Genomic DNA, 72,089 nt, shown 5'->3' on the forward strand with positions numbered 1-72,089 from the left:
AGAAAAGTTTGCCTGGATTGCGGTGTTGTTGAGAAAAGGGACATTTGAGATTTTACATTTTGTGTCTGTTGTTAGAATTCCTCTTTTGACATAATCCTTTGGTGCACAAGTACCTTCTAGTTTCAATGGCATAGATGAGCTGAAGTAAATTTTCTTGTCATGTTGAAAGTAGAAGTTTGTCATGTTGTGTAGCTCTGGGCATGTGTTTGTTGTGGTGTTAAAAACACTTTTACAGCACATGCTAGGTTTGTATTCGTTTTCAACACAAAAATTTGATAAACAAGTTTTGGGTGTTTCTACACATTTGTCTTCTAGAAAGATTACATTTCCTTCAAGTCCTTTTTCCATCATAAAAGGAATTACTCTGATTACTGGATGTTTGGTACAGTTGTCAAACTCATTGGCTTGATAAAGAATTGTGGAGCCTTTTGTTCCAATGCCTATTAAGACTTTATTTTCTTGTTTCGTGTCACCTGGTTTGACTTCGTGATCACATTCTTTTACTACTGAAAACACATTAATTGATTTTTGTGACAGCGTCGTTTTGAGATCGTTTATTTTTTTTATATTTATACTAACAAATTGGGAATATGTTAGAATATTTTCTGTTAGTGCTGATGAAGATAATTCTGCCAGACCTTTAGACGTTTCCAATACATTTGGATCGATTAGGTTATATTTGGTAGTTGTAGTTACGTTGGATTTTGGCAGGAGTTTTACTTGTTGTTTGAAGACATATATGTGATGCTTCAAATCCAGCAAAGTTGACTTTAAATTTGAGTTGAGGATTGAGAGATGTAGTATATCTGATGGCTGTACATCTGTTTCACATATGGTTATGGCTGTGTTTGTACACGAGGTCGTTGTGAATTTTAAAGGGTCTGTTATGAAGATGGTACATTGTGATTGGTCATTCACGTCATCTAGGGTTGTAGTAATTTCGACATTGTTGTGTTTTGTAGGTAACCCTTTTGCGGATATAGTGAACAGCATATTTTTGTCAGCATTTATGCTTTGCCAAATATTAGTTTGTATGGGTGTTATCTTTTTGCTCAAGGTAATGATGTTATCGATGTTGTCATTTGTTGCTTCGACAAGTCTGCCTTTTTTGTCTCTGCAGGTTAGAATGGCTTGTGAGTATGTCTGTGGTGTTTTTGTAAGATGGTATCTTCTTTTACCTATGATAGCAAAATCATTTGACGTTTTAAAATCTTCAATCATTTTGTTAACTTGGTCAGAGAATTTCTTGTGGATTTTTGTTGTGGTATCAAATAAATCATCTATTTCTTGTATATCGAGAGCAAAGGATATGTCCTTCTTGGTTTTGCACATAGTGGAGGTTGAAACTTGGTATACATAATGACCATTCAAAAATTTTCCGTTATTTGAGACAAGTTCAAAAGAACTAATCACTTGTGGTAGTAGTAAAAACAGAAACATTATCATTTTGTCTGTAATTAAGAAAAATTATTATATCAGAAGTGACATTGCATTTTAGACAATTAATCATACAATTTACGTAGGTAATATTATACTTATTTTATTTTTAGTTTCCTGTTGTACAAATACAAATATACAACTTTCAGTACATGTATAGATATTAGGCTTACTTTAATATTTTATTTTTAGTTTCCTTATGTACAAATACAAGCATACACATTGATAATAGGGACACAATATTAACACTATTTTGTTTCCTTTTGTACAAATACAAGCATGCATATGTAGGTTGAGATAGCTATAGTATGTTTATAAATCAAGACGACTAGGTCTCCTGATTATGCGAGAAGGTCTTTGGCTTTCTTGGCCTTCTGGTAAGTTAAATGTCACTCTATTGTTGTTTGGTGCTTGAACTTGGAGTTCTTGCTCACTTGATTCTTCTAACTCGTCTTGTAGTTGTGGTATGTTTGCATTAGAGATTTCTTCGCTGGCTTCTAAAACAGGTTTAAACATTGGTACTGGTCCTTCTTCTCCATACTCTAATCCATGATGATTTCTTGTTTTCAGGAATTCCTTAAGTTTTCCTTCATCATGTAGATCTTTCCAGATTTCGTAGTTTACTCCCCCTCCAAAAATCTTTTTTGCATATTCTGGCATATCTGCATATTTTTCTAAAGACTTTTGGGGAATTATCCTGCATAGGTTCTTGTGTAGGTATGTTGTCTTGTTGTTCATGACATTTTCAGCAAACACAACTTGATGTAGATTTTCTTTGACAAGAAAGGGTCCATAGTATTTATCCCTTGTTTTGATACGTTGTCCTACAGAGGGGGTTTTGTTTTGTGATAACACAAATGTACCTGGCTCAAAATTGCTTTGTTTTCCTCCAAACTTTTGTCGCATTGCCTCCTTATATGCGTCATTGTTTTTCTTTGCCAAATCATACGCCCTTTTCAGCTTTTGTTTAAGTTCTGAGTTGTACTGCTTGAGGTTTGTGTTTCTTAGACAAATCAAGGATGTGTCATCTGTTAGAGGGTTGAAAAGCTTGTTAGAATACCCGTATCGCAACTCAAAGGGGGGAATTTTAGTAGCTCCATGTGGAGTTGAGTTGTAAATAGACACGGCTAAAGGAAGGGTCATCAGCCAGTTTGATTCGAAACTGTCGCTTAGTGACCTCATTATATCAAGGAGGCTTCTGTGTGCTCTTTCTACTAGGCCTAAACTTCGACTGGAGTAAGGGCTTCGTATCTTGACTACGGAACCATATAAGTTACACAAATCTTTGAATTTTTGTGACTTTCCCAGGTTCATTGCTCCATCTGTTATGATTATTTTAGGCGGTCCAAACGGGCTGAACACTTGGCTTTCCAATTTTGAAACAATTTCATTTGTTTTATCCTGGCGTAGTGGGTAACATATGATGAAGCGAGAAAATACATCAATGACTGTAGTAAAAAAACTAAATCCGTTGACGGCGGGTAATCCACTGACTATGTCTATCTGCAGGATTTCACCCACCTGACCTGTCAAGGGGTACCCTAATCGGTGATGGGGGCCCCTTGGCGGTCTTATCCATAAGCAAGACAGACAGGTTCGTGTGAAATCATTGCAGTCTTTGACAAGGCCTGGCCATATATCAGTTCTAGAGACAATTTTAGCCATTGTTCTTCCACTATAGTGTCCTAATAGATGTACCTTTGAGAGAACACAATTCCTCAATGATGGTGGTGTCAATCTCTTGTAACTTCCTTTGTGTAGCATCATGAGGATTCCATTTGTAATTTTGTAGCCAACCTTTGTCTTGGTGAGGGTTTCTAGGTACATGTCTTGTAGTTCGCTTTGTTGTCTTTTGACATATTCCTCCGTGTTCAAGGATTGTTTGATTTCTTCAAAAATTTTAGATTTAATGGGGTGTATTACGTTTACCGTTTCAATAGGTTCTTTTGAAAACAATCCTTTAATATCTAGCATTGAAATTTCAGTTTGGCAGGATTTTGTAATCGATTCATGGTTTGCAGATGTTACGTATTGTGAGTCTCCTTTTTGCAATAGTGTTATTATATCACTTGTAGTGATCACGCTGCCTAGTGGGAATGGATTTCTTACTATTATACCAGCATTGTGTGGTATTTTGTCTCTGTTGTATTCTTCATTATCTATTACAAAGATTCTACTTAGGTTGTCAGCAAGTGTTAGCTTTTCACCACTTTTGTGTTTCACCAAAATTTTAAAGGGGTAGCAAGCTAATCTTGCCATGTATCTTGACATCAATGAGTTTGATTTACTTTGATGGTATAGGTACATACAGGCTGAACAATCAGAGACTACGATGACCTCCTTGGCCATACTGAGGTAGTCTGATCGTTTTTCTATACAATCTAAGATGGCAGTGAGTTCTTTCATTAAAGAACTCCAACATCTGACTTGACTTTCAGAGAACTTTTTGGAGACGAAAAAGATAGTGCGGGGTACATACACTTTCTGTTTCTTTTTGATGACCTTAAGTTCTCCGTTTAAAAAGGGGGAAAAGTTTGTCTGTGACGCTGATGAAGGTTTGTCTTCAGGTTCGTAATTCGGGACATCCAAGTTGTTGACATATTGGTGTATGATATGTTTTAGTTCTTCGTTGATTTCTTCTACTGTTAGATTCATGGTTCTTTCCATTTCTGACTGTAAGGTGGAATATGCCGATGTATCATATGTATCAACTTGATATGCAACGGCTCCATACCCTGTATTACTAGCGTCTGTTTCTAGATAAATAGGTTTTTTCGGGTCAATAAAAGCTAACATTGTTGGTTTGGTTGCAAGGCGTTTGAGCTCTAAAAAGGCATTTCTTTCTGTATCGTTGAGAGTCACCTTTTCTGACTTGATAGAAGTCAAATTGTAGAGGGGTGCAGCCTTTAATGAATAGTTTGGTATAAAGTCAGATATAAAATTCATCATACCTAGAAATCTTTGAACTTGTTGTTTTGTTGTAGGTTCAGGGCATTCTGTGATTCCTTGGATCTTGGCGGGATCACAGGTGATGCCCTCCTTAGAGATAACCACTCCAAGAAGTTTGAGCTTAGACTTGAACATTTTCAATTTCTGGAGGGATATTTTGAAACCAGCCTTATCAAGTTTTTCGACGACAATTTCAAAAGTTTTAACAACTTCTTCAGGTGTTTGTCCAAATATTATAATGTCGTCCATGTAGTGTAGACAGTTTTTCAGGTCGTAAACGACCCTACTAATCTGTCTACTGAACCATGAAGGAGCGTTTTTAAAGCCATATTGCATCCTTTGCGGCGTATATTGCCCAAAGGATGTAATAATGCTGGCTTTAAACCTATCGCTCTTTCTTATCATTATACTTTGATAACTATCCTTCAGATCCATGAGAACAAAGTATTTGTTCCCATTTAGCTGTTGGAGTAGTGTATTAATACTTGGTAGGGGAAAACAGTCTGGGGTCGTTACTGCATTTAGACCACGATAATCATTGATGACTCTTATTCTGCAATTCCCAGTATTGGTAGAATCCGGTCTTGGTCTAATAAATACTCCTGAGCTATACGGACTACTTTCAGGGATAAGAAGGTTATTGGCAACCATTTCATCAATAACCTCTTTCAATTGAAGTTCATATACTCTATTCAATGGGTATGGCTTAGTTGATTTGTGGGTTGAGTCTGTAAGTTCGATACAGAACTCACTATGACTCAGGGTGCAACACCCAAAATCTGTGTTAGATTTGCTCACTACATTAGGATGTTTCACCGTTAGTGTGTGGAAAACTCGTTTTCGTAAATGTGGGGGGACGTCAGACAGAAGGTCTGTCCAAACAGATTCCTTTTCAGGGATTCGTTGAGGGTAGATTGTTTCTGCTAGGTCTGATTCAGAGGCGACTTCAGAAGTTTGATCATCGTTGACAAGTTTTATCTTGTTAATGGACTTGCCCTTTTCCAAGTGTGATTCTAACTTTTTTATTGTTGTTGTAAGGTTTGGGACAATCCTATGATTTTCACCCACAACTTCTGTAGTATTTGTACGCCTATCATAGATTTCAGTGCCTGGTTTGAGTAGTTGGAACTTCCCCACCACTTGTCCTGAGAATAAAATTGAATCGCCAAACTGGGGGTTCGTTATAGGAACTGTGAGGCTGCCATCTACATCAAATGTTGATAACATTGTTTCAGATGTAAAAGGGCTAATGTCGGTGGTTGAAACGCCAATACAATTGTAAAATTCTGATAAGGATATACGGTTAATTTGTTCATCTTTCACTTTTGTTATGAGATGTGTTGTTGTGTTACCTTTCAATACTGTATCTGATACTAGACATATCTCATATTCAGTGGTGTCAGTTAGTTCTACCTTTTGTTTGACCTTTTTGTGGTGGTTGTAGAAAGTTAAGAAGACTCTACTTTCTTCATTCCCGTAGCCAAATTCCAGATTCAATCTTTTACTTCTGATTACGTCTATACCCAATAAGTTGGTTGAATTTTCCTTTTCTGAAATTAAAAAGGGGTGTGTTATTGATAAGTTGTCAAAATTGACAGTTATGGTGGCTTCTAAAGAAAAAGGGATCTTTTTTCCGCTAAAGTCTCTATACTCCTTTGTGGGTTCCTGTTGATTAAGGATTAACGCGGGATCAATTTTTCTAAAGTCTTGTATGTTTATTATAGAAACAGCAGAACCTGTGTCCACTTCAAAGTTGATAGTTTCATGCCCTGCTTGTCCTTTGATGTGAAATTTAGCAGATGATGGTGTATTTGAAGATATGTCAGGAGCAAGGTAGATTTCAGCTTCTTCATCAGAGCTGTTTTCGTCATCTGATTGATGTTCTCTGAATAACTCTTTCTTTCTCAAATTTTTGAATCTTTTGTTGATTTTCTTGAGTTTCAGGGAATTTTGTTTAGGGACATTAAGATTTTCGTACTCAGACTTGATGGATTTTATTGAGGGTTTTGTGCTAACATCGTTAGGTTCCTTTTTTGCAGTATCACTTGTAACCATTCGATAGATCACATGGATTATGCCAAACATTACTGTGGCGTTTATTCCAAAGAGGAAGAAAGATATTAGCACTATAACATTTACTATATCATTTTTGTGTTCTTTGCATTTATCTTTTAATTGATTTAAAAGAAAATGAAAACAAAAAGTGGCATCGACAGGACTATCTTTGTTATGGTGCGTCTGGTTTATTGATTCTTTAACTTCTTTAATATGGTTTATCTTTGTTGGCTTACTTGGATTTATTTGTTGAGCTGTGTATGATTCTCCAACCTGTATGTTTTTGTCACAGGATCTAGAGTTATTTACAATAGAATCATTCAAATTTTCAGATATTTTAGGTTGTATGGCATGTATCATATTGTTCGCTGGTGTACATTCTGTGGTTGTTGCTTTGTCCATATTTAGCTGAGGGGGAACCTGTTCAGGCTCCCCTATTCTACGTTTTTTGGTTCTGACGGTTGGTTTTCCTGTATTACTTGGATTCTTACATTGTCCTCATGATATACAAGGTTTATATCCTCTGCTGTTACCTTGCAGTCTTTCGGTAAGTGTACCGAAAGCTTGCATTTGTTGCATATATAATATGCTAAAGCACAGCCTTTGTAGACAGGGCAATCACGTCCAAAGTGTGATGTTGATGCGCATTTATAGCATTTTCCTGCAAGGCGTTTTACTACCGCCTCGTTTAAGCGGACAATGTGTACCTTGTTGTTTTCGTTCTTTTCCCTTTCATCGTCTGTTGGCGGATTCTCTTCAATTTCCAACACTGTGTCGTCCTTGCCTTTGTTTGTTTTTTTGATGTTTAGAGGGGCTAAACTGAGGAAGATACGTGTAAAGTTTGCGGTGGTTTGAGTTTTATCTCTGTATTCTTGCTCAACAACCTGTTGAGATATCTCAGGGTAGAGGGACAACATCTTCTCTTTTAATCTGGAGTAGATGAAAGATGTCATATCCTCTGTTTTTGAGCTTTTGGCTAACTGGATAACCAGTGCTTTAACCCTAGTAAACACTTCGTTTGGCTGCATATTGTGGGTTGGTTTGAATGAATTGAGGCTGTGCAGGGTACGTACGTAATTACGTTGGCGGCCGTATGTATACAGGATTTCCTGATACATTGTCTTAAGACTTGACCTCTGATACTCATGTCCTCCTATTTCGATATAGAGGTTTGATCCCATTAATATTCGGGATCTAATTAGAGTAAAAAATTGGCTTTTACTCAGTTTGTGATTTTCTGCTAGCTTCCCTGCAGTCATGAAATAAGATTCAAGGTCCTCTTCTTCCTTTCCAGAGAAGGTTGTCTTGAAGCAGTCACGTAGTGATTGCAGTGTCTCCCTAAGGGTGGCAGAGGAGGCGTTAGAATTTTTTGACACATCTGGAGGTTGTACCATTTCTTCAGCAAATGGGTTACTATTATCATCATCTTTCAGTGCTTCCTTGAGGTTGGTGTTACCAAGAGAGTTGACAAGAGCCTTGATTTCATTTGATTCCTCTGTGTTTTGAGTATTTATGTTTCCAAGTTTAGTTAGGATTTCCTGATGTTGTCGAAGAATTTTTCTTAGAGAAGACGCTTTGCTTTTGGGTCTCTTCTTTTTGTATTTTTTTCGTTTGCGTCTTGGTCCTTCCTCTGTTTCAGAGTTTGGAATGCTAGAATCGCTGAAATAGCTAGAACTTTCTTGTTTTTCAAGCTCCTTAATTCTAGAGTTAGCTTGCGCTAGCTCTTTTTGGAGTTCTTCATATTTGGCTAGTGGTATCGTTGACATTTTTATTTTTTTTATTTCCGGCAAGTGTTGATTATTGTATTCATACAAAATGTGCACGAAACACCAAAGATGAAACCAACTATGAACACTATCAGTATATATAATAGCATTGATTTTAGTCTGTATAAATGGCGTATACACAGTATAATATTTTATAGGAAATATGATTTTTTGTTTATTTTACACCCCGCTTGTGGCAGGATGTATTTTTACAAGTATTATATTGTACGATTATAATATATGTTCATTGTATTTGCTCACACTAAAATTCATATTATCTGAAATAAGGAATATTTTTATTTAAATATATTTTGGTAAAATTTCTATATAAGAGAAATATATATATATATATATATGTACAAGAATACATATGAATATATAAGGGTATATAAAATATATGGGGTCTTCCCCACAAGAGAAAAAAAAAATTATTGACGTTTTGATTCTCTTTATTTATAACACAAATTAGTACATATCATTATATAATTTAATAAAGTTTTATTGTTTCAGGTGCTTCGAGGTAGTGGGCAGAGTTGGTTGTGGGGAACAGAGAACGTGGAGCAACCTCATATTGGAACCAATAGTCCTCCTTCTACGAATGGTATCCCTTCAACAGATGTTAAAGCTCCTTTGTCAACAGTCTTTACAACTACTCACACAGCTGCCACAACTGCTCCTATTGGTGTGTCAACGTCCTTTTCTGAGAATCTGATCAGCCCAGCTCATGACATTGTTGATACTGAAACTATTCCGACAGTTTCCACAACCACTCACGAGTCTCTTATTACTAGCCCTGCTGTATCTACATCCTTTTCTGATGTCCTCGCGGTAGAACAAGTTCTGGAGAATGCTGGAACAGAAATTATTCAGGTATAATTAGTATAGTTTGTTATAGAAAATGTGGGATGTATAGTAGGGAGTAGAATTTTTGGGGGATCTTAAACAACAAACAAACAGTAGACAGATAGGTTGTTTTTAACAGGCTTTTGTTCGTTTAGGTTTTAATGGAGGGAGGTGCTGTAGTTGGATCCTTTGATGCAAATGAAGAACACTATTCGACTGTTGAGGACCTGCCAAATGAAAATGTCACTGTTTTATTTTCCGTTCCTCAAAATGTAACTGGTTTTAAGTCTCTAATGTTTGAATTTGAAATGGACCTCATGGATATGATAACTCTTTTTATCACCGTTGTTGAAAAAGTTGTGATTATTTGTCTGTTTATACAAGTCCATGTGAAACGTAAAACAATCAAAATTCTTACGTCTAAAATCCGTGGTCTAGAGCGTGATGTAGCAAGGTCGGAATACGTGATATCAGTGTTTGAACACAATAATTCTGTTGTTTAACGTTTGATTGGTCAGATATGGAACAAAATATATTATTTTTTTCAGAATAAGATCAAAAATGGAGAGATCTTTAACAGTTCTTATTACTGGGGGTCCAGGAACTGGTAAATCGTCTCTATTGCAGCTCTTTCTTTCAGGTGTCAATATTTTTGTCTGAAATTTCTGTGTAGATGTTAAGATAACTTCTTGATTTTTTTTTTTTTTTTCATAAACGTTGTACTCTTCTTACGATTTTCTTAGGAGAAGTAGGAGATGTGAGGAGTTCAGAACGTGTTGTAGTGGGCAGGTATCGATCAACAACATATCAAGTGTTTTTTCTGGATGTTCCAGGAAGAGGAGGTCATACTTCAGTTACCTGGGACCAACTATCTTTGGCGGACATAGTGTTGGTCTGCTATGACCTTTCTTCTACTGAGAATTCCACATTGCAGTATTTACAGTATTTTAAAGTACTGGGGGTCAAGGCTGAGATTGTTGTTGTAGGTGAAAGTTTTGCCTCTTTTTATTTTAATTTTTGATCACCTTTGAAATTTATTATACCATGAACATCTAACATTAAATGCAATATGTATTTAGGCACAAAGGTAGACATAATGCTTCCCTTAGCTCGTCTTAGATGTGAGAGGATCGCTGCCAGGTTCGGTTTGCAATGTGTGGATACATCCACCTGTATCCCTGGACGTGTGGACAGAACTCTGAAATTGCTATTTAGAAAAGTTCTTCTGCTAAAGTATCCATCTTTTTATTCTCCAAAGCAGAAACCATGTTGTAACTTGTTATAGATGGCTTTATTTTCTGCACCTTTTTATTTTTTATTGCAGAACAAACAATGATTGTGTGTTGATTAAATTTAGCTTAGGTCTGATAGAGTTTCAATTTAATGTTCATTACATGATTAACTGTCGCCAGTAGTATGGAGTTTAGAGAAAATATGGTGACTCTCTGATTTGTGGCAGTATTCTTTACTGGTATGGATTTTGAGCTTAACTTTATATATCAAAAATAAATAAGGACGATATTATTCATGGGTAGCAAGGTTTATTTTATAATATATACATAAAAAATAATAATGGTAAACACATAATATAATCGGGAGTATTTTCTGTTAATGTTAGGTTGGCAGGTCAAAGGTCCAAATGGGCTTAGGTAGGGGTAAATAATACAGATTAATCTTGTAGAATAGTTTATCGACAATTATATAAAATTGTCCCGTCTTTCTTCTCAACACATTAGATGTTTTCTTTGTAGGAGGAAGTCTGGGGTTATCAGATTCAATTATATGAACACTCTACTAACCAGGTGAGGAAAAAATATACATTTTATTACGCTTATGAGGGAATAACATGGTGGTGGCTGGGTTTTGTTTTATATAAGTTTTGTTTTGTCAACTAAAAAATATAGTTGAAGTTAAGATAGTTCAGTAACGATGTGACAAACTTACGGACTTACATAACGTGTTGTAGAGTGGCCTCACTAAACAATATATAAATGGTTCATAAAACAAAACATATTTTAGGATTGTGAGATAGGACCTGCACAATTCAAATCTTCTTCAAATGTTAAGGTGAAGTATTAAGAAAAATAAGCATTCAAAGCAACAAGCACACTGTAAAAAAAAACATCTTTATGACTTTAAGCTGGAGAATAAAGTTACTTTGAATGGTTGTTTTTCTTTGACTATATGATTAAATATTTATACAAAACTACTGTGGTCTTTGATTCTTTGTTATTAAAATATTCAAATCATATTCTAGTGAGCTTCAAATGATTGTTAATTCACATACAGTATAAGATTTAATTTGCGTCAATTTTCTATTAATGCGCAAACAACAAATGTGTGGCTATTATTTGTGGCTAAATCTAATTTGTTAATGGCTGAGTCCACTGTTCATACCTTTTTTCCTTTAATTTTCTTTTAAGAATATTTTTAAAAACTGACATTTTTTTGAAATTTAAGGAAATATAAAATTAAGGGTTGTAACATCCATAAGTAGTGAAGCATCAAAAGTTTGAGAATTTAAAATTATTTGTATGAATTGCCCCCACAAAAGAAAAAAAAAACGAATTTCGAATCAAAAGCACTAAAAATACATGGAATTTGAAAATCAACCAAAAATAGCTAAAGTTGAGTCATAATAACAGTTTAGTTTTGGGTGTGGAAATGGTGTCATAGCTGTCTATCGTTTATAATTGCCGCGAAATTGTATTGATTTCATCCCGTGATTGAGAGACAGACGGACGAGCGGACATTCTGAGTTATAAAGTAGCTTCGCGTCAAATATGTATATATACATTGAAAAAAAAACGTTTATTTAGAAAGAGGGGGGGGGGGGGAAATCAATTCTCTTGTTTTGTAATTTATTGGATGATTTTAAATGTTTAAAAGAATGAAAAATATTTTTCGACGGCCTTTTCTGTCAAACGGGCGGATAAATGAGAAGACAGATTGACTTTATTGTAGTAAGGCGTCGTTCTTCAAGGGAAAAGCACAAATTTTTAGGGCAAACAAGGAAGATAGTATCACAAACAGCGGAATCAGTTTCATTTGATGATAAAAAAGTGTCCATGATTTTCGTGAACAGAAATTAACAAATTCCTTGTTATCTTAAATACAGGCTGGGGAATGTTAGGTTTTCTTTAACGTAAATGACTACGACTGACGGATGGGCCTTAGTTATTAAGTAGTTTCCTGTGATATGTTACAAGGAAAAATATAACAAACTCGGGTAATTTTTGAAAATGGATAATTGAAGTTAAAATCATTTGATGAAATTGATTTTCTGATGGGTGTACATACAGCTGTAATAAGCGCAAAATATTCATTTTATGCAAATTCGTTTAACAAAAAAAATAAATAAATCTAGCTATCTTGGTACTTTATAATGCATACTGTTTAGGGGCTAACTAATTTGACTGGGTTAAAGTGCAGGATGTTGTATGACGGGTTATGTAAATGACGATAATTGAACAGTAGTTTCGCTTCTAGATTTAGGGGAAGAATAGGTTGGTGTTTTATAATTTTACACTTTTATGGAATTTACGCTTTTATTGGATATAAACACCTAAAGTTTACACAGTAGTAGTCTAGTGTAACGATAAAAAGATAGGGAAATATTTATTGAATAAGTATTTCAAACAAGGATGACAACATCCATAAAAGCAAAGCATTGAAACGGTAGGGAAAACGGGCATTAACACTTATATAGTGTCAGAACTTAATAATCAGAATATAAATGTAAGCAAAATTGTAGTAAATTTGTTGAAAACCTGCGTTTTGCGGGATAATGTTTGTGGACATACTTACAATTTTAGGACTTGATTATAGAATTGCTTTGCTTATAACAATATACTTTGTTGTTCCAGCAATCAATATACAAAAAAGCAGATCAATCGGATGATTAGATTACATAAAAATTTGTTGTTAGAAAAGTAAAAAAAAAATCAACGTATTTAAAATGGGAGTACGGATGATTTGGCAATGATTATAGAGTTGCTACTCTTTCTAAATTCTACCCGACTATTAAAGGAATTACCAATCAAAATTCGAAAGCGATAGGATAATTCTAACATGGCTAAATTAACGAAAAAAACTATCCGTTACGGACGGACGGACCGACCCTAATTATAGAAAAGTTTCGCTTTTAAAAATCTTATTTGATGACTTTTCGCATACATTTTGGGTGAGCAAAAATTGTGCTTAGAAATGGGGGTATTTTTTGTAATAAATTCAAACACTGTGGGATAAAATCGTTTTAATTTAGAAGAAAAAAAACTTTTAGGAGTAAGTATATTTCCTTTATGTATGAAATTTATTTTATTTAATCACAATCTCTTGTAAGGAAATATTAAAAAGGTTCTTTTTTGTCTAGGATTGGGTATTTTGTTTGTGTGTATTAATAAACAATGTTAAATTTTTAAAAATATGTAGTGCTAAATATCGTAACAACAATGTTATTAACCATGAGGGCGAAATTTGGGTATAAAAGCAGAAATACTTTGACCAAGAATATATGTAAATTTGTATAACATGATTGTTTTAAACCTTATTTAAAAAAAATAGCATTAATTTGAGTAAGGCTGGAATCATTTTTATAATATTTGCAACAGATTTGACTTCGTTCATCGTAAATGTTTGTAGAGTAGTCGCGCTACAAAAAAAACAAATAAAATTTCGCTTCGTTTGATGACAGTTTATAGAGAGGTCCTTGAAATTTAAGCTTTTAATAGCTGTTAAATAAAACACCTTTTGTTTCTTCAAAATTTTCAGTTTTAGGGGCAAAATTATAATACGTAGATTTTTAAGGTTTCATTTTGTTTAATTTATATTATATATAAAAAACAAAAGCAACCAATACATAGAAACGAAGCCTTTTCGCGATAAGGCTACTAAACATTAGCAATTTGTACAGTGCCTTTTTGAATAATCAGAACGGAAGTGTAAATAATTCAATTTAATAGATTTGTTGTAGGGCATACTGATGTTTGTTTTTGGGACTTGGTTATTGAGACGCTTTGCTTAGAACAACTTTACTGTCCTAAAAATCAATATTGTAAAGTAGGACGCTAAAAGGTTAACTGTTTTTTTTTTTAGGAATGGATATACGGCCGTTTTGGCGACTATTATATACGTACTTTTTTCTAACTTGTAATTAAAGATTTTTTGGTGAAGTTTGAAAACGATAGAACAAAATAGTCGTTTAGATTAACAAAAACAGTTATCGTTATGTACGAACCGACCCTAAATACAGAAAAGCATTGTCTTTTTTTTCCAAAGATAATACTACATGAAAATTTTTATTTTTTGAATTGAAAAAAAATCACGAAACCTTGCCTATTGAATAATTTAATTCAAGAATTCAAATTATAAATATTTTATTGTCAAATAAATATGTCGCTAATTTTGTATTATAAATTTTTCGAACTCATGAACATTAAACGATTAGTCTATTAAGAAAAGGGAGTAAAAATGTTTAAAATCTAAAGCTATAAACAAATGGGACCGTTTTATAATTATCTAAGTATTACGCTTTGCGTATTGACTTAAATATGAAAAACAGTATGGAATAAGTTTAACATATATTGGACAATTCTTACGGCTGTTAGGTAAGTAGCCAATTCGGCTGTTATGACGAACGGACGTACGGACAGATGGACCGGCTATAATTATATATCGATGCACATCTTTATTCTTGTTTGAAATGGTAGGTTGGGCAATATTATAATAACGAAAAATGTCAGATTTGATAGATTATGCTGCGGGCACCTTTTTTCTTTAAAAAAAATCACGTTTAAAACGTAGTTTTGTGATAAAAAAAAAACACGGGAGAGGGGAAGGGGGAAAAGGGGGAAAAGGAGGGTGGTAAATGGTTTTGAACAAAAACCCAAGTTTAAATTTGAATTTTTGGCAATAGATAAACTTTAATGATATTCCAAAAATATACAATATACCAAATTGATTTTTGCCCGACAGATTATCTTTCGAAATATGCTTGTTTAAAATTTGTAGGGATAGGACAATGGGGCATAACGATTTGTACCGACGAATAACAGTCAGACAACTTTAATAAATATATAATATTTAGTTGTAATAGCTTATTATTACTGTAAATATATGAAACCATTTTGATGCTTTTTGTTTACTATATTCATATACTTTAGGTTTTATACTTCGAAAAGAGAATTTAAATTAAAGAAGATTTTTTTTTTAAATCTTTGAATACCTATATGTTAAGGTGAAGCCCTCTTGTCATGTATAAACAAATGTTTAATATATACAGAATAGGTATTTGTGAAAGGTGTGGGTGGGGGGGGTGGTGGTTTAAGATGATCATTAATGTATGCCTGAAGGAATAGTGGGAGGGGACGGGGGTTTGGGAGGAGGCTTCTATAAAGTGGTTATTAGGGGGGGATTATATGGTCGAAAATTTGGTTTTGATGTATCCAACTGGGGGAGGGAGGAGGGGGGGGGAATATAATCGATTTACAGGGATTTATGTACAGATAGCAATTTACAGGGATACAACAGACCATTTGTTTTATTTAGAATTATTTCGTTTGCTTTATGAATATTTAATCTAACGTTATAATGTTTTAAATTGTATTTCTAAAAAAAATAATGCCAATTCTTTTATATCCCTGAGGCCTTAAGAAAAAAAACCTTGGATTTGAAACTAATCGATATTTTCAAAGCCAAAATTATTTTGAAAATTATTTTGGTTAATGGATTTTCCTCAAAAATGCGTTGAATTTTTTGGCAATGAATTATACGTTTTTATGAGTGTTGGATGCTTCGCCCCTACTCAGTAGGGGGCTTTCTATTTAACATGATAGATAGGGGGATAAAAATAGTCCAAGTAGTCTAAAGTGTTAATTAACAAAGACGAAAACCATTCCGGGACCTATCTGAAGCTGTTCTTAAAACGTAGAAGTCAATCAATTTAGTTGCCGTTGATATTGGAAGCTTCAGAAAAAGACTAAACTGCATATCCTATCATATAAAGTAGTAAGTGTTTTTTGTCTGTCCCAAAGGATCCCGCTTACCACCGAACCAATATTGCTCTCCTTTACAGTGAAGCTTCTTATAAGTTCTTGGAAGGTTTTAAACTATTTTTGGGGAGGGTGTCATCATCCCCTCCCCCCCCAAAATTCTTTTTTTCTTTTGAAACCCATATTTAAAATGGGATGATGTCGATTTTTCCCCTTCCAGCCTTAAGTGCCCCTAGAGGCTTCTAGGGGGCGTAGCCGCTAGTAGAATAATAAAATATCATGTTTAGGATTGCAACAAAGACGGCAATTTGCATAGAAATGAAATTTCTTATTTGTTTGGAAAGTCGTTTATTGAGTCAAATTTAAGCATATATTTTGAAAAATTTAACTACGTAGATAATTTTGAAAATATACCATAGAAAATTTTTATTTTAGGTTGATGATGATAGTTGCATGTTTGTCCTTACTCTGATGATTACTTTATATATCACATTATATCTTACAGGTAATATAAATTGAAACAAGGTCCACAGTAATGTTATGGTATCTCCCCTGTCCAGAAGAAGAAAAAAAAAGAAAGGAGTCTGAGAGAGGTTGGTGGAAGGGGGGGGGGGGGGTACGAATAAAACATTATAGAGTGGCCACGAAAATCTAGGAGTTGTATAAAAATAAAACAAATGTATTTTTTCAAATTAAAATCAAATTAGCGATATATGAATTGCGGTATTAATGAAAGATCAGCTTGTAATTCTATACCAAAAACAAGGATGACCAAAGCCACAAAAGTGAAGCGCCGAAATGACAGTACAAACGGACATTAACAATTGCATTGTAAGGACTAAATAAGCAGAAGATAATGTTGTAAGAGTCGAAACAAATTTGTAAGGAAGGTTATTTAAAAACTGTTTGGTACACGATAAGGTTTATGAACATATTGACATTTCACAGACTTGATCATAGGGTTGCTACGCTTAGAAAATTTAATCAGCAGGGGTCATGTCGACCTTTATTTCCAAAAATTACTATGCAAAAAGGGGACATAACTGAATAATGAAAAATAAAATATTTGTTTAAAAAGAAATATACATTGATACAACAAAGGTCAGTTGAAAGAAAATAGAACCGTGAAATTTAAATGGAATATTATTTCAGTGTTTTATCAAAAAGAGACATACTGGGCGAAGCAATGTAAAGAAGATGATCCATCGGAAAAAAGGTAATCGTAAGAGAAAATTGGTATCAGACATTAACAACCAGATGATTCCAGTGAAAAAGGGGTTATCTAATTGAAAGAAAAAAAAATTATTTTTTGTTAGAAAATGCGTCATACCTCGTAAATCACTCACAATCATTTGAAGTCACAAAATAAATTGAAAAAAAACATGTAACGAATATAACTCACAAAATAACTTATATTTGCAGGCAGGCAACCGAAGTTGTGACCGTAGGCCCCGACCACCATCAACAAGGTATAGATACAAATATGTTAGCTCAAAAGGAAAGTAGTATGTGAAAAAAAAACCAAATTTTGAAGTTAATAGGCAAAGAAGATTAAGAAGCAAAATTAACGGGTTTTGGCCAAGGGGCCAACTGAAAGGGTAAAATAAGTTAGGTTATGACATTTCTTTATAATGAAAACTCAACAATGTAAAAAGACTCCCTTTCCATGCACATATGATAACCTTTATAGTGATATAATCAAAAGCATTTTATCAGTGGATCTTTATTAAAAATCAAGTTTTTACTACTAAAATATTATTATAAAAGGAAAGGATATAGTGAATTCTAATTGTCATACATCACAACTGTACTTAACTTCGGCCAAGTCTAAAGCCTTAGGGTATATCCCTGGATATATTCCCTCTAACAATCCTATCTGTTTTCCTTACAGTTTTGGTTTTTGATAGTCCCATCTTGGTAGATGAGACTGGCCTAGCTTCCTACTCTTAGTCAGTTTTTATGTGTAATAACTATCAGAATTCACTTATATACAAGGAATCTAGTGAGGATATCTTAATTATTTTTTCTTATTTCTTTGCCTTATGTACAAATAAGAATTTACATTTTTATAACAAAGTTGTATCTAATACAGTGAAGGAGGCAAGGGCCCTGGTTTTAACGACGTTGTTTTGTTAGCTCTGTCTGTGCGAGACTCCGTGGATCTTGTAGACACACACAACCATCAAACCATCATCTGTGTGGGGGAGAGTGAAGATGGGCGTGGGTTCAAGCCGGAGCACGGGTTGGCTGTGTAACTCCATTTCATAAAATTAAACATACTTTTATGTTATTTTAATAAAATAAATCTTTTATAATATACTTTTTTATCATTTTATCAAAACCATAACAATTTAGAATTTTCTTCTTATAGCATAAAATTAGGAGGAGTTGTTAAATGTCGTCTTTCCAGTAGGTATATTATTTGTGTTGTAACATTATACATACTAGCAGCTGTCATTAAACAGCCACAAGACAGCCGACTTTAAGACTCAAATTAAGTTTTGAGAATCTCTAAAGCGCCAGGTATAACATCCAGTTGTTACAAAACGTCATTTTATATCACGTTTTTTTTCTCTAAATTATAAGTCCATGTCTATTTTCTATCTTTGCTGTTATAATTCTTATCAAAAACAATAAACAAATATTTTGTGTACGTAAGTTGCATTACAAAAAAATCTTTCAATGGAGCTCCTCTTTAAATTGTTGCAGCTGTTTTATCGCTTACTAGCATATTTCTATTCGACTGTTTAGCGTTTTACCTCAAAGTGGCTAGTCGAGATTGAACCACCCATCCCACCCGTTGTTTTTAATTTCTGTCCTTATCAGATTTAAGATTACCCTGTAAGGGGGTTATTTCGTGTTCACTTGGCACTTTTGAGAAAATCACTAGCTTTTTTATCTACAATTTTGTTATCATTATCTAAATGGAATGGAAATATTAAAAACGGTGATATTATTTTTAAAGGCAATAAATATGCAAAACAAGATTTTTGTATTGTTAAGGTTTTATAAGCTTAGATTAAATCTTTAGCTTTAAAAATAAGGTTGAACTTCAAATACTTCACCTAAAATATGTTTCCTTAAAGATTTTAACAGATTCTAATTTAAGGATTCAGTTTGCAAAGAAGCTTATCTTATATAATTGCTTTATTTGTATTTGTTTAGACTTTGGATACCACTGTTGTTGTTTATGTTTATTAGCATTACTTAATTATAAGAAAATGATGATAAGTTAAAGGAAAAATATGAAGTTAGTTTGGCTATAACTCTGGCAGTATCATGTCAGGCACCTGCTACCTGCTGGCTATTCTAGCTGTCCTTTCTATTGGACTTGTTAATGCTAGGTAACATTCAATTTTATTTTATTTTTTAATTATAAAATATTTTATGCTTTTTCCTGAGTTGATTTATCTTAAGATAATTATAAAATAATTATAAACCTTCCCGTGATGGTAGCAACACACTGTAGAGGAGAATCATATCGGTTCAGCGGTTAAAGAGATCCTTCGATAAACAGACACAGATAGACATCTTGTTACTTTTATAAATAGGTTAAAGTCTGTCTGTATGTATATTTGTTCAGTAAAACTTTATGAACAGTCAAACAGATCGTTCTACAATTTTCAGGGAAGTTAAGTACTAGTTTAGTGTTATGTCTATTATGGGTTTAGGTTATTTTGCGTTTAGATTTTTCGAGATAAATCAACACTGTTGGCAGAAGTTTATACATTTTGAAGAAAAATAACATCCAGCTGTATAAAGAACATGGTCCTAAAATTACTTCCATTCTTCTACCCCCCTTTACAATTTCTCTATCAACAATATAGCATAACAAGGTCTAGTATAGGATATACAATCAATTTATAAGCATAAATGTACAACCCAGACAACTACCTGGATCTAGTTTTGGAGCCCTTTTTCGTATGGTAGCAAATTGCTTTCTGCTCTTTGGTAGCGATATGGCTGTGTCAACATTTGCGACTCTTTTGCCGGATATTTAGAGACCCAATTCAACAGATTTCAGGGGGTGGGGACATACAGATGCTTAACCGCTTGCCCCTCTATTCATTTACTTTAATAGTTATACTGTTTAAAATGTTCAGGGTACCTGGAGAATTTCGCTTACCTGTGCAGCCATTCCCACAACCTAAACATGATAAATCTACGGTAAGTCAGGATATTTATTAAAAGCGAAGCTTTCATATAATTAGGGTTGGTCCGTAAGTCCGTGACGGATAGCTTTTTTCGTTAATTTAGGCACGTTAGAATTGTCCTACAGATTTAAAATTTTGTATGGTGATCTCTGTAGTTGTTAGCTGCAATTTATAAAGCATAGCAACTATATAATCGTTACCTGAATGTACGTACTTCCATTTTAACATGTTGATTTTCACAAATTTCACAAATTTTTCACAAATTTTTTTAATATCTAATTATCCGATTGATCTGATTTTTGGTATACTGATTCCTGGAACAACAAAGTACAATATTATAAGCGAAATAACTCTATAATCAAGTCCTAAAAATGTAAGTATGTCCTTAATAATTATTCTGCACCAAGCAATTTTTCAACAAATTACCTTACAATTTGGCTTCGACTCTTATGCATTTATATTCTGATAATTAATTTCTGACACTCTACAAATGTTAATGCCCTTTTGTCCTACCGTTTCAGAGTTTGCTTTTATGGATGTTGTCATCCTTGCTTTATAGGAGCTACTAATTTACTTGTACTGTCTATCTATACACCCTTGTGTCTTTCCGCCTGTTTATCAGTATGTTCATCACTCTGTCTGTCTTTGTCCGTATGCCCATCTTTCTTTCAGAATTCCCATTTTGTCTTGACATCTGTCAGCCTGTTACCCATCTGCTTGGCTTGTTCAGTCTGTCTCTTTTTGCCCAACAGTCTGTCCGTGCGTCCATCTGTCTGTTTAGATGCCCATCTATCTGTCTATACTCCCATCCTCCTATCTTTATGTCCATATGCCCAACTTTCTGTCTGTATGTCCTTCTATCTTTTTGTACGGCTAACTGACTGTATTTTCGTGTACTACCTGTACATATTAATATCTAATAATTTACTTTACCTAAACGTGTTATTCTTAAAATGACTATTGATTTTAAAGTTTAAAATGCAATCTGAACCAAACTAAAAGAACAAAGTACATTGAATTATGATTCTGAATGTATAGTTTATGTTTAATTCATACAGTTGGGAAGATGAATTAAAGTTTCATTACCTAAGTCTTATCATAATCAAAACATGCAGGGTAAAAAAAATTTCTAGAATAGCTTTTCTAGGGTTTCCCTTGCATTACATAGCCTTATAAAACCCTAACTTCTAGGCTACGCTATTAAATTTTATAGGATTTTGACCCACTATACTATTACAAATATTCATAACTTTAAAAAGACATTCCAAAGTTAAAATTTTATGTTATAAAGATAGTAAGAAATGGACAAAACCTAAACTTCATGAAAATCGCTTAAACTTTTTATTGCTTATAAAATGTCAGTAGTGGAAACATTCCCTTATTTTACTCTTAAATATAATACAATAACTATATATATTATACAATCAGAACTTCAAGACAAATTAGCCAAGCCTAACATATATTAAGCTACCCAACCTTAAATTATATTGTTTTAATTTAGATTTCTTTACCGATCAATTAGTTAAAGAAGAGTAAAACTAAACTCGCCACCCTACTGTTGAATATACTGGTAAAGTTGGCATGTTTACTGCTAAATATAAACAAAATATGATATGCTATCCCTTTCCACTAAATACTAACAGCACAAATTGATATAAATGTAAGATTGTGAACAATTCTTAACTAGATCAGTAAATACGCCATTACTTCCAAATTTCTAACTATCTTTTTTACCAGTATTAATATCTGTCCTACTAATATTTATATCATATTTTTTTGAGGATTTTTTTCTGATATATAATTATTGTATAATTTATTTTTAAAAGTAACAGGATCTTTGTCTGTCTGTACTGAAGGACCTCGCTATCCGCTGAACCGATTTGGTTCTCGTATACAGTGTAGCTTCTCATAGGACCTGGGCAGGTTTATTTCCAAAGAAATATTGCCGCTAGACTAGGGGCCTGTAGAGGCGTAGCCGCTAGAATTTGTTAATGCAATAATGATGCTATGCCTTGCCTATATATTTATCTTTCTACGCTGAGTTAAATTTTTTTCTTTTCATTTGATGCTTATAATATTGACATTATGATGTTGGCAAATTTATTAAGTTATTTTTTTTTGCGTATGTGATAGCACATTACAAAATATCAGGAATCTTAAGGGTTAAAACAATGAACGATAAATTTGTATGCAACCTTAATAATTAAGTATTTTAAGATTTTTGTCTGAAAAACTTGCCACTTTGGAACCAACCAATAACAATTCAATAAAAGTACCCAAAGTTTTCGATCCAACACACGCGGTTAAATATCTTTGGGTACCAGTGTAGTTTACAGTCCAATACCCCGTTCAAAACCCAAAAATTGGTAAAAGCAGTGTAACATTTTTGCTGGTAACCAAAGTTTTATGATAACTATAACTCAAGTGTTGACTTAAAAACTTTAAACTAGCAGTGTTTATACTTTTAAACCAACAATACATATAAGGTAATTTTGTCACATTTAAGTAGATGCATTAATTTCAACGTTAACTGTCTAGTCCCCAAATATCCCTGGGTAAAAGGGCATGCAAACAAATATTAATGCCAAACCAAAAGTTTTCGTGTTGCATTTCTACAATCCCCCTTTTTTCAGTTCACCCCAGATTTTAAGTTCTCTTTTTTTCAAGGATAATAAACTAACAGTTAGAAATTTGAGTTTTTAGCACAAAAACAGAAAACCCCAAGAAAACAAGTTTCTCCATAACTGAATGTTGATCAATAATTTGTTTATAAAAGTATTATTAATTAATTTTTCATATCAAAAGTTTTGGCTGTTTTAATTCTGTCTAATAATTTTGATACCTTTTTATTAACATAATTATATTCTTTTTATATTTGTCTCTTTTTTCTATTGTCCATGACATACTTTTGCTTATTGCAAAATTTAAAAGCATAATGATCATTTATTTCCTTAAGACATAAATGTTCTGGTTGCATTTAACAAACTGCGTAAAAAATCCCGTTTGAAATATAATATTTTTTTCTATTAAAGTATAGTCATCATTATTATATTATATAGAATGAAAAAAATAACGCAGCAATAAATTAAAAAAGACAATGATTTTTTGGTAATAAATAAATAAATATATTATTTTCTTCAGATAACCAATTCAATGACAAGTAATTTTGATTATTTTCATATTCTTGCAAAGAAGATTTTGAATTTTATGACGGAGTGATGTAGCGATATAATATGCTGTAAAGACATAAAAAAATTCTTTTTTAGCAATAGCGAGTAGCTCTACTCCTTAAAGTAAAATGAACAGGAAACAAAAAGTTTTGTTTATTTTTTGCACATTTACACATGCAATTAACAAAATGTATTTGTTGCAACTTAAATATGGAAATGTTAATGTTTATATTATTAAGTAAATAGGATGACAAAACCTATAAATTCAAAGATCATAGATTAATATGTAATATTTTTAATGATAGATATGCACATTTTTAGGCTACAATTTTATCTTTTATTAGTGTCTGCGCCCCTAGTCTAGGGACTTAGAGATGGAAAATTCGAAGAAAAAAAGCTTAAAGCCATTCCAAGACTTAATTCAATGAAAATATATAGCCTAAAACCACCACAGAACCTATTTAAAGCCTAACTAAAATAGAGAACCAAATCGGTTTAGTAGTTGAGGTCTTAAGCTTGAGACAAAAAAAACCTTACTACTTTATATAATAGGATCACTATTAGAAAATTAGTTTATGTATAAATAAACTTGACTAAGTGTCCTATATCAATTTATTTAAAAATCTTGATATATAATCTCCTAGGTTGAAATGATCCTAGATGCCGGTTATCCTGCAGAAATTCATCCTGTAACTACTGAGGACTGCTATATTCTGGAACTTCACAGGTACAGAGCAACTAAAGAGACGAAGTGTCAAGTAGTTTGTTTAAATTGAAATTTGGAACACTTTGACATGCATTGAAACTTTTTATTTTTAACAATTCATTTCACAATTCTAATCAATGTCTAACCAATTTACAGTTTTTATTGGAGGGGGGAGGGGGCAGTCGACCAGCCATTTCAATTGTTATTTTTAAAAGAAAAAGTGGTGGGCAATTTTTTCTAGGGGCAGTTTTCTTGAGATGGAGTGTTGGTTCCCTCCCCAAATTTAGTTATAAACATTCCCGGGACCTATTGGAAGCTACCCTGTAAAGGAAAACTATATCGGTGGTTAGCGAGATCCTTCGGTACAAACATACAGACCAACACACAGATAGACACTCTGTTTCTTTATTATAAGGATAATCACCTTAATTTTCTCCATTTAGAATACCTGGTGATGGCAAGGTCGTCTTCCTTCAGCATGGTCTCATTGACAGTTCTGCTGCTTGGTGAGTTACCACTCTTGTCATGGCTCGGCAGCCGCGCGGTAGCACGTCGGTGAAATCGTCATATTATAACTTTAACTTCAGCTGGATGTCTAAACCTGTTTCTAAACAGGCAATCCATCTTTTCGGATTTTTTTTTTTTTTTCACACAAGCGGGTTAAAATTTGAGGCTCATGCGCGACTGCCGAGCCGTGATTCTTTTTTTTTTTTGGTTTCAATAAAATAGAATTTACCCTAAATAGTCACTCCATGTACCGGGGATCTTGGACTAAGTAGCTTCGGACAAAGTAGCTTCGGACAAAGTAGCTTCGGACAAAGTAGCTTCAGAACAAAGTAGCTTCAGGACAAAGTAGCTTCAGGACATTTACTTAAGAAAAGTAGCTTCCTAAGTAAAATAGTCTCTAATATGGCCGCAGCGCTCGGCCCCCTGACCTGTCTAGCCGCGGGCGCTCGGCTCCCTAGCCTATAACCTAACCTAACCTAACCTATGTTAGCCTCAGAACATTTATTTAAGAAAAATATCATCAACTGATAATACATAGGTGGTTTAGAATTTCGTGGATTTGCAAAAAGTGGTTGATAGATTTTTACAATTTTTAATATTGTTTTTACAATTTTTTGGTTAGGTTAGGTTAGGTTAGGTTAGGTTATAGGCTAAGGGGCCGAGCGCCCGCGGCTAGGCAGGCCAGGGGGCCGAGCGCTGCGGTCATGACCTTTATTAACAGTGGAGGCTACTTTCTTAGGAAGCTACTTTGTCCGGAAGCTACTTTGTCCTGAAGCTACTTTGTCCTGAAGCTACTTTGTCCGAAGCTACTTTGTCCAAGATCCTGTACCGGACCTTTACTATTTAATTTTTGATTTTTTGTATAAATGTTTCAATTGCATCATTATGTTTCTCAAACATTCGGGAAAGAGCTATTTAGACCGAAGTTAAAGTTGCCTTATTGTATTATAATGGATATAGAATATTTGTGGACACTACAACAGGGGAACAATTGTTGTCAATTTAGGTTGCTATTTCCCCTGTCATTTATTGGTCAATCCGTTTATCCAGTAGAATGGGAGAGGAGGAGGTTAAAGAGGTGAAGGGAGGGGATCGTTATTTTAGCCCGCTACAAGTTTCCCTTTATTAGAGAAGATGATAAATAATCAATACATTTGTAATATGGATTTAATAAAGAAAAAGGTTTTAAATGGCAAAGGTTACCGAAAGTCACACATAAACATAACTTTTACTTTATAATTTCTCTGTTGTTATTTAAGCTATAAGAACAAATATAATTTTCTTTCAAACAAATAGTAAAACAAAAGGAATAATTTCAAAGAACAAATTTATTTTTTTGTTATTTCCTGATGTCATTTGATGGCAAACAAGATTATTTATTCTATTCCCTAGAATCCTATCTTTCTGATTTCATGAATAACAAAACTAAAGGATTATCACACAAACATCTTATTCATATGTACGCCTTGAAAGATCTTGTATTACTACGACAATTTTTAAGTTATTTTTAAAGAATAAAGTTTTTTTGCTCATTAGACAAGGTTTTTGAGGAGATATTTTCTTTCGTTTAAAGAGTGACTAGTTAAAATTATTTAACGGGATTCAGCTAATCCCCCTTACCTATATACTCCTCTAAATAACTTAAAACCACCCAGGTATATTTTGGGTTATCTAATGAAAGCCCTATTAGTAGAAACTCTAGACATTACTAATCGTTTCGTATAATTTTAGAAAATTTTAACATTTGAGTTAAGCTTGAGTAAGCCCATAAAAGCTCTGTAGCTGGAGCCATGAAGTAAAAGTTGCATAAGAATTGCAATTCTATAGTTGACCTTGTTATTCTTGTACTATAGTCATCTTCAAATCCAGATTTTACAGGCAACAAAAGAAAAAGAAAACTTTTTGGCTAGTCTATTAACAGTTATTAGCAGTTACGAAAATAAAACATCATACATTTTATTACTGTTTTCATACTTTCTCTATCTTTTCTTTATTATTTTTATGATTACCGATCTTTTGCTTGATTCACTTTGCTTGTTTGTCAATCCATGTCTTTATTCTTCGCTACTTAGAGCTGGAATAATAATAGCTGGACACTTATTTTAAACAAAGTCTAAAATCTTATATTACAACAATAAGAACCGAACTATTTTCTATTGATTTGTAACAAAAAAATTTTAAAATAAAAATCAAGTTTATGTTTGTAAAACTGTTAATAGCAATTTATTATTCTGTTTTGTATGGAATATCATTTATCGAAAGACTGAGTCACCTTTGCTATTTCAATATAATCGTGTTGGCAAATATTTCATAACTGTCCATTTCGATCATTAACAATGGATAAGCACATCTTTAAGACGAGTAAAAAAATTTATAAGAAACTAGATCTAGCATCTAAGGAAATACAGGGGGAGGCAATGAAAAACCACCCCAAGACATTTTTAGGCTTTTCTAAACTAAAAACGAGTAGCATTCTTTTGTAAACATTTTAATTAGTCTTAGTCAGTTGTTTTACAGAACGTCGATTCCGTTATACTTTGTATTATGTAGATAATATCATTATTGGTTATTTCGTTCATCCAGTAGAAGGGGAGGGGATGGGGTACAGAAAATAACGTTATTTTAGCCGGCTGAGTGTTTCACTTTATTAGAGAACATGAAAATCTGGTGTAAGATCCAAGTAATTAGATTAAATGTACCACAATTTTTTAAAGAATTTAACTTTGCTTTCAAAAAATCACCAATGATTTAAAATACACCCTTTTCGTCTGCTAATAAATTGATTTATATTATTTTATAGGGACTCTGCTGTATCTTACATGCTTATTGATTTTTATCAATCTGTACAGTTAATTTTATATTTAACCCTGTTATACTTGTGAAAATATTTGTAAGGGTTGATTGCATAACCAAACTTTAAGCTTAACTCAATTGCAGTTAAATCGTTCAAGGATCAAGCCATCACAGAAAGAGAAGTACATTAGTGGAAAAATTTTTGGCTACTTCTACGCCAGACGCACAAAATAACTAGATTCTACCCTCAACCACGGATAATCAGAACTTAAAGAAGGGTTGTCTGTCTTGGATAACCAGGATAGGTTGTCAAATGAACTACAACTAATCTGGTTTTACTGTTTTTGGAGATAGCATTATTTTAGTGTATAACCAGACAACTACCTGGAACCCCCTGTTAAGTACCTTTTTGTCTGCTTTCCGCTCTTTTGTAGCGACTTGGCTGTGTTGATATTCACGACGCTATTGGTTGATTTTCAAAGACCCAATTAAAAGTCGACACAGGGTCCTCGGGAAAGGGATATACAGGTATTTAACCCATTCCCCCTCTATTGTTTTACTCAAATGTTATTTTCTTATATTTATCCATATCTTTTGAAGGACAAACAACGAAAATATTTTCAATTTACAGAATTAGATCATTATAGTTGCATAAAATTAAAGACTTTCTTGCAATATTTTTGTAAGCTGAAACTTAAAATTAACATTGTTGATAATTTTCAAAACCTTGTATATTTGTCAATTGGGTTATCTGGTTAAATTATTTTGATAATAATTCGAAACCTTGAAATATTTCAAAATCTCTCTTAAAATATGGAAATATAATTAAACACATGTTCTTTTTAGAAATAAATAAAGCCTCCTTGAAAATAAAAACCTGATAGTTCCTTTAATTATACCCCTATATTAGGAAATAAACCTAAAAAAACTTTAGAAAAGTTATCGTCAAAATTAAACTCATTAAGAAAAATTAATTGACCATAGGGAAAACGAAGTAGCGGGTTTTGTCGTATTTTCAAAGTAGCTCTTTTCATAATTCTGGCTTCTGCGGGCTGTCTAACACCGCAGGGCTAATTTCCTTACCCTTCAGGGCAATCTTTAACATTTACCTAACCTAACATAAAATAACATATCAAAAGCTAATGTGAAAATACAACGTAACCCGTTACTTCGTTTTCTTTTCATGATCCAAATTAACTCCTTGATCCAAATCTTGTTAAGACACTTTACAAACTACTATTTTTAAAATTAAAAGCAGGTATATACATTTTTTAAATCATTGGCATTGACAAAACCGTAAATCTTTGTTTACCTCCCCCTTCCCCCTGTTTTGGCGCAAAAATTGGCAATTTTGCAACATCTTGCACAAATTGGCAAGTTTTCAAATTTACAGGGATCGTTAGATGACAGTTCTTCTAACTGAAAAATAAACCTCATTAAATCCAGCGGTTTGTGGAAGTAAAATTTTAATTTTCTAAAGATTTGTGTGTTCTATCCTTTAGGAAATAGAATTAATAATCAAAAGAAAACTTGCACGAAATGCAAATTCAATTAGTTTGACACTTTCCAAGCATTTGCAGAACTTATAGACGCATAACTTTCAATCTTTTGTAAGCTATTTTAAAATAAGCGGCCGCGGTTGGCGATATGTTTGTATTTTGTTTATGTTGTTTGGTTCTCGTATTGTGGTTGAAGGTTATTAATGGTCCCAACAGTCCATGGACAAGGATAAACTTTAAGAAACACTCTTCAAGAAAAGAGATCTTCTGCAGTGGCGTACAAATGGTTTAATCACAGTCAGGGGGTGTAATCCTTAAGGGGGTAAAGGGAGGGGGTGTATAGATTTCAATTTGACATGAAAAGTTATATAAAAAGATTAAGGCAAAGACACCGGTGTCCTGGATAGGAAACAGGTTTTTTTTTGACATTTTAGGGGGGTAATTACCCCCCCCCAAAATAAATGTTCTTTAAAAAAAAATTTTGGGGGGGTATTTACCCCCCCCCCCCCCAAATTGAATGTTCTTAAAAAAAAAATTGTACTGAAAATTTTTTTTTTTGGGGGGGGGGATCTATGATGTAATTGTAAAGCACTGAAGATTCCATAAAATAGATACCTAACTAAATTAAATATTTCATTAAATAATGAAAAAGAATTTCTATAGGCGATTTCTTTTGGGAGGATGTCAGGGTGTCTCAAAACTAGTTATAAAACTTACCAGGACCTATAAGACGCTTCACTTTAAAGTATAATCATATTGGTTCATTGGTTAGTGAGTTAATTATTGTATTTTTATGTTCTAAAGAATGAGATACTACTATATATTTGAATAGTAGTGGCGCCCTTAGCATCTAAGAACTCGTGTTTTCTAAAGGGTAAAAAGGGAGAAGAAAAATAGCCTAAAACCACTCAAAGGATTGACCTATAATAGTGTGGAACCATCATGGGATCTATGTGAAGCTTTCCTAAAAAGGAGAACTCAGTATTAAAAGTAATGAAATCTGAAGCTATAGTCAAATAAACCTTACTTACTACTTTATGTTATAGGATAGTACTTATTAACTTAATAGATTAGGTAGGTGCTTTTTTTACATAATTAAATTACCCCCCCCAAAAGTTTTACCCCCGGGGTAAATTAGTTTGGGGGGGGGTAATTACCCCCCCAACAGATTTGGGGGGGGGGTATTTACCCCCCCCAACAGACTTTAGGGGGGGTAATTACCCCCCCCAATCAAATTTTACCCCCGGGGTAAAAATTTTTGGGGGGGTAAAAAAAAATTTCGGCGCGCTTCGCGCCCCATTTTACCCCCCCCCAAACACAAATTACCCCCCCCCCTAAAATTTTTACCCCCCCCAAAAAAAAGCTTGAACGCCCCTGTTATCCCTATATATGGCAAAAGTCAAGCCACAAGTTCAATAGCAAACAAGTGCCATAAAGAAAGAGTCAAAAGTGTGTGAAATTGTTTATTAACAAACAAGGTCAGAATTCTAAACTGACTTCCATCAAGATTTATAGGCTGGGTGAAACATGTCAGCCGGCTAGAATAGAGGTCTGGCTATACCAGGGTGGAGAGAGGTACCCTGTTTAGTGGAAAGTATTATGAGGCATACTTGTTAAAGTTGAAGGACAGGGATGGTAACTTTAACGTCTTTAAACAAGAAGTTTAACATGAGGATTGATAGGAGATAATGTTTTAGTGACAGAAATTTGAGGGCAATAACTTTATGTTGTGGAGTCAAAGGCAAAGTCAGATAGATTGAATCATGTTAAAGCCAGGTGAAAGCCTATGGAGGCTAGAAGCAGTTCTGACGTGCAAATTTATTGTTGAACATTAATTCAAAATAATTAACTCTTACCCAATTTCTAGACTACAAATCTTATTCCATTGATTCTGAAAGATCTTGTTATAGGTGATAGCACAATCTTCAGTAAAGCTGTTACTTATTATACTTTTCTTGTGTAAATTTAGGCTAACTAAGCAGCAAATGTGAGAAAATTGAGATTTTTTTGGGAAAAACTATGAAATTTTGGATAAAAAAGTAATTTTCAAAAAAATCCACAAAAATGATCAGCTGTGATTTAACGAAAGTCATGTACTGAACCATCATTGTCTCCCGGTCATGACTACATAGGTCTTGTGAGACGTATGTCAAAAAAACCTGTTTTCTATCCAGGACACCGGTGAAGAGGGCAATTTTTCGTGTGTTTTACCTTAGGTTTGGTAACATGTGGTAGAGTGTATCCCTGTATGGTTAGAGCACCGCAGATTTAGGACCAGCAGGATTATGGCCCTCGCAATGGTTAGGAATGAAAACTATACACTTTTTTTTCTAAAAGCAAGGAGGTATATGTTTTCGCTATACACATTTACAGAAGCACTAATTAAAAGATAAGATTCAAAGAAACCAATAGCAGAAACAGTTTTTTTTTAGAAAACTTATTCCTAATTAATAGAACTCATAGTGAATTTCTGTTTCTTTCATCTAAATTCCAGACTTGCTGGGACAGCTAGGCCAGTGGAAGGATTTTAAATTACAATACAAGATTTCATGCATTTAAAAAGCCTTTCATTTAATTTTTTCTTGATTTATGTTGGTTTTTACATCTAAATGCTTACTTTTACTTTTTCAATAATTAATAGTGAAAACAGACAAACAAAAAAATATGTTCCAACAAGGATGAGAACATCCATAAAAGCGAACTGTATACTTTGAATGGACATGCATACCGACTTTCTGGTAACGATTAAAGAGTTGCTACGCTTCCTATTACATACCTAATTGGTGTGGGAATCACCATGTAAATTGTGAAATCGATAGAACAATTCTGACCTGTTCAAATTAACGAAGAGAGCTAAATGTCCGTAACGGACGAATCAACCCTAATTATAGAAAAACTTTACTTACAAAAAATCAAGGAAAAGGGGAAAGCTACATCCACTTTTTATGCTACTAATTTTGAATATAACCAAATATTGTTATATTGCATCATAAATAAATTTGCAACATAAATTTGTAATGCAATTGTGTAAATGTCTTTCTGAGATATTTGGAAAAGGTGTTCAAGCACATCTAGATAGTGTTTCATATTTGCAAAAAAAGTCTTAAAAACAAGAATGACAAAATCCATAAAAGCAAAGCTCTGAATTAACAAACGAACATGAAAACTTGTATACATACTGTTTGCAAAACTGCTTAAATGCAGGATTCAATTTAAGGACATGCTTACAATTTTATGGCTTTGTAATCAACCTCATTATATTCTATTCGGTTCTTATTATGATTTAAAATGTAATTACTTTTGCGAAAGTGAATGTACACCTTTTAAAATATATTGTTTCTTGGGATGGGGGGGGGGGGAGTGATTTTTTCAACAAATATTGTCAAGGAAAAGGAAGGAGCAAACAACGACTTCTCTATTCTTTAAAGAAAATTGATTTTTTTGTCAATTAAAATTTTACAATAATTAAAAGTTTATCTTTTATACTTTCTTTGCACCTTTGCTTAATAACGCAAAATTTTAAATCTGGTGTTGTAAAATAAAAAATGAGTTTTTCGAGATTCTGAGGGATTTCTCCGCGTTTTTTAAAGACTTATTTATCCGTTTCCTCAATGTATAAGTTGTGGGATAAGAAATATGTGTTTGTGAATATATTTATGTTTTCCTTATGTTCTAAATCTAAACCATTTCTTTTCAGCAATATTTTAAAATGATTGTTGCTCAAATAAAACTTAGTTCAATAAAGCTCATTTTTACAAGTAGCACTAAAAAGATTAACATTAACATTAGTTTATGTTATGATTGGAGGATTTTTTTCACTAAATTTTTTTTAGTTCTTAGATTTTGTCCCTCAATGTTTTTGAAAACATTGAAAACCCAAGAAAAAAACATTGAAAAGAACATAAAAAAACATTGAGAAAAATTTTGAAAACTTTAGAAGACAGTTATTTGTAGAAACAATACCCTAGTTTTTCACCATCTGTACATTAAATTTCTACTTTCTTGAATTGTTAACATTATATTTTTTCAATATATTAATAATGGTTTTTTTTATACAGAACCTCCCAAATCCCCTTTACACCATCCCTCTCCTTCTACTAACAAACTTATCAACAATTGAAAGGGGGAAAAGTACCCTAAATAGACGAAAACTTTTCCCCATTCATAATATCCAAGTATATTCTACATCAACTGTTATATTTGTTTACATTGTTGTTTTTAGGGTTATTGCTGGACCTGACCATGGAGGTTTGGCCTTCAGATTGGCTGAGGCTGGTTACGATGTTTGGATGGGTAAGTTCTATCTTTTCAGGGAAGCTTTTCTCTGCCTATTTTTTTTCTAAATGATATCGTTAATTAATAATAGAATGTTGTAAAGATGATATCCCCAGAAGTGAGGGATCATTGTAACCGTTTCTGAGATAATTTGTGACAATCTTACAATGTCAAGGATCTTTAAGGATAAGACAATGGATAAAAAATAGGTTTAAAGTTAACAATTTTTATTGAAAAGTTTTGACAGTGAACCTAGTAAAAGTGTCGGACTGATTTTGACGTAAAAAAAATAACTAGCCAATGAGAGGCCACTATAAATTTTACCATTGGTCAATAATGGCCTCTCATTGGCTAATTTTTTTTTACGTCATAATCAGTCCGACACTATTACTAGGTTCTTTGACATTACTAGGTTGGAAAATTATATTGAGTTACCTTCAGATTAAGGGCCAACGAATAAAATGACGTGGTTATCAAACTTTGGGTACTTTACGGTCCAATTTCCCTTCCTCTCTGATATTTTTTTTTATAAAATTATGTTACTTTTTGCTTAGGTAATTACAGAGGAAACACTTACAGTAGAAAACACTGCACCCTCAATCCCGACAAAGACCAAGTAAGTATTTATTATGAATCAACGCTTCTCTGTAAAAATCTGTTTTATGTTTATTTGTCAATCATATTGGTAATGTTCGAAAATTTGTAATTTCTTCAAAAATAAACAAAGGATTAGTTATTTTATAATTGTAGTCTAAATGTGATTTTATTATACATTTTCGTTTTTATCCATGTTTTGTATATCTATTCTTTAAGACAAACGCTACAGTGACGTAATCTATTGACTGGTGTTAAAAGATCAGACCAATAATTTATCATATTCAAAATAATATTTTCAAATTCACATATACTTAACTTCGAATAAAACCCCAGACTAAAGATAGAAAGATAGAAGGAAAGAGATATATATGTGCGTGAGAGAGAGAGAGAAAGAGATAGAGACAGAGAGACAGAGAGAGAGAGAGAGAGAGAGAGAGAGAGAGAAAGAGAGAGAGAGACTAAAATGATTTCTGTTTTATTCAAACCTTTTCTGTAGAACTTGACAGCAAGATGAAAAATTATGGAAAGGTTTCTTTTCAATGTTATATGTGTGTTCAACTTTTCTTTTCAATGATACCTTACACAGACAGGGATAAGTGGACCTACTGTTTTTTTTCTAACATCCTTGTAAAACTTGGAATAATTGAGTTGACTTTACATATTATCGTTATATTAGATTATCTTTGGGAAAACATCAACGAAAATAATACTGGAATTCTATATCTACCAGTAGTGGTTTCACTCCTAGCCAAGTTGTAGCAGGGGTTCCATCACCACTATAATTTGTTTTAGTTTACAGAACGGACAGACGGACAGACAGACTGACATACCGACAGACAAACAGAGGAACATACAGACGGACAGACAGACGGAAAGACAGACGGACAGACGGGCGGAAAGACAGACGGAAAGAAATACGGACAGTCAGACGGGTAGACAGACGGACAAACAGACGAATGAACAGACAGACTTAAAGAGAAATACGACAAGTAGAATAAAATAATTTTCTACCGAAAAAACAATATAATACCCATAAAGAATATGTGTTCTGGTGTTTCCGAGATCTTTAAGTACAAAAAGAAAAACTGACACCCATATCTTTTTACTTCATTTACTTAGTATATTCCCTAACTGCAAACCCTTCCCCTTCCTTTACTTTTTTCTTTGTAAAAAAAAATCCATTAATTTTACTTGTTCATGATGAATAAAAAGAAATGAATGCATAAATATATAAATAAAACTACAGACATTAAATCCATAGTAGAGAAAAGACTCATTTGATTTTTTACAAACGTTTAAGGAATAGTTGGGATTATGCTTATGTTTGAGAAGCAATGTAAAGTAATTTTATATTAAACACTCTAATTATCATATTAACAAGGATGACAACATCCATGAAAGCAACGTTTAACAATTCAGACATAAAAACGAAAATTGACAAATACAAAGTATTGAAAAATTCATTTAAATCTGCCAAAAAAAATACTTAATTACAAAATGCTTAGTACGGAAATACTTACATGTTCAGACTTGATTATAGAGATGCTTCGCTGATAACATACTGCTTAATCATCCTAAAAATTGTTATCCCAAAAAAGGATAATTATATATCATTTGAAAAGATGTGGTAAAAGAAGTTAAAACTGCTGCTATAGGTTTTTATTAACAATTCTAACCGTAAGATACATACCTATTCGTAGAGAGCTTAGCTTTTATAAACAATTAATTGTGGGTTTTTTTATTTTAGGCATTCTGGCACTTTAGTTGGGACGAGATGGCCCACTACGACCTTCCAACTGAACTTGAATATGTTCTCAGAAAGACAGGTATCTCGGGTTTTAATTATATAGGACAATTTTATTAAGGAAAAGAATGTTTTTAGCATTTAACTGGAATTACCACAAACATAAAATTATCTTTATCTAAAAGTTTTGATACAAAAAGTATATTCTATCTTTACTAAAATAGAATTTTTTTTACACAGGTAGGTAAATCAACAAAACACAGATCACGGATATCCTCCTTCCCTTCCCCCATCTTAAGTGTTATATTTAGGTTATATTAGGTAATGGATAGTCCTGTGGAAATAGGCCTCGCAGGATTACGGCCAACCATGCAGTAGTTACGCGTAGAAACAACTGCCTCCCCCTTTATTGTCAATTTACTATAAAAAAATAGCTTCAGTGCCCCTTGTATCTAAGGGCTCTGGTATCAAAGAGGGCAGAAAATAGCCTAAATCCATCCTTGGACATACACGAACCTTTCCTGAAAAGGAGGGTATTATCAGTGCTTAACAGGCACTTTGTGTGAAAACACTTACATGACCCCTATCTACCATTTGACTTCTAGATTAAAGTTTTATTTGTAGCAGTTTGACATAAATCTAGCATTTGACAAATTTCTTTGTTTTATTTCTACGGATAGATATACACAATCCACAAAAGAGTAGACGAAAAAAGTCCCTCAAAAAATCAGCATGTTACGTCATAAAAACAAGGGATTATCCATATCTTTTTTAGGGGTTTTCTTTCCCACTCCTCTCCTCATCCCTCATTTTTATGACGTCATTGAGGGACTTTCTTCGTCTTCACAAAAGATCTATGATATAAAATTGAACAATGTCTGTCCGTATGAACCTTAAGATCTTTCTATCCGTTGGAGGGTGGGACATACATCCACCCAAGAATTACTAAAATTAAAAATAGACAGGGGGAAGTGTTTATAAAATAAATCCAGCAATCGAACCTCTCTCCATCTTTAGGGGCGAAACAAATTAAATAAACTAAATTGTTTGTCTGTTATAGATGGTTTAGAAAAAATTATATTTTCTCAACAACTATTTGATAAATTGGTTCCTTAACCAAAGAAAAGTTTATTAGCTTCTACTCAACAACATATTTCATCTGTGTGTCCTATAAAACTAGATTATCTTTTTATGATTCTAATATTATCTAAGGATATTCCTCTTGACAAAGAACATTTTTGATTTTACGACGACATCTGTAGTTTTGCTTTACAGAGTCAATTGTTTTCTTCTTATTTTAAGAATATTTTTCCATTTGAGATTTTCATACAGTAATGTATATATTTAAATTTATTTTGTTTCACTAAAGTTTATTAAACAAGGATAAATCTGAACAAAACTAGAATTTTTTTTTTATTTATTTCCACAACAAGATTTACCTTTTTCTAAGATAAACCAATAAATAAAACAAAAAAGAACCTAGTAATAGTGTCTAACTTTTTATCTTTGTGACGTAACAAAAATCGAAGGATGAGAGGAGAGATGGTAAAGGAAACCCCTAAGAAAGAGATGGATTTTTGTTACGTCACAAAGATAAACAGTTAGACACTATTACTAGGTTCACAAAAAAAAACTACCCCACCACATTTATTTAAATTTATTTTAAACCTATGAAAGGGGGAGTTTTGAGGGAAACCAAGATACGATAGTTAGGTTACTATAGTTAGTTTAGGTTAGGCTACCAAAAGGTTAGGCCCCCTGCAGGAGCTAGGGGCTTGGGATCAATAAGTGCGTAATTACAATAAAACATTAATAGTAAATAGTTTGCGCAACTTCTCTACAATTATTGCTTGTATATAGGTAAAGAGAAGATGTTCTATATTGGTCACTCCATGGGTACTACCACCTACATGGTCATGAACTCCCTTAATCAAACTTGTATTTAGGTAAAGAGAAGATGTTCTATATTGGTCACTCCATGGGTACTACCACCTACATGGTCATGAACTCCCTTAATCAAACTTGTATTTAGGTAAAGAGAAGATGTTCTATATTGGTCACTCCATTGGTACTACCACCTACATGGTCATGAACTCCCTTAATCAAACTTGTATTTAGGTAAAGAGAAGATGTTCTATATTGGTCACTCCATGGGTACTACCACCTACATGGTCATGAACTCTATTAATAAAACTTGTATTTAGGGAAAGAGAAGGTGTTCTATATTGGTCACTCTATGGGTACTACCACCTACATGGTCATGAACTCTCTTAATCAAACTTGTATTTAGGTAAAGAGAAGATGTTCTATATTGGTCACTCCATGGATACTACCACCTACATGGTCATGAACTCTCTTAATCAAACTTGTATTTAGGTAAAGAGAAGATGTTCTATATTGGTCACTCCATGGGTACTACCACCTAAATGGTCATGAACTCTCTCAATCAAACTTGTATTTAGGTAAAGAGAAGATGTTCTATATTGGTCACTCTATGGGTACTACCACCTACATGGTCATGAACTCCCTAAATCAAACTTGGGCGGACAGGCATAACTTTTAACATCAAAACGCAATGATTGCCCGAGATTAAAGATTTTTTATTCAGGAGGGGGTTGTTTTACTCCTCTAAACCACTTTACCGCACGCCCATAGCTGCAATACTGTAATTATAATACTAGAATACTTCACTAGTTTTCAATAGCGTCGACAAAAATAGAAATTAAATTAGGTTTTGATAATAAGTATAGCTGACATAATAAGAATATCAAGTACAATTAAAATGATTTAAAAATGACATAAGTTTTAATGTTAAAAATTGCAATGTTTGATAGCATATATTTGTAAATACTATAAAGTAGCACATATAAGGAAATGTTAAGTTAATGTATAATATGTAGAAGATTAATCTTTCTAAATGCAGATATGTATATATAAGTCTCTTTTTCGTACACAAGTAAACTTAAACTCTAAAAAAACTTTAAAATGATAATAACATTTATGTTAAATGTTTTTATGATCATTTTTATTTAAAAGCTAGTGACTATTTATAATCCCCCTATACTTTTTAGGGTTTACTAATTCTTATCAATCATCTAGAGGAATTTATTCGGGCAAGCATTTTTTAGAGGGTACTTCCATATTGACCCCCCACCAAAAATACTTCGGTAAAAGGATAAAAATAAAATAAATAATATAACTTTAAATTTAGCTTCAAAGTGTCAGTGACAACAACGAAAATAGGCAATTTTGGTAGTGCAATATTTTGATTTGTTTATGGTGTGTGTTTTTATGGTAATAACATCTCCAATAGTTTAAATCTGTCTATAGTAATATAGAGTTTATAAATAAACAGGGATATATTTTCTCAATCAAAATCAATTTGGTCTGTAAAAAAGCCATTAACTAAAGTTTAACAGATTAAGAACTTTAAACCAAGTTGTCGACCAAAAGTTTAAGGGCGGTTGATTAATCAGAGATCTTAAAGGAATGGATACGCAATGGAGATAAATTACATTGGAGATGAAAATTATTAGGTGGAATAGTTTGATGCTTATATGATTAACAATAAATAAAAGTCCTCAAAGATTTTAAGACAACGCTTGATTGCATGTTTTTATTAAACTTTTATCCATCTATTCTATTAATTGATATCAACTTGATTAGGGATTAGTCTTATATTGATAACAAGAAAATTGATATAAAGAAAACATCTCTCTTTTCATATAAAATATGTAATTTTCTGATTTGTCCTAAATTTTCTATAATCGTGCTTTTTGTTTCTATTTACAAAAATAATTTGGGTTTTAAAGGTACATTTATATGCGAAGCTTTTCCAAAATCAAAGGGTGACTTTCCGTATTTAAGAATTGATAATTTACTGTTGTATCAACCATGACACTTTGGTTGAGTTTGACTTCCGAATTAGCGGGAAGTTCTCGAGATCTGTTGGCGAACATACAAACCCCCAATACCAGGAACCACCAAGTTTCAACAGCAGGTTTGAATATAGATTTATTGATGAAATTATTTCAAAGTCCTGAAATTACAAAATCAATTAGTTCATAATTCCAGTTATTTATAACCACGTAATCTTAATTGCTTTTTTAAAAATCATTTTTCTCTACTGTTAAGAATCTTTGGAAACTTTGGCTTTAAAGGAAAATTATTTGGTTTAATAAATCATTGTTAAATGCAAAAATAAAGGCACATAAAAATTACTAAACATATATTAATCATAATTAAGTTTCATGCTTAGCTGGCTAAAGCCTTTTTAAAACTACATATAATCGTCCTATACACCATTCTTCTTAATAAAAACAACAAATTCTACCTGAAGTTCTTATGGTTTCAAATCCCTGGTATACTAGGGTCGTTCACACACTATGAGACCAATGATAGGCCCAATTTTGTTCTCCGAAATCTTCACACACTCATATCTCATTCAAAAGTAACGAACGTGCGCATCAAAATATACAAACAATCCATGCCGCGCCACATTATGAAAGGAAAGCCAAAAAAGACGACATTTGCGCTTAGTTTTTGGATAATGATAAGGAATTAATTTCGAACTTGATAAACACAAAGCTTCCTCGAAAAGAGGTTAAGACAACTGTTGTGTCGATTTATGTGGTTGTTTGATGTTGTGTTGTGGTTGCGTAGTTGTGATGTCGTTTTGCTGTTGTAGTTGCATTGTAAATGTGTTGTAGTAATGTGGTAGTTGTGATGTGGTTTTGTTTTTGTGTTGCATTTTCTTCTTGTAACAAGAATATTTAAATTTAAAGAAAGCAACCTTTTTTATATTATTTTAACCACCCATTGTTTCCTTTTGCTAAGCAAGTTGATTTTAAAATTGTTGGTAATATTAATCATTAAAGAAATTAATATGTTTGTTAATTTTGCAACTATAATAGTTAATCCGACCAACTGCAGATTTACTTTGCTTCTTAAAATTGCATACCAAAATCTACCACATTTTTCATCCCACAAATTTGCACATTGTTGGGATCAGGTGCGTTTTGAAATTTCTAAAAAGACAAGAATCTTTTTAGTTCTTAAAATATTATTAATCAAAATGAGGATTAAGTCAAGTTTAAATTTGTTGTCAACATAGTTAAAAAAACATGAATGCAAGTACTGACCTTTTGGGATTTAACTAAAATTTTACATTTAGTTGCAACGCTCTACAAATTGTACCTAATACGATCAATGCCTCACATTGCGACGGATAGATGAACGGATATGCCCTAAAAATAGAAAAGCTACGCCTTTTAAACAATGAAAAAGCATATTAATTATTAGTTTATTTTCAAAAGGAACCTTGTCTTTGTACTTCTAACATGTTTTCATGGCTGCTTTGTTGTACAAACAACTCCCAAAGTCATCCCAAGTCAGTTAATTACAGCTTCAACCGAGGTATTTTGTCCGGGTGTATTTAAATGTGATTTATGTAAGAATAATAGTTTCAGTACCAGGCTTGTAGAGATGCACTGTCTCCTTATCTAAAGTTTGAGTATATTTACTTTAGCACCAAATATCCATATATGATCACTTCATTTTCCTGGAATAAACTACCTGGAACCTCGGCCCACCAGATACCTTACCAGAAATTACAATACATTTCATGCCAGTTTAGGGTTGTGTCAAACATTAGAATAGAAATATCCATTTTTTTATTTTTGACCGCTAAATTTCCGCAATCTATTAGAAGCAGCTTAAAGTGCCTATAAAAAAATGACGTCATACAATACAAATAACCAATAATAGACCAATATACATTTTACTTCTGATCAATTAAAATTTATATGGCCTATTATTAGTAATTTCTTGTGTATAAAGTCATTTTTATAGGAACCATCAGCATATTCAATTTATTGGCTTGACTTTCCAGCATACTTTGAATTCGAGATCGATAGCATGATTCAATATTTTTTATTACTGAATTTCTATGAATCTCAGTTAGTCAGTAAAGTAATGACTGGCCAAGATACTACAAAAGCTTTGCAAATAAAAATAATAAAAATAATTGAGAATTTTCTAAAATTCATCGACTGAAAATGATTAGAATTACATATAAAATAAAATGATAAAAACTAAAATAGTATCTTATTTCTAGAAGCTTTTATCCATTTAGTGGTTTGTAGACTTAGCTTCTTTTCAAAGCGAAGCTTTTTACATTTAGGGGTTGGTAGGTTGGTCTGTTAAAACTTTGTATCATGTAATTTTCTTAACATTGACAACTCTATAAGATTACCAGAAATATCTATTATTTTTAAACATTTAATTGCAAATTATTTATGAAATGTTGATTCCTAATACAATTTGATTCAATATTATAAGCAAATCATTATTAAATCTTAAAATATGAGCACGTCTATATGATGAAGTATTGTTGAAAATATGCAGACTTAATGTTATACCATTTCTTCAATAATAAAAGCTCTTTAGCTTTATATTTTTAATGATTATATTATTTTTGTCTGGTTTGCTATACATGTTTTTTCAGTAATGTTGTCATCCTTGTTTTATTCTGTGTGTAGTGTGTATATCAGATGGAAAAACAACATTTGCTTTTTCATACAAAATTTCTATTCATTGTCAATTCTAAGTGTGTGATGGGTTTTGCTGCTTAAAAATGGGGTTTATCCAATTATATTAAGTACTTAAAATAATTTTATCCAGAGGTTTATTAAAATAACAAGTGTGAATAAATCTATAGGAGGCATAGCCTAGAATAAGATGGAATATCTTTTGAAATCCTAGCTATACATTATGAAAATTGTTACTTTAAGTGCAATTTTAGATAAGTTTTAATGGCCGACGGTAGTTTGAGGCTATTCCATAAAAACAAAATAGAAATTAGATTGGGTTAAAAATAAATAAAATCTATAATTTATCATAGAACATTTTATTTGGTCCTTTCTTCACTATTTTTAAACTTATAATTAATGTTGAAATCTATTTCGGTTATTACTTTTTAATCAATCTTACTAGCGTCTGCGTTCCTAGCATCCAGGAGGCTCTATATTCAAAGAGCTAGTTAGGGGACTGAAAAATAGCCTAAAACCATCCCAAGGGTTAGATTTAAAATTAAAATAGCCTAAAACAAACCCTTAATCTATGTAAAGCTTCCCTATAATGAAGAACACAATCAGTTTATTATTTATTGAAATCTTAAGCTCCTGATAAAACGTTAGTTCTTTATAAAAAGGATACAGGGTGCGCCACATATCCTCGGACATTCTTTAAACGGCCATAGCGTCAAAACTACTTGACCAATCAGGACATTTGACCCCACTATAAAAAGCTTAGGTAATGACCTTTAAGCACAAAAAAATCTTTGGACGAAGATAGGCTCGTACTCCGAGCTGGCCGCGCTTATGTTCAACAAGGCAGATTCGAGTTGCGCCGGTGGTATAATCTGGATTCTCGACTAGGGCACAATAAATCGGACCTCAGCCCATCTGTAGATGAGGTAGAGTTATGCAACTTGCTGGGGATACTGTTAGATGCATAAGTAAGACACTAGAAAAGACTAGAGCTCTCTATCTAAAATGGCTTGGCTGTAGTACTCCGGCAAAGTGAAACGTGACAGATTTAGAGATGTCAAAAACGTCAAAAATCATGTAAAATCGTGAAAATTTCTCGGTTCTCGACTTTAGAGACCCATATGGAACTTAAAACTTATTTTAGACTATGGATTGTGCTGTCAACCCTATTTGAATCTTCATGCAATTTCTAAAAAGGTATAGAACGTCGTTCTAGCTCAACTGTGGTCTAAATAAAGGCCTCCGTGTCAAATGGTAGCTTGAAAGTTGGGTGAATTAGGATCCTGCGGTTACTCACATTCCTAAGGAAATGGGGCCTCCCAGCAGCCCTCTCTTAATTCAATGGACTTTTGTGCCTAGGGCTACTTTGAAGCATGCACCAATAGACGTGCCCATGCCACAAAGACCTCCCTCATTGCCACTATTAAGGAGAACTTCGCCATCTTGGACAGGTACATTTTGACCTGGGCCTGCCGGCGGTTGAGGAGGCGGGTAAAGGCGGTGATTGATGCTGGCGGCGATTTTAATCAATGATCTAAAAGTCATATACCTAGTTTGCTTCCCAGTTTTTAAAATTTAATAAAATCTTTAAAATTGACGATTTTATGTTCATTTGTTTACAATTTAGAAAATGTCCGAGGATATGTGGCGCACCCTGTATATTATTTTTTCACTTTAAGCCTATCCGTAATATCTAAAATATCACTAAAGCAAACACGTTGCCGCCTTCTTATATGATTCTTTGTACCCGGATCTAATAAAAACTCTTGTTGAGATCTTGATGGTCTGCCATTACAATTTCAATACAAAGCTTGACATTGATATTTTATCTTAATAAAATAGAAATACCAAAAAATCCAAATAATAATATAGGTAGGTACTGGGTACAAGGAAAAAATGTTTGTCTGTCCTCATCAAATTTATAATTTTGCTTATAAAGGTATATGCTCAATATATTCAGAAAAATTCCAAAATTAAAGAACTCCACTTGGTTCCACGACAAACGTAAGAGTCCCAAACGTCAGAGTGGAAAAACATCAGAGTGGACAAACGCAAGAGTCCCAAACGTCAGAGTGGGACAAACGTCAGAGTGGGACAAACGTCAGAGTGGACAAACGCAGGATTTTTGGGACAAACGTCAGAGTGGACAAACGCAGGAGTCCCAAAATTTTTTTTCAATTTTGAATTTTTCTTTAATTTTTTATTTTTTTTTCAATTTTGAAATTTTTTTCAATTTTGAATTTTTTTTTCAATTTTGAATTTTTTTATCCACCCTCCCCCCCCCCCCCTTTATTCGGTCCCCTTATTTTTCTTAGATAGGTTAGGTTAGGTTATAGGCCAGGGGGCCGAGCGCTGCGGCTAGGCAGGCTAGGGGGCCGAGCGCTGCGGCTAGGCAGGCTAGGGGGCCGAGCGCTGCGGCTAGGCAGGCTAGGGGGCCGAGCGCTGCGGCCATAACCATTATTTTGTAGACAGTGGTATAAAAAACTTTCAAAATTGTCATATAATTAAAATAGCATAGACTCTGATGTTTTACTTAAGCAATGTCCACTCTGACGTTTGTCCACTCCGACGTTTGTCCCACTCTGACGTTTGTCCACTCTGACGTTTGGGACTCTTGCGTTTGGGACTCTTGCGTTTGTCCACTCTGACGTTTGGGACTCTTACGTTTGGGGTAGGACCCTCCACTTCCCTTATTTTAAAATAAATTGAAAATTTGGGGGTTGGGGTTTCGTGTGTTAGTGTTTTACTTTAGGTTTAGTTATTTAGAATTCAGAGTATCCAGGCAGGGTTAGGAACGTTAAGTATTTATACATCCCGCAGGCTCATAACCCCTCAATGAATAAAAAAGTACCAACAATTATATTTAATTTAAAAATTAGCTGCTCGCTTTGCACTTTTAGGGAAAGCATATCTGGGACTCAAACTCTTTCTTCTATTGTAAAATATTTTTTTTTATTTATAAAATTATTATTTACTTTTTCGACAAAAATTGTTCATAAAATATTTGAAACTTATCTAAATCAATAAAAAAATTATTAAGAATGGAAATAAATAAAAATGATTGATTTAAGGTCTTAAACAATTTACAAGAATGAAAACAGAGAGAGAGAGAGAGAGAGAGAGAGAGAGAGAGAGAGAGAGAGAGAGAGAGAAAGTGACATAAAAAAAGACACTCAGATAAAAATAAAGAGAGTGAAAATTTGGCTCCGTGGAGGAAATTTGTGTGAATGGATGTGTTAAACGTTTTTACTTGTGAAAACATCAAATTACTGGGTAGCTACGCAAGGTTTATTTACCAGAAGCTTTGAAAATAAGGAAATAATGTTAGAGACCCGCCAGCATTTAAATTAAAAATTTTTAGCTGGCAATGATTTTGGGAAGCTTTGAACACTTTTTAGATAGACCACAATTACAGAGACATGCAAAGATTTAGAAACAAACCCACACGTACAATATCATCCACTAGCGGCTACGCCCCTAGAGGCCTCTAGGGGCACTTGAGGAGGACAGAGTCGAATTTAATAACCCAATTTCTTATTTTAGATTTTAAAAGAAAAAGTAAAAAAAAATTTTAGTTAAAAAAAAAAATTAAAAAAAAATTTTGGGGGGTGATTTTTCATTTTTTGGGGGGGTTGGGGGTATCCCACCCCCCAAGAAAATAGCTATAAACCTTCCCGGGACCTATGAGAAGCTATCCTGTTAAGGAGAACCCGATCGGTTCGGCGGTTAGCGAGATCCTTCGGTACAAACAAACACACAGACAGACACACAAACATCCTGTTACTTTAGTATAAGGATTTCCATGTAAAATTAGGTTTAGGAAGGGATATCTACATGAAAATCTATTTTGCAAAACATGTTTTGCCTTAAATTACAACTCATTTGGGGTATTTGTATTTGTTTCTTTATTACATTGCTATTGTATGTACACAAAATTGCTGAAAACTATTTTCTTGATTTATATCTATTGCATTTAACTGGCGTAACGTAGTTTTTTAAAGGCGCAATATTTCTCATTTGATGTCATTTGATTGTATACCTTTTACCTTTTTCATTCAAATCAATCTTCAATTTTATTTCCAACCTTACTATAAAAAAGTCTTGACGTTGATAACTAAAGAAACTACTTTTCTTTGCAAAATCTGCGAAATAACACAAACAGTTGCGAATTTCACACAGTCCAATCCTTAAGCAGTGCCTCATTCAAAGTACGATTCTTCAATTACTTTATATACTTTGAGAAAACAGAAAAGAGGGGAGGGGGTTAATCTTCAGAGATTGGCGGAGAAACCTTCTCCCGCGCCCTTTTGATTATGTGTCACTAACATTTTGTGGCAAATTCCCTTCCCACAAATATTTATTTTTATTTCTAATGATTTTTTGAAATTAGGGAGTGCTCTTCATACGGTTAGAGCCCCACGCATGGACAAAAAATATGTTTTGACAAGAATAATAAGGTGGAGGTTTTCATTGGTCTAAATACAGGTTTGAATGAAAGCAACGATTAGGCCGAAAATCTAGAAATAGTAATTGATTATTAAAAAGTTATACTACGTAATACAGAGTTGAACTGGCAACCTTCCTTGCACCTGTTGCTTATGTAGACCATATGGCCAGTCCTATTGCCTACATTGCCCCATTTGCATTTGCTGTTGACGTAAGTAGACTTTTTTTATGATTTCTGTTAAAACAGTAACAGGTAGCGCTGGAAAGCGTCATGTGTGACGTCATAAAAAAACGTATAATCCATCTCTTTTTTAGGGGTTCCCTTTTCCACTTCTCCTCTCATCCCTCCTTTTAGACACATTCTATGACGTCATATATGACACTTTCCAGCGATTCCATTAGCAGTAATTAATAGATCCTCACAGTGCAGTGGGGGGTAGTAATAAACTGATATAGAGCTTTTACATTTATAACATAAAAAAAACAATCTCGATAATATAAAATTTTGAAAAGATAATTACAAGATTTTTTCATTCACAAAACAAGACCAATGTTTTACATTTCTGAAAACAAACAAACTTGTAAAGAAACTTTGCAATTAAAATATTACAAGTTGGATATTTCAATAGTTTAATACGTACCATTTTAGCTCATAAAGTGAATTATTCAGTGGATTGCTGAAAACCTTGGATTTGGAGAGTTTGGATTCAGTGATTGGCTGATGGACTTGTTAGCTGCACTTTTCTGTGATAACTCTTGGCTAGAGGTAAACCATCGCCATTTTTTATCTAAAACCCAGGAATAAGATATAGCCAACAAGCAAAATAAATCCAAAATTATATTTAGGGGGCAGATAAAAGGTCGTCAATTTAAATAAGTGTTAACCCCGAACGACAGCTGAAAATCACTGGTATATTTCGTGATTTTGTTTCAAATTAATTTCGTTGTTGGTATAAGCTATCTTAAGTTAGTTGGAAGTGGTCCTGAAAAGCAGAAATTAATTAGTCGGTGCTCCCACTTAAACAAATTTCTTTACCAGTCACCCCTTGACCCCTACCCCCATCGATTATTTTTTAAATTACTTGTCTTAAAGCACTAAGAGAACTAAACGTAACCTAACCTAGATTAGAATAATTATAAAAAAAAAGTTTTCTTTCAAACAGTTTCATTGTGGTCCAGATTCGAAATGAGTTAGACCACCAATTAATAAGGTCTTGATGTGATTTAGAGCTTATGTAAATACCTTAATATTATATTTCAATCAAATTCTAATTGATTTAAAATTAATTGAATGATATTTGAACAAGAACAATATTGTCCATTAGAGACTAAACAATGAACTCAGCTAATAACACTTTTATGAAATTATAAGTAAATTATTATACATCAAAGTAAAATAAAAACTAGTTTTGCACAAAATATAAAAATTAAAGGACAAAATAAAATGTAAATTCCTGAAAGGTGTTTTTTTATATTTTAATAAAAAAACTTTGGCGATATTTATATAATTCAAATTCAAATTTACTAACAAATAAAATATACAGGGTGTGTGTGAGAATGTTGTATTCTTGTTGACTGGTTATGATGAACAACAGATGAATGACACAATGTTACCCACCATAGTTCAGCATCTACCAGCTCCTACTTCTACATTTACAGTCCTTCAATATGCTCAGGTAATCCTATAATATAAAGTAGTAAGGTTTTGTGGTCAGAAGCTTAAGAAACTGCTGGTCTGAATGGGTTGTACTTTTCAGGGTTTCTTTATAAATGGCATGTGGTGTAAACAGTAACAAGCCCTTTTCACTCCACAGGGGGAGCATAGACCGCTGAAAAATTTTTATGGATATGGGATAAGGTTGTCAGCCCTAATCCCCATGATGGCGGTGTAAAGCGTCCATTTGCCAATCAGACAACCAACCATTTGATTGCACGACCTTTTTCTGAGAAGTCCTAACTGTGCATGGTAGTGAGTTGCGCCTGTTTTTGGCCAAGGCATTCCACCTATTCTAACTATTTATGTCGCACACCTGACATAACAGCAGTAGGAACCATTTTTAACGTCTTTAGTTATGACGTGGTGTCGGACCGAGATTCGAACCTATCACCTTTCCGACGACGAGCGGATGCGCTACATGTTGAGCCATGGTCGCGGGTTATTGCATGTGATGGTTTTCCCTGAACTTCCAAGTCTAATTCTATAACTAGGGGCGAGGCAACTAGTAGATATATAATCTAATAATATTTCACCGTTTTCAACAGACTTTTATGTAACTGTGAAGTGAAAAAAACTTACTTTTGTCACAATATTTTTACACATTTTAACCTATGACACCTAAATGTACCTCCACTGTTATCCTATAGCTGAATTAGAGAATATATCTCTATCGCTCAGGATGTAACCAACAAGGATTTATTTGTCCATGAGTGTAGCCAAGCAATAATTAGCTAATAACTTAGTTTAAAATCTTCACAATTTCGTTATAAAGGACAAGAAGCTGTTAACCAATTCAATAGAAAAAAATTAAAGAAATTAACAACAAAAAGTATAGTCAATATAATGGTAACTTTACAACTTGTCTAAAAAATCAGCCATATGTCGTCATACAAGTGAGGGAGATGAATGGAGAAGTGGGATAGAAAACCCCTAAAAAGAGATTGCTAATCCCTCTTTTTTATGACGTCACATTGCTGTTTTTGATACACTTTGTAAAGTTATATATAATTTGACAGATACATAGACGTCCAAGGTGGGGGGTAATGGGGCGATTACCCCCCCCCCCCAAACGATTTTGGGGGTGCCGTAGGCACCCACAAAATTTTTTTCATTTTACCCCCCCCCCCCCCATTTAAAATTTATCCCTACCCTGGGGGTGCCGTAGGCACTCCCAACCATTTAGGAGGGGGTATCATCAATTGCCCCAAAATCTCTTTTCTCTTTCCCTGTCATTTGGAGAGTTCCAGGGAGATATTTCTAGTAATTAATTACAGAATGGTTATGTCAGTCTGTAATACTGGTAATCTAATTTTCAAATGATTGCTTTTTTTCTTGGAACTTTTTTCTTAGTTTATGGTTTTCTAGATTTAATCAACAATCACTTTACAATTTCAACCATATTTTCGTGATTATTCTGGTTTTCATGGCCTTTCTTCAAAAACTCTTAAATTGAATTAATTGCCCATTGTCCCCTCCCTTACTCCCTGGTATTTACCCCTCCCAAACAATTTTGGCATTTTTAATACTAAATATTTAATAAAATTTAAATTACCCCCCCAAAAAAATTTTACCCCCGGGGTAAAAAAATTTTTTTTGGGGGGGGGTAAAAAAATTTGCGGTGCGATTCGCGCGCCATTTTACCCCCCCCCCCCCAAAAGCGAATTACCCCCCCCCTTAAAAAAATTTTACCCCCCCAAAAGCGAATTACCCCCCCCCTTAAAAAAATTTTACCCCCCCCAAAATAAATAGCTTGGACGTCTATGGACAGATATACAGTAAAAATGGATGTTGGGACCTGCTCTGTTTATAGATTGAATTATTTTCGATACAGAAATCTAATTTATCATATCCATATATACTTTGTCCTTTGTTCCATTATGATTAATTCATATTGTATGATGAATACAATTCATAAAATCTCATGACAATTTTTTTTAAATTACAAAGTTAAATACAAAATTCATTGTAATCAAGAATACCTGGTAAAGTAAGATTAAGATAGATTTGAAACATTTAAGAATAATCGACCTTTTTCTTCAAATTGCCTTGTTGAGAACAGAAAAACTCATGTCGCCCTTATTTTGGTTTTAAAAAAGAGGGAGGCTCCACTTGTTAGGGAACAATAAGAAGCCCCTCAGAGTTACGCATAGGAATAGATTAAACCATTTTCTTATTTTCAATTAATTTTAAAATTAATGCAGGTAACAGTGATCGACAGGCACTTGAATGGAAAACACTGAAAAATCTAACTTAATGAATTATTTTAGAGGGAGACCTAACAAATAAAATATTTTTAGGAAGTTAATGTGAAGGACTTTGTTGGGTTTGATTGGGGCTCAGCCGAGGCTAATATGGAGCACCATGGACAAGAAACTCCTCCACAATATATTTTAGAAAATGTTAATACACAGGTAAAACTAACTATCGACACGGAATCTCATTCGTTGGAGAATTTTGCAAACCTCTAGTGAACTCATAAGTTTTTAAGCCAAAAAATCGATGATAAAATAGGAGACAGTATTTATATTTACAGTCCAATAAAACTTCCAGAGTTATTTTAAAACATCATAACATTCTATCCTTTATGTCCATGATTGGTGAAATAAAACTATACCATCAAAGTAAGGATTTTAAGGGATAAAACAATAAACGATAAATTGATGTACAGCCCAAATAATGATAATTTAAATTATCCCTTCTATATATAGAGTAAATTATTGGTTGAAAAAATTGGAATCAATTGATCAAAATTCAGTAGAAGTACTCAAAGTTTTTAATCTAAGCTATGTAACTTTTAATGTAATTTTAATTTACAGTTCAATGTCCCCTCCTTCCTTGCCATCAGTGCATTTAATATATACAGAAAACATGTTGAATTTTAGTTTCTATCTTGAGTAACTCTATATCATGAAGTAAAAAAATTATATCTAAGTGCATCTGAAGCCAGTTCTAAAATCTATAAATTATTTTGCAATACAATGCAGTTATAGGTTGTTTGGGCAATAATTTTACTGTCATTTATTTAAAATATAAGGATAGAAACCAGCTAAAGGTATATCCCTATCCTTTCTCAACCACCCGAAAACCAAGGGATCAACAGATAATAGCCGTTTAAGAAAGCAAGCATATTTAGATTTGTATTTTTTTAAAGTTCAACTAATTAAAGATCAAACAATTAAATATCAACAAATTCGGCAGAAAAATGAACATAAATATAACCATATATACTATAGTGCCTAATCTTTCTAGAAATGGAATCTTCCTTGTGAATAAATGATGAGCTATCGCTCCATCATTTATTCCCTCGGGTAAAAAATATTCATTCCTAAACAAAAGACTGGAATGGAATATTATTCTCATTTAAACAAAAACTCATTTTTATGCTAAAATGTGGTTTAATTTTGGTTTTTAATTTTCATTTTTTTCCCCGAGGTAGTCATTTTTTTCCTTGAGGTAATTATGCTTTCTTTTAGTAATTAATAAAAATTCAAAAATCGTTCAAAAAAAATTTAAAATCTTCAAAAAAAAATTCAAAAATCTTCTAAAAATATTTTCTCAGATTTTCATATAAATATGACTGTATAGACATGGGAACTTCAGTCGTGCGAGGCTTGTGGTGCAGAACTGAGATTCTGTTCATCGGTTGCCATGCTCGGGGAAAAAAATGACTACCTCGGGGATAAAAATGTTACCTCAGGGAAAAAAATGGCTATCTCGGGGAAATAAATGACTACCTCAGGGAGAAAAAAAGAATATTTATATCCACTATTTAAGAAGTTGTTTATGTGAGAATGATTATTTTTTTTTAAACAACATATACATTTGATAATTTTATTTTTAATAAAAGTTTATTTATTTGAAGTTATAAAATTTTTAATCATTGTGTCTTTGTTGCTACAAATAATAAAATTGGTCGACTATTCATATTTTTGACGTTTTTTGACGTTATAAGGGATATTTTGTATGATCATAGGTCGACATTTTGACTATGATCAAGTATTACTACTAGATACATAATATTTCATTGTTGATTTATAACAGCAAATATACACTACTAAAATATAGGTTTTTTAGCCAAAAAGTCGAATACTCTGGAAATTCGAACTAATATAATTTATTTATACCTATATAGAGAGCTCCACGTCTTTATTTAAATCATAAGTGCGTAGCCTAAAGAATAAATTGCATTTGAACTTGAGTGTATTTTTTCTTGAAAAAAAGCTGTAAAAATGTGTTTTTAACCTTACAAATTCATAAAAAAAAATCCGCAAGTTAAAATATGAAAAATCCGGGAAGCTTTTTAGTAATAAAATTCATGCTTAGTGTGATTATTTAATAAATAACAAACATACCATATTTTGCAATAGATCTTTTAAAAGCTCTAAAACAATTTGTTTTGCTTGTGAAAGAAAAGGCAAGAATTGCCAAGATTAAGAGAAAAATGAAACAGTGTTTGTTCTTGAAAATCTTGTGCAAATGAAGGAACTAACAGGTCTTTAAAACATGTTTATAAAACATATTTGTAATTATGAATTATAAATTCAAAGTGATGTGTCTATTAAAAGCAAAACTGTTCAAAAAAAGTGATGGTCCGTTCGCCCATCCATATAGTTTTTCCGTGTTGACTTAGGCATGTTATAATTGTCTTATTGATTTCAAACTTTGCATGGTGATTCCTTTAGTAGTTAAGCATTTATTTAGAAAACGTAGCAACTGTATAATCGTTACCAGAATGTCCATACTCAGTTTTTCAACAAATTTAATCCAATTTTGTTTTGATATTTAAAATATTTACATATATTATAATTATTCTCTAAGTGTTAATGTTTGTTTGTCCTAGTGACCTCTTCCAGTATGAGAATCTAAATTGCTATAATAATTTTTTTGAAATCTTTATATGCTTTAAAATCTATTTTAAATTTTGAATGCCATCTTAGTTAATTAAATGTATTTCTATACAAAAAAACAAATTTTGGATATAATAGTGGATTTAAAAGAACTTTATAAAAAATAAATGATTAAAACTTGTTGAAATAATGTTAGATTTTTGGAAAATAGAGGGTTTTATTAGGTATAAAATATAAAAATATGAAAAAAAATTAGGCTATGCACTTATAATTTAAATAAAAACGTGGGGCTCTCTATTTAGGTATAAATAAATGTTAACAGGTCGAATTTCCAGAGTATTCCTCTTTTTGGCTAAAAAACCTACATTTTACTAGTGTATATAATAAACTTATGAATTTACGGCTTAAAAACAGCTGTAGCGGTTGCGGCTGCCAACCCCTGGCAGTATCCAAATTTAGAAAGAAACAACATTTTTTTTAGTTGAAAAGAACTTATTTTTGTTAATTGAAACTTTTTGGGAATAAAGATAATTTACTTTTCATTTTTCCTTCATTGGTTAAAGCATAAAAGTAAAAAAGTACATAATGCAATTTTTTGGTCCCTTCTGATAGTTATAACTGGAGCATAAGACCGCCTATCCCCTTATTTTCGAATAGGTTTCTATCCATACGGAGCCATCAGTCTTAATAAGCATTTGTTTAATGCAGTGCGTTTGTCCGTTTGCCTGCTTTGCTTTTATGTATGTTGCCAACCTTGTTAAGAAAGAGATGAATGAATCAAGAAAATTTTCTAATAAAATTTTTTCCAATTATTTCATTTTTAACAAGGTTAAGAAGACCTACATAAATAATCTCAGAGGAATAAACCAATTACAGAAAAAAATAATACTTTATCTAAAACCAATGAAATAGGGGACATTGGACTGTAAATTACACTGGTACCCACAGTTTATGATTTAGTCATCTTATTTGTTGGCTTAAAATGTAGTTACCTTTATAAATTTTTTATAGGTTGATTCAAAACTAGAGGTGTCATTATTTTTAATCTGCAGAAGATGGAATACTGAAAATCCTGATTTATAATTTAGCTCCTTATGTAATAGCAATTCTAAGCAAAAACCGAAACCATTCACAAACATTTTTTTCAACAGTAATGTAAAAATTGGCAAAAGCAAGGAAACCTAAGATTGTTTAAAACAATATGCTTGGTAAAAATTTGATGTATGTAGGATAGATACAGACTAAATACCTAGAATAATACGAATATTACATATATTGATTTTTAATATTTATTTTTTCCAATAATGGATGTAGAATATACGTGGATATAATGACAGGGGAAAATTGTCGTCAATTTAGGTTGCTAACATGAAACTCGTTTATTGGTCAGTTCGTTCATCCAGTAGGCCGGGAGGGTATGGGTTAAAGGGGGTGGAAGGTTGTAACTGCTATTTTAGCCCGCTGTAAGTTTCAATCTATTAGAAAACATGAAAATCCGGTTAAAGATCCATGTAATGATATATCCATTCTTCCAATACAATAATATGAAACAAAATACCAAGGAGAAAAAAATGCATACTATAATCAACATTTTTATTGACGTATTTTAACAGGGGGATAGACTAATAAAAGATAAGATTATTCCTACTTCGCCATTTTTTTATTTTGCACATATTTTTTAAATATGAATCATAAAAAATCATGAAAATCATAGTTTTCATCCACTTTATCATTTTGGACGAACAGACAAATTAAATCATATAGTAGCTTCGTTTAATCAAAAAATATTTTGAATGTAAATTTTTAGATTGCCCTGTACTGGGGAGACAATGATTGGTTGGCCCAAGCTGAAGATCTTATGAAAATCATTATGAAGTGTCAGGATGTTATCTATGAAAATTACCAGGTAGCTATAACATGTTTAGAGACAGCTTAGCAGGAAGGTACTGTTGAATGTAATTAAAAATGTTTCCTAAAATTTGATTTCTTGTCTGAAAAACTTTGGTGACTTTTTTGATATTGTACAGAGTTAACTTAATTTTCAGTGTTCAAGAAAAGTTCTTATTTATATAAGGGTTGTTTTTTTATTTGTTACTGGTGGTGTACTTTAATTTTTCATCTTTGACCTATCAGCATCTTTCAAAATAAAATCATTATAATTGGCAATTTTAAACACTGAAAAAAAATATAATTAGAACCAGAATGACCAATCATATAGCAAGACTAAAGGAAGATAATCTTTAAATAAAAAAGTTGTGTGTAAGTGCAAAAGAAGCTGTAGTAGTCTTTCTTGGTTTATAAGCCTTTTATAAAAATATATAGGTTAAACCTTTTAAGGTTAATCTTTCCTTTTTATATATTAATAGAATGCTCTTTTTTTAATGTTATATACATTGCACTTATTGTAGAAATAAAGGCAAAATAAAAAAAGAATTAAACCCAGATTAAAAGCAAACTTACGTTTTAAAAGAACAGACCTATAGGGATAATTGGGTTAAATCCAGGGAGTAAGGGAGGGGACAATGGATCGAATATTCAATTTTTAATAGTCTCAGACTTTGGTTACTGGCTTAAAGGGAATGTGCACAAATTCAGCAGGTTCTGATAGACTTTGGGTACTAGCGGACCGACCCTAATAAAAGAAAAGCTTCGCTTTTAACAAATACTGCCTTTTTAAAATTTAAATATTTTTGTAATGGTTATGAATCTCAGACTTTATTTTGCTTTTTTTACATTAATGTGAATAACGTAAAAGTAAATATTCTACAATTACTAAAATTGATATCAGTATAAAGATATCAAGTATCAAGATTTGAAAATAGATTTATTTTTCTCCACTTGCATATTCAGTATTTTTCATTTAACTCGTGTTGTAGTTGAGAGCGGTTTTCAGCGGAAAGGTAAATTTTATTAAGAAGTAATTTGGGCTCAATTGTACTTGAATATTCACGAATTTTCTAAGAGTAGTTGAGTATCCAAGCATATTTCCCTAGAGTATTTAAATATCCACACTATTGAGCCGTAATTTGTGGTTGTAATTATGTCGTTTGTGCTTCTTTTAAATTTTAGCTCCGCCTCTTTGACCCTTTTCCCATCCCACAATAGCCTAAAACCTTCTGAAATTGAGTAATAATTTGGTAAGCCGTTTATGAAACATTACTGGACATACCTACATAAACTGATTTACTTATGTATATAAAAATCTAGCACATATAAAACTGCTTAATAAACTTCTTTACACATTTTAAATTTTGTATTTGAGTATTTATTGTTAATTTTGAGGCTTTTGAACAAAAAATATTTTTTTACATACCAGGCATGATCCTGAATCTTTGTTAATCTTATATAAATTCCATGCTTTCACATTCTTTGGGGTATTGTGATTCAAAGGACAGGATCGGGGTTTCTATAAAACGTCATTTAACCTATACAAATTTATATATTGGTTATAATTAGTGGGTTTAGAAACCATCCTTATAAAATGAAGATAATTATAAATGATACCAAAATAACGAGAAGGATTAAGATTTTATTTCGTTTATCTATGAATGTTTGTTAAGTTTGATTTTGCAAATACTTTTTCCTTTCACTGCTTGTAATGATTTAGGCCAGGGACTCGTGTGATTGTTGGAAAGTACCGTACATTTGGGTATTTTGGGACAGAGTGTGTCAATTCATTAAAAAAAAATTGTATTATCTCCCACTAATCAAGCAGTTCTCTAAGGCTGTTTTTTTTATTGAATATAACTTATATCTTTTGCTCTTTTTCCATTCAAATTTTTTATCTTTTCTCTTTTTTTTATCATTACCCATCCTTTCTTTTTTCCCTCTTTCACCTATTTATGTGCTCTAAAAATATTTCTATTAAGTGGATATGTATAAGAACATGGTGTTTAATCCACTTGACCACAGGCTGTGATATTGGCTGATCAAATTGAAACATACAAACTAAAAAATCAACTAATTAATGTTAAATGAACATAATAACCTATATAACCAAAATATCTCTAATGGATTCTAAAAATTATTTGGTAGGCTGCATTGTCAAAAGTTACTTGACATCTTTTATTGAACATATTTTCCAATTTTCCTTTCTTCTATTCAAATTAACAACTTAAAGTGATTTTAGATTTAGAATCAAAATATTTTGTTAATTTTATAGGCTTAACAAAAATATTTTTAAAGTGTGCGGTACACATGCGTAAATGTTGGTCTTAAGAGGAGTTTTCCAAGTAGAGAAGTTGCCTTACTTTTTAGTAGCGAAGCTACTCTATAATTCGAAATGTCCGTCCGCTGTCCGTCCGTCTGTCCGTCTGAGACAAAAGTGGGGGAAACATGATTTTCTCGGCTCCTATAAAAGATAGAAAGCTAAAATTTTTAGTGAAGATTCTTATAACATATGCACATCTAATCTATACATTGTTTTGTCCATCCATCTGTTATTTGGGGTGCTAGATTGATTCCTACATTTTAATGTTTTTCTGATTTTCTTAACTCCTTTTTAAGATAATGGGCTGAAATTTTCAGAGATTGCTTAAATTTACATTTTACATATTTTACATTAGTTTTATTACGATTTTTATATTAATAGGGGTGCTAGATCGATTCCTAGATTTTTAGGTTTTCTATTCTTTTCTCAATTCCTATTCAGGATTTGCGGCTAAAATTATTAGGGATTGAATATGCTCATATTCTACATATTTCCATCAAGTTTCATAAAGATTTGTTTATAAATTGTGGTGCTAGATGGATTCCTAGATTTTTCACTTTCATGCTTGAAAGGTTGCGTGATTTTGAAGTTTTTGTCATTTCCCTATTTCATCAAATATATAGGATGACACTGGTATATTGTAAATATATTCATAATATACATTCATAATTTCTGAGCTTCGCTACTTATGGATGCTGTCATCCTTGTTTTCTCAATAAATCTCTATATTCTGACAAGTCAGTAACTAAACTTACTACTTCTAGGTATTATTACCTCTAAAGTTACTAATTATTGAAGTTTTAGGTCAAGTAAAAGAAAACCTTTGGAATTATTGTGACTTTTTTATACTATAACATTCTTTTGTCAAGATGTTAATATATGTAACATATCAGCAGTAGGTTTAGACTCAAATGAAAATGCATAATTTACTAACCATATCTGTAAATATTTGGTACATATATAATCATCCTTGTTTAAAAGCATGTTATTAACGTGTCAAATTAAATTTATATAACCAAGAAAAATATATTTAGACATTTAAATAGAAAGTGTGTATGGACTTAAATGTGACTTTGAAACATAGTTGATATTTGATCTAAAAAACTTTAATATATTAACAAATAACATTTTTATTATTCAACCTTTGTTTGGAAGTCTTTAAGTCATGGGAATTAACTCGCTCTGTTTTGGGATTAGGTATTCTCTCTATTCAATTATTATTTGCATCTACAATAGGAACACAGTAATAGTGTCTGACTAATTATGACGTAACAAAAAAAATTAGCCAATGAGAGGCCGTTATTGACCAATGGTAAAATTTATAGTAGCCTTTCATTGGCTAATTTTTTTTGTTACCTCATAATCAGTCAGACACTATTACTGTGTTCCTACAATAGCAGCAAAGGAACAAATTTTTAGTATTTAATTATGATGCACTGCTGGGCTGAGATTCCGAATTCTCACATGACCTTTTCTACCTATTATGAAACAGGCACCATATTTATCCATACCTTTAATACAAAAAAAATTAGAATTTCTTTTTTTTTAGGTGCCCTGGGAAGGCTGGAATCATCTGGACTTTATGTACGCCATTGATGTTGACAAATATATCAACACTCCTTTAATTGATATGCTTAATAACTTTGGAAAGTAAATTGTTGCTATCTTTTCATGCTGGTCAAACTTATGTGATAAATAAAATATCTAATACATAAATGTTTTCTTTAAATTTTTGAATAATGTAAATTCTAAAGTCATGTTTAATTTCAATTAACCAATTGAAAATAATTTCATTGGACTTATCAAAAAGTTGAATATCAAATATCTTGAATATTATGTAATTAAATAATATGAAATAAGTTTTGAAGAATTAAGATGATTAAAAAGTATTTCTATTCACAGGGTATAAAATAGAAAGACATAGCTTTTAATATTTCTACTTTAGTATGGAGGTTTAAATTGAAAGAATACCAAATTGAATATAAAAGAAGAATAAAGAAATTCTGGTGCTTTCCCTTAAATCAAATCTTTACTACAAAAAACTGGCCCCTCTTATTGAAGGGAAATGTAAATTTTTATAATATCAGTCCTATTGATAATGCCCTTAATAATTATCACTGCTAGAGGTCCCTTATCTCATGGGGCCTATACCTGTAATGCCCTTAAATCCAAAACCCCTATCCTATTTCTAGGGACACTGTTGAATTCTTTCTTGTGCAATTTCTTTTGATTAAAGTCCTTTAAATATAAGATTTCAGAGTTTTATATTACGTTTGTCTCAGTCAAATTAGTTGTTTCAGATTTCAATAGCTTGAATGTAATAAATGAAAACAAGAACGACTACATTAATAAGAACCGAACAAAACACATGAAAATGAATAACAATCTAAGAAAAATTTACGGACAATGTGAGTTGAAATATGAATATAAGATAAGGTGGTCGATATAACAAGAAATTTTAGAAAATTGACTTTTTAACCATCGAGTAAAACACTTTTTCATACAGGTGTTACATAGTTATTTGCATAAAAGACGATTTTTACTAGGATACATCTGTGCAAATTCGATTTTTATTGATCGGACAAATAGACTGCCAATGCCACTGCACTGTTTATTTTTTTTCACAAGTATTATAAATCTTGTATTGCTTATTTTTTTTAAAGGAATGATTCATATTTCAAACAAAATTTATTAAGAAGTTAGCTAAATAATGTGTTTAATATCAAAGAACAGAATATAAGGTAAAAAATATTTAATTTAAAGAAAAGTTACATAAGGGCAATGTGTCAAAGTGTCAAAAAAGCATTTCAAAGATTTGATGATTTTTATCATAGATTCTACACTAATATTTTTTTAAATCTCATTTGACAGCTTTTCTACAATCATGGTAAGTCCGAATTTTAGCAAGGCATAGTTTAATTTTGGGGTAGAATTTAGAAATATCAGCAACTACACAAGCTTAAGCAAAATGTTTATTTGAATTTGAATATGTTTTTTTAAGATTCGACTTAAATTTTTACGTGATGTAGTTATTCTATTACAGTAATTTGAAGAAAAAAAACGAAGCTTTTCTATAATTAAGGTCTGTATGTTCGTACGTTACTTGCTTATGTCCATTCGATATGAAACTTTAGATATCAATTACTGTAGCAACTAGGTAAGATTTAGAGTTTAGAATTTGAAACAAGTTTAATAGTGTACGGTACATGCAATTTTGTTTATACTTTTAGTTTAATGTTCTGTTTATTCCTTTCTGAATCTACTCTGCCATTTCAAGGCTTCGCTATTATGGATGTTGTCATACTTGTTGAACTACGCGTTTTCCAAATCATAAGATATGATAGAAATACTTTAAATGTTTTACCAATAATAAGAAACCACCAATTCTTTTGTCGTGTAAAATGATTCTCGCGAAAGTATTTTTTTTTTTCATTTTAAGGAGTTAGAAGCGAAGCAAATTATTCATTCATCAATTCATTAAATTTTACGAATAAAATGTTTAATTTCAAAGCAATATATCAAATTTTCTCATGATATGCAGTTTATGGAGGGTAGAAAGACCATCTAAACTTATTTTTAGACAGGTATAACTAGAACCAGTTGGTAATATGTTTGCTTGCTGATTTGGGGAATTTCTGGGTTCAAGTTTGAACCACAAAACGATATTTCAGAAGTATTTTGAAAAGTAGATGTACACATTATGCATATGATGTTTATTGCACAAGTTTGAGGAATGTATCTTGAACATGTACGACATATTACAGTGCAAGCAGTTAGGATTCTTAAATAAATCTCAAGCAATTAAAAAGGGTTGTCTATTGGGTGTTGCAATAGCAAATATCACGGGCGTTTGAACAGAAAAGGACAATACTTCTGTGACTGTAGCGTAACACAAAGCACATCCGCTTGTTGTCGGGTAGGTGATCAGTTCGAATCTCGACCCAAGAGCTCGTCATAACTGATAGCAATAAAAAGGGTTCCTTCTACTGCTATGTCAAGTGCTAGATTAATGGAAATGCCTTGGCAAAACCATGCGCAATTAATTTGCATGCACAGGTAAGACTTCCAGACAAAGGTCGGTTAATCAAGGACTTGCCTTCCTGTAGGACGCGTTGCCGCGTAATCATGAATCTTATCAGCAGAATTTTGTTGACAGAAACACCGATATAATCTCTTCTCAGGTTGTTATCATATGCCTATCAATAATACAAAGCAGAACGATGTCTGTCTGTCTGTCCGTCTGTCTGTCCGTCCGTCTGTCCGTCCGTCTGTCCTTCCGTCTGTCCGTCCGTCTGTCCGTCCGTCAGTCTGTCCCTTAAGATCTCGGTAACCAATGATCCGATAGGATTCTACTCTTAAGGGAATATACCTACTGGACCTGTGGTGGTTTTAAGCTATTTTCTTGGGAGGTTGGACACCCCACCCCCCCCCCCCCCAAAAAAAAAAAAAAAAAAAAAACTTCCCTCAATTTTTTTAAAGAAGATGTAGCACATGTGGTGCAGCACCAGAGGTACTTATTTTTTTTTCTTTACCTCTTAGGGCAAAGCACCTAGAGGCTAGGGGCGAAGACGCTAATATAAAGATATATTAAAACTTTAGAAGTATAACTATATACATACTTACTTACACAAGTGCAGCGATTATGTGAATGATTCTATACAACTCAGAAAAGACTTTATAAAATAAAATCTATTATTTCAATCTACCATAAATTTTATTTCTAGGAAGGACATTCACTCGGTTTCAATTTAAGTTTTTTTAAGGAAGCCTAGCCAACGTCCCTACACCTTGTAATGTTTGAATCATATTAAGTTTGAAAAAGTAGTAAATAGAAATTTAAATTACCTTCTTTAAAAGTACTGACATTATTTTGGTTGGTGAAACCCTCCCCTATATAGCATGCTCTACTTAGCTGACATCTGCCACTAGTAATGCAATTAATATCTGATATAAATACACACACACACACGCACGCACACACACACACACACAAACACATACACACACAAATATAGGCGCGCACAATTATTGAGATTTATGCCAATATTAGATACAACCATTGTAAAGCGTGATCCTTACTTTGGGAAATGTGCAGGGATACAGGGAAAGACAGATTTTATTCATTTTAGCATTTTTCAAGACAAAGTTGAAAGGTATCCCTATATAAAAGTAATAGGATCTGTGTCTGTATTTTTAGAGAGGGTACCATCAAACTCCAAAGATATCGCCCATAGAAAAAATTACCCCACAAAATAAAATTATTTAGTTTATCAATTTAAAACTGAAATTTAAGTTGGGAGGGTCAACTTCCATCCGCAAGTTACCCTAGGGCCGACTGGAAGCGAAGCAGCTAGCTAGTGTAGTTTAATTCAGTCTGTAGGTCTGTCGTATGTATGTTTGTATGTCTGTCTACTTGTCTGTCTATCGGTATGTTTGCCTGTCTGTCTACTTGTCTGTCTGTCTGTTATTCTTCAGTCTTTAATTGTCTATATGTTTGTTATTTGTCTGTATGTTTATATGTCTGTATATATATTTGTTTTTCTGCCTTCCATTATCGTAAAATGACTAATATATTTTGAATGTTCTTTTCAGGAAAGCTTTATATATATCTTGGAATAATTTACGCTTAATGCTTTAATCATCTTTCAAGTTGCATAAAGGAAAATATTTCATTATCAGTTTCTTACAATTTGTTTTGATTTTTGCTGTATACTTGATATACAAGAATGATGTTATGCCCATTCCTTTATTCAACTTAGCATTGTTTTTTTTATTTTATTAGAAATGAAAATCATTCCTTAAGCCTTTTTTTCTATATTTGTATTTTTATATAAGGATACAACATGAATTGAGGAGCCGGCTCCGAGAGCCAGTCGGCTCCGAAAATTGAAATTCATAGTGTATTATAAGTAAACTTTACTTAATAATTAGATTATGTTTTTAACATTATGATTTTCAGTTTTTTCGGAGCCGGCTCCGGGATGTTATAACATACTATATAAAATTACACAAAAACGTTATATATTTTCATGAATTAATTGCTGGCCTATTAGTTAATATTTTGTAGTTGCCCTATTGTTGGTAATGTAAATAAATTAGGCATAAAGTTCGTTAATGTAATTAAATGATATAATCTGCAAGTTACTGCTAATAAATCATATGCTAGCATGAAAATGCCTATATATTTCAAATCAAAGTTAATGTAATTAATTAATATAATCTGCAAGTTACTGCTGATAAATCATATGCTATCATGAATATGCCTATATATTTCAAATCTAAGTTAGAGAGAAATCTTTAAATCTTTAGTTTTTGTTTCGTAATTTGTCTGAGAATAACTTTTAAAATGGAAAAACTTTTTAAAATTAATCTAAACACCAACGCATTAAAATACTTTTTTGACGTCAATAAAATAAAGGTTAAGGGTTGTTTGTTAGGTGTACAATACCGCGGGTGTGTGGCTAGAAAGTAAAACTGCTCCGTTTATGCTGTAATCAACAAATGTTTCATAATATCTTTGGTAGCATGTGATTACTAATATTTAAATAGGGAGTGGATATTAAACTTTAAATTGGACTGGTGGTGCCCAAGGTTTTATAAATCCGTTCTCTCAATTGATTGGCTTAAACTTTAAGAACTTTTATCCAATCTTGATCGGTTGACGTAAACTAACAGTGTCCAAAATTCTAATAATAAGTCGATCTACAAATAGGTAGTTTTGTTTATCATAATAACATTCGGGTAGTTAACTAATTTAGTGCCCGAATTGTCTTATCCCTTATGAACTCAGATTTCAGATTAATTAAAGCATAAATTTATTTTTCTTTCATAAGTTTCACTTATTTTTTCTATTAAATAATTTTCAATTTAAATATAAAGATTTTATACATATATAATTGCTTATATTTTTAAAGCTAAGCCCTAGTACAAAATATAAAAGAAATATATTTGTAATTGAATTAAATGTTATATAAATAGTTTAATGATAAAACAGATAATGTGGTGAGCTAAACTTTTTATCAAAATAGATGGATAAGTAAATAAACAAGGATGATTACAATTTTCAAAAAGAAGAACTCTACATATCAGACAATTGTACAAATTAGCATCATGCAAAAAGTATAGAATAAAAAAATGGAAAAATATATAAAAAGGAGCAGGATGTCTTCTGTCTATCTGTGGGTTTGCTTTGGATCGCTTTGGACATTCTATACTGTAAAGCTTCTCACAGGTCCCAGGAAGTGTTTTAATATTCAATTTGGGATGGGTTACCTTCATCCACCCAAGATAAATTGCCCCTTAAAAAAACCTAAACCTCCTCCCCCCAAGTAAATAAAATTTAGTTTTATATAAAAAAAAATAGCCAAAACTTGATTTATAGGCTCTAGTATATGAAGTAGGACAAATATTTTAATTGATATTTTTCTATAAACGTCTGTGCAGCTGCTTGAATTAAATAAAACACAAAATAGTGAAATTTACATTTTCTTTAATCCCTTAGTTTTATCTATTCATTTTAGAAACAAAAGACCGGAAACCTGACAGAACAAAACAAAAAGAAAACTAAATATACAACTTGGGAAATTTACAATTTAGATACATTTTGTGCTAAACTTAGAGAAAGATTATTTAATTTATGCATTAACTTGTTTCTTGTTAATAGTACACACATTCTATCATATAAAGTAATGGCTTTATTTTGTTTGCCCGTTAATATCTCGACAACTACTGAACTGATTGGGTTTTATATTTTAAAGAGGCTTCAAATAGTTACAAGAATCGTTTGTGGCTATAATTTTAAATGTAAGTCTTGAAAAGGTTTAAGAATTGTTATAACTAAACAAAATACAATTTATAGAATAAAAATATTATTTATAATAGTGCAATAAAATTTGCTACGCCATTATTATAGTTTTATTGCTACTAATAATTCAATATACACACTCTTAAAATTGTATTACCATTTTCAATGATTTATCATAATAATCTATAATTTGATTACATCTTAAATTTGATTCTCTCTGAATTTGTGTTTTCACGTGCATACCTTTGCGCGCCTATATCAATGCTATGTAAGTAAATACTAAGTGTTCAGTTTAAAGGCATTCTTTTTATTATTGTATACCTGAAAAAATGGTGTTATTTGAGTAAATCTTCAATTTTAATGTACATTACATATGCAAAAATTGACACAATACAATCTGTCCCGATTTTGTATTACTTTTGCGGAACATTTTTCCAGTTACGTCATATTTTTCTTTCCCGAAAAAGGGAAGGGGGGAAGAAAATCTCTTCAAAAGAGATGGGGGAAAACCCCCTTTTCTCCTATCTCTTTTTTCTTCCTCCCTTCCCTTTTTTTCTTTCCCCCTTCCCTTTTTCGGGAAAGAAAAATATGACGTAACTGGAAAAATGTTCCGCAAAAGTAATACAAAATCGGGACAGATTGTATTGTGTCGCAAAAATTGCACCATTTTGCTGTAATCTGAGATATAGCAGCTTGTAATCAAAAAGACCCTGCATAAATAATATATACACTTTAAAGTCACTTTACATTTTTAGTCATAAAATTATCTCTAAATATATGTGTTTTTTTTATATTTTTAAACAAGCAGCTGGGCCCCTACCATCTATTAAATATCCTAAACCCATCCCGTGACACTTCCCTAAAATGGAGAACTCAACCAATTCTGTAGTTATCAAATTCCTAAGCTTTTATTGGTAGGTAAGAAAATACATGCAGGCCTTTACTTTCATAATACACAAATAATAGTAATACGAAATAAACTTATTAAAATTACAAAACAAAGAACTATTTTTTACAGTGTAAAATTTTAATAAAAATGTAGTGCATGTTCTATTCATAATTTTATTGCACACAACTCTTCTTGCATGTAATAATTCTAATAAGTAATCGTCAACCGCCAATGGCAGCCGCATTTTTGCAGCATAACCATTATGTAAAAAAATGTTTAGTACTTGTGTGTTGAAAGTTTTTTTAAAGATGATGCTTAAGCTCAAAAGGCCTAGCAAGCACAGAACCCCCAACTCCATATTTTTAAAGTATATTGAAAATAAGGGTGGAGGGGGGTTATTTTGTGTTTATGCCCAGCCCCTGCAGGGAACCCTAACCCTGCGGGGCCCATACCTACAGTGCCATAACCATGCTGGTCTACTCAGTGCCCAATATAAACTAACCTAACATAATCTGACACAAACAAGAAACACTACCCATCCCTATTTTTTATTTATTCTAAGATAAGGGGGGAGGGAGGGGTCTGTGAATGACAATTTAAGGGAAACCGCTGAAGATATTCTTAAAATAATATTCTTAGATTTTAAATCTTAACAGAGAAGTAATCTTAAAAATTTCAACCTTTTATATTCCAAATTATTACATTATAAAATAATCTCACCAAATATTTGACATCTGAATCATTGGCAGACGCCTCAGATAAATTTTATAAACGAAGTGTAGTAGTGCGGCAGCATACGGACAAGCCTTTCATAGAGTTGCTATGCTTCGGCTTATCAAATCACAACCCAGCGCTAATCCTATTATCACCATTTCACCCGGCCCCTCCGGGGCCTTGCCGATACCTCACAAGCAGCGGTCAAATTGGACATCTCTGATAGTGGGAGGGGCGCGGCCCCTCTACAACCCCAAGCCCCAGTCGCCTGTCTTGCCGGGAGATGTCTACCTTCCCCTTTCTGAAGCTTACCCCACAAATATTCACCGAAACAGGGCTCCGCCCTCATCTCCCCACACCCCCTTCTACCTAACCTATTTTTATCATCTAATTGTGTATATATAGTAATAATCCTATTGTAAATGTATTCAGTTTAAAATATATCTTTGTAGTAGTAACTACTGCTAGTTATTTATTGATAGAATCTTTAAGGCTAGGGGCTCGTTTGAATCGAACTCGTGATTGTAGGGTTGAAACGCTTCACCCTACTACAGAAGCATCTCTTTAATTGCGTTTCAAAATGAAATGTCCATGTTTTGTTACTCTATAATTGTTGATGTTTGTCAACATTCATTAAATGTTGACAACATTGTATAATTATAATTATCTTAATAGCTCAATTGACTGGCGGCTGGTTATCCCCAAATTTCCCCAACCACTAAAAATCCGCCAACTTTGGCGGCACCCAGCATCCCCACAAATTATCCATTGTCAAAACAAATATCTTTCCACGCCATAGAACTAGAATTGAAAACACACTTCTCAGTCTTGTCGGGGATGCCAAATTTTTAGCAGAACAATGTTTCCAATTCGTAATATTTTTTAGATAACTGTAGATGTAAAAATGTTAAATAAATTACAAAGGAAAGTTTAGTCCATAACTGTCCTGCCGTCTATTTGTCTATTTGTGTGACTATAAAAAATGAAAAATCTTTGCTATGAAATGACTAAATATCATCAGAATGACGAATTTTTTTTAATATGTCAGCCAATTTTTTTTTTTTTTTTGCTATGATAAACCATTTAAATTACAGTTTGATAGAATACCACAAAATTGTCAGAAGTTTACTTTTAAAAATGGATGTGATCATGGAAAGAAAACGAAGTAGCTTTTCTCATATTTCTAGCCCCTGCAGTGGGCTCTAACCCTGCTAGCAATCATTAATTTCTACCTAACCTTTCAAAAGCTACCAGGAAAATACGACGAAACCCCCAACTTCGTTATCTTTCAATGATCCAATAGATGATATTTTTATTGCTGAATTGCAAATAATTGTTTTTATTATGATATACAACATAAGCCTTTTTTGCTGGTTTACATGTGGCTGGACATATTGTACTTTTTCGTAGTATACAAGATACAGTTCAAATAGAGAACCCTGAAAAATATGAACTCCAACAAAAATGTAAAAAGAAAAGAATAATTCGACAATATATTTTGGTTTTCCATGCTAGTAAATCTCATATATTGGAGCAGACTACAGAATAAAAGAACAAGGATGAAAACATATAAAACCGGCGAGTTTATTTATACAAACAATTTAGATATATAGATGCGAATGTCGCAAAAACAGATCTATAGTATAGATGTATATACAGACAGTTACCTCCCTTCATTTTTCAAAGACCACTTTCGTCTGCTTCTAAATAATTTTCATTTCTGCTACTTAGCTGTGTTAATATAAGCGATACCATCGGTTAATTTTCAATGACCCAATAAGAAGGTTGCACAAGACGATTGCTATGGGGAGATACAGTTATTTAACCCTTTCTCCCTCTAGTGTTTTACTCTAATGTCGCAAATCTCTTATCTCATTGGTTATTATTTTTATATGGTTTCATCTAGAAAAACTTTTAGTGCTCTTTCTCTACCGAATGTTTACGTAATTTAACTATTAATATCTTGCATCGAATATAACAGCAGTAGGAACCAGTTTTTAACGTCTTTAGTTTTAACGCGGTGTTTAGCCGAGACTCAAACCCATCACCTCCCCGACGACGAGCGTATGCGCTACACGTTAAGCGACGGTCGCGGTTTACCAATATATAATACATATCAAGTAGATTTGCTACAAAAAAAAATACTTATTTTATTTCTTGGGATATTTATATTCTGTATGAAAAACAGAGACTTGAAGTCATACAAAATATTATATTAGATCTTAGATTTATAATATCAAATAGCGATTTTAAGATAATAGATATAAATGATTTAGATTAAAAAATATTGTAATATAAGTTCTACATATATAAATGGGAACTCCGAAATCGCTCATATAATCAATCGTTCATTTTTGAAAGTTTTCCTATGCTATCTTACTTGATGTAAGCAAAGCATTTATGAAAATTTCCTTTTTTAAGCGAAGAATTTCCACAATAAGGGTCAGTCAATCTATTTTAAACTTGGCATGGAGATTTTTGTAGAAGTCAGGTACGTATATAAAATGCGTAGCATTTCTATAATGGAATTGGATGTAGTGTCCTGTTATATCATATTATTTATGTCTTACCAGGATTGTCCAGGCCCAGAGTGGAGTAGTAATAATAATAAATGAAATGGATGTAGTGTCCTGTTATATCATATTATTTTTACCTTACCAGGATTGTCCAGGCCGGAGTGGAGCAGTAATAATAATTAGTGAAATTAATGTATTGTCCTGTTAAATCATATTATTTATACCTTACCAGGATTGTCCAGACCCGGAGTGGAGTAGTAATAATAATTAATTATATGGATGTTGTATTCGTTATATCATATTATTTATACCTTACCATGATTGTCCAGGCCCTAAGTGGAGTAGTAATAATAATTAATGAAATGGATGTAGTGTCCTGTTATATCATATTATTTATACCTTAAAAGGATTGTCCAGGAGAAAGATAACATTTAACAAAATTGCCTTTTAGGCTTGTCATGTAAATGTATTCACCAAAAAAATTAATACTTCAATAAACCAACCATTATAAATCTTTGTATTAGTAAATGAAAAGCTATAAAAAATATCATTTTAGGGGTATAATTTTTTTCTTGGGGCGACATATCTCATGACAAAGGAGGTACCCTACTTAAAGATGTCTAAAGGTTGAGTAAAATTTAATCCCCTCAATTTACCCACCTCATAAATTGAAAAAAAATACATTACATTCCCCCCTTAAACCTTTTAAACCTCTCACTTTACTCCCTCAAAATAAAAGCTTGGACATCCTTCTTGACCCTCCTCTAAATAGGAAAAAATACCTTATATAACCTTGTAAATGTTTACGCTACGTGTTAAGCCGCGGTCGTGGGTTCATTTTCAAGCTTATTTACATTTTTTCAATGTGATTTTTTCACAAGAATCTTAATTTAAATTTCTATTATTGTGATATAGTAACAAAAGAACTGCAACCCATGACAAGCCTACTTGAGAGTGAAGCCATAGCTCTAAACTGACAGGTATGTTGACATATTCATCAACACAATACTTTAGGTAAATACTTCGCCCATAATATTCAGTCATATTCATCTGACATTACCATTATCCTTTAGCTTACATTGTCATATTCTTAACCCACCAAGTATTTTAAATTATGTATAACTCTTTCGTATAAAATTTTCTCTCTTTCTATGTAAGTAAAATAATTTGTTAAAATTATTATGCATCATGAAATTTTGAGATTGGAGAATAATCAATGGAATGTACAAAAATGATCAATCACGAAACCTTTCTCGTAGTTTTTAAATGTGAATAATAACAAGAAAGTAACAATATGACGTCATTTTCACTTTAACATATTTCAAATATTTTTTTTCGAAATCAGAACCAATGTAAACCAACCAAGAAAAGATTTTTTTACAAAAATCAAAGCATTTTTGTATGTAAAAGAGAAAAAGCCTTCATTTCAATGGTGCGAAGCACCATAAAATTCGTGTGATTACCATAAGAATTGGGGAAATACACCCCATTCAAAATTTATTAAAGAATGTCTCAGACCCCCAAAGAATAGGGGCTAATTCTTATCTTTAAATTTAACATTATCTTCTATAAACCCACCATTCTAGCCAAAAACGTTTATGAAATTATTATATATTTATGAAATTAAAACTATTATGAAGAATAATATCTATGCAGGATAAAAGTTTGGAAGGGCTGAGTCAAGATAAAAACAATCATTTATATTTTAGACACAACAAGAATAAAAACATGCATATATGCACGAAGTTATTTTAATTAAATTAATAGGAAAATGTACAGTTTTGAAGGGTTTGATTATTATATTGTTAAATCTCTTAAATCTTAAATTGTTTTCTTTACATATAGGTTTCAATTTTTTTTAAATGTTAATTATAAAGAATTATTTACTAAAATGGACAAAGCAATTTTGTATTTTGATTAAATCCAAGTATGAATACAACTTTTAGTAGGAATATATTGTTTATTTTCAATTTTTCCTTAAACAAACTGCCCCAAGCCAAGAAAGAAAATAATATATTGATTATTAATTTTTGTCAATGATTACTTGGTTAAATTATGCAATACTCTTGTTCCATTAAAAAGCACACATTAAATAAAACTTGATTAAAGAGCAGCTTCACTTGTAATAATGATAAATTACAGAAAAGCTTTAAAAATACAATAATGAAAATAATTCTATGATAAAAAGGATTAACTTTACTCATTTTCTCTCTATTACAAAAAAATATTTATTATAACAAAATTGCTGAAAGGAAAAGGGCAAAAAAATCAGATTTATGTATGATTAAATTAGGAGTGAAAGAAAATGGCGATAGAATTAATTTGCACCAAAATCCAGAAATATTTTTTTCTGTTAAAAAGTTTAAAAAATACTACAAAATCACACAAAACGTTACTTTTTTTCTAATTTTTGCTAATTTCTTTTTTATTCTTTTAAAAATTCATAGGATAATACATAATGTATTCGATGTAAAACTTAAAGTTTAAGTATTATTTTGCATAAAAAGGATGATAACTTTTCGAAGTAGGAACACTGTAATAGTGTCTGACTGATTATGACGTAACAAAAAAAATTAGCCAGTGAGAGGCCGTTATTGACCAATGGTAAAATTTATAGTGGCCACTCATTGGCTAATTTTTTTGTTACGTCATAATCAGTCAGACACTATTACTGTGTTCCGAAGTAGCAAACATAAAAATACAAAAACATACGAATAAAATATGATCAAATGCACTACAAAGTAATATATGCTCATAAATATTTGTTTTTCTCATAGCCGTACAGACATACGGACGGACAGGCGATCGGATGAACAGAAGAACGTTTATGAAACTTTTTATAATTAATCTATATCTGACGTGGTCCAGAAGAAGGTTAATGTAATTATCTTTTTTTCACTAATTTGGCCAATTT

General features: G+C 32.3%; 2 protein-coding genes across 2 annotated transcripts; both read left to right on the forward strand.

The window, feature by feature from the left end:
* The first annotated feature begins 8,408 nt into the window (after positions 1-8,408).
* On the forward strand, positions 8,409-18,465 carry LOC145312471 (uncharacterized). Its single transcript, XM_080151729.1, has 10 exons — positions 8,409-8,432; positions 8,718-9,077; positions 9,206-9,690; positions 9,794-10,521; positions 10,802-10,852; positions 11,070-11,117; positions 16,475-16,544; positions 17,192-17,255; positions 17,462-17,508; positions 18,132-18,465. The coding sequence occupies exons 1-3, from the start codon at positions 8,409-8,411 to the stop codon at positions 9,551-9,553; spliced, it is 732 nt and encodes a 243-aa protein (XP_080007855.1). The 3' UTR covers positions 9,554-9,690; positions 9,794-10,521; positions 10,802-10,852; positions 11,070-11,117; positions 16,475-16,544; positions 17,192-17,255; positions 17,462-17,508; positions 18,132-18,465.
* A 756-nt stretch (positions 18,466-19,221) lies between these two features.
* LOC145306804 (lipase lipl-1-like) lies at positions 19,222-58,968 on the forward strand. Its single transcript, XM_080149102.1, has 14 exons — positions 19,222-19,383; positions 20,143-20,206; positions 24,008-24,090; positions 24,513-24,575; positions 33,091-33,161; positions 33,698-33,759; positions 35,488-35,566; positions 37,947-38,034; positions 46,596-46,689; positions 47,149-47,244; positions 48,023-48,154; positions 50,493-50,606; positions 54,850-54,948; positions 58,802-58,968. Exons 1-14 carry the CDS (start codon positions 19,319-19,321, stop codon positions 58,904-58,906), a joined length of 1,215 nt encoding a protein of 404 aa, XP_080005228.1. The 5' UTR covers positions 19,222-19,318; the 3' UTR covers positions 58,907-58,968.
* Positions 58,969-72,089: the final 13,121 nt, after the last annotated feature.

Source organism: Acartia tonsa, chromosome 2, assembly GCF_053477335.1.
Source record: "Acartia tonsa isolate MP-2025a chromosome 2, ASM5347733v1, whole genome shotgun sequence".
NCBI lineage: Eukaryota > Metazoa > Arthropoda > Copepoda > Calanoida > Acartiidae > Acartia > Acartia tonsa.

Excerpts from the sequence above, each read along its gene's own strand:
- LOC145306804 (XM_080149102.1), top strand. The coding sequence starts at position 19,319 with ATGTCAGGCACCTGCTACCTGCTGGCTATTCTAGCTGTCCTTTCTATT. Across the intron at positions 24,091-24,512 it reads TATATTCTGGAACTTCACAG|AATACCTGGTGATGGCAAGG; the intron begins GTACAGAGCAAC and ends TTCTCCATTTAG. Across the intron at positions 38,035-46,595 it reads AATCAAACTTGGGCGGACAG|AGTTGAACTGGCAACCTTCC; the intron begins GCATAACTTTTA and ends TACGTAATACAG.
- LOC145312471 (XM_080151729.1), top strand. The coding sequence starts at position 8,409 with ATGTATTTTTACAAGTATTATATT. Across the intron at positions 8,433-8,717 it reads ATTTTTACAAGTATTATATT|GTGCTTCGAGGTAGTGGGCA; the intron begins GTACGATTATAA and ends TTATTGTTTCAG. Across the intron at positions 9,078-9,205 it reads CTGGAACAGAAATTATTCAG|GTTTTAATGGAGGGAGGTGC; the intron begins GTATAATTAGTA and ends TTGTTCGTTTAG.